Genomic DNA, 72,089 nt, shown 5'->3' on the forward strand with positions numbered 1-72,089 from the left:
CACCCCGTGGCATCCCACACCGTAACAATATATATATATATATATATATATATATATATATATATATATATATATATATATATATATATATATATATATATATATATATATATATATATATATTAGAACAAACACTAAAAAAATGAAGCAAGTGACATATAGATTAAATGCAATGGAAACAATGAGCATGTATGTTCACTAACAATAGTTTTACAGACGCATGAAAAGAAAGAGAGGACCCGAGAAAAATAAAGAGAAAAAAAACACTCAATAGGCATACATGGCACCGGTAGACAACAGAGGCACATAAAACGTAACCTGGCTATATATTACCAAAATACATTTTAACTCGCTTGGTTTAACACTAGTCAATACTTTGTACTTATTAGGAGTGGTCAGTAAATTGTGTTCAAGCGTTTGTAGTTTATAATAATTTCGAAAATATGGAATATATATACCAGAGATCGGTGTTTCTTGTGTAGAGTCGATTCGAAGCGGTCCTTAACTGTGCAGTACGTATTAAGAAAAAGCTATAAACAGGAGAAGAATGGTAAAAGAACCTCAAAATGCGAAAAACAAACATATGTTCAAAACGAATTATGTTATAATTTTTAAAAGCAGTTTCCGTTGGAGAGCGATAACGAAGGTTTGCAATGTAGTGGATCATTTTCTTCTGCAAAACCTGTATTTTTATCACATTTGTTTTTGTGGTGGTTGCCCAAATAGAATTACAATAATTTAAAACGGAACAGAAAAGAGCATGAGAAATTTGAATTTTCACGCGAGTGGGAAGGAGCCATCGACACCGTGGTAGAACACCGGCTACTGAAGAGAGCTGATGGCGCTTGTCGACACCGGTGCTGCGGTTTCTGTCATGGGTGCAGCGCTTTGCCGCTGTTTGAGGAAAGTGAAGACGCCTCTTTCTGGCCTGTCGCTACGAACTGCAAGTGCTCACCTCATCCAGCCGTTAGCAGCGTGTACTACTCGAGTAGTCAGAGAAGACATTTTATATTTGGCAGAGTTCATCGTTCTGCCGTCATGTTCGCATTCGATCATCTTGGGCTGGGACTTCCTATCGCTCCACGACATGGTCATCGACTGTGCTTGGGCTCAAGTAGCGCTCTCTACGTTGCCGAATTCCGGAAATTTGTGGCGCCCCTGTTTCTGCAAAAGCTTTTGTCGCAGAATATACCGATATTCCTGCGTGCTCTTCTGTGATTGTGCCTATCTCCTATGACTGTGTTCGCGATGCCAATGTCATCTTCACACCGTCTCCTACTTTTCTACGCCGCCACTGTCTGCCGCTGCCTTATTCCCTGCTCACTTTATCCGCCGGCCTCACCGCACTGTGGGTCTTCAATCCGTTTTCAAGCCCCTTCGCTTTGCGCCGCGGAGAATGCGTCGGAACCGTGCAGCTCTTTGATTCTGTGTTCGACCATCCTGTCACTGTCGCATAATCACCGCTGGGCGCCATGGACGCCCTCAGCTCACCTACTCCTGCGCCCGCCCCGTTGTCGACCAACCTATTCCTTCGCCCTATTGACGCCAGTCTTCCTCCAACTCAGCGAACCCAGCTTCTTGCGCTTCTTGCGCTCGTGCCTCGACTGGCAACGCCGCAAGACATTCACTAACCGTACTGCTGGCAAGTTGCAGCCGCTATCTTGTCCGCCTCGCCCTTTCGACCGCGATGGCATTGATTTATATGCCCCCCCCCCCCCTTTACTGCTTCTGGCAAACGATGGATCATTGTTGCTGTCGATCACCTCACGAGGTATGCTGAAACTGCCGCGCTGCTTGCCACGGCACAGGATGTGGCATCCTTTCTTCTGCGTCAGTTCATCCTTCGACACGGTGCCCCTTGTGAACTCCTCAGCGACAGAGGTCGCGTCTTGCTATCTGATGTCATCAAAGCTCTCCTCTGTCCATCCATTCATCGGACTTGCACCGCTTACCACCATCTTACCAACGGCCTCACTGAACGTCTTAACCGCACTCCGCGGGACATGCTGGCTATGTACGTCGGTTCGAACCACACGAAATGGGACCTTATTCTCCCTGTTCTAGGCTTCATTTTGTCTGCCTCACGTCTTTAAATATGGCACAGCCATCTAAGGAGGTGGAGCGAAGCCCCGTTGATGACCTCCAGAACAAAATAAAGGACATCAGGGTGCAGCTGCACACGTTACTGCAGACATTCAACGTGAGCAACGATCACGGACGAGATCAACAAGCCAATGGAGCACTACATGTCGCACAACTACGGCTTGAAGAGTCCGGCAAGACAACAAGCGGTGACTACGGCCCTAGCTATCCACGTAAGCCACGACTCCACCCATGTAGAGACGAAGGCAATGGGACACATCCCTATTCTTCAACTGGCATCCTCAGTGTGATTGCAGAAATACAATGCCAACTCACCCAAGCTCTGATTAGGAACGCACATCCACTTCAAAAGCATTCGTTTGGAGACACGGCAACAGCAATTCGCACCTTTGAAGGTACCATGCAAGAGAGCCTGACGGATCGGCCGAACGTGTCACCGCCCTCGCGAATTGGATGGAACGTCCACTATGCTGAAGACCATCACGTGACTTTGCGGTGCAGCACTTGACTGGCACAATTCCTACAGAACTCACTTACATGATTGGAACACCTGGATACAAGCAATCGCTAAGTGATTCCAGCGCAAGGTGACATAGTGGATGTTATTGAAAAGGCCGTATTGGTGAGGCTGTTTGCCGACGATTGTGTTTTCAAAGACGTGGTAATCTACCATTATATTCTGTGACTACAAAAATCGGTGGCAGCAAGTGCAGACTGGTGTGAGTGCTGGAGTGTGGGCATTAGGCAAGAGAAATCTGTATTGTTATAAATCACAAAGGGCCCAGGCTTCATAGTTACACACTTCGCCATTGTCCTATTTTTTAGGTAGAGATTTATAAATACCTCGGAGTAACCCTCACTAACAAAGTTACTTGGTCCTTTCATATCGATGACTTCAGCTCATCAGCATTAAGAAAATTATGGTTTATTAAAAGAAAACTTTGAAACTCTCCCATCAGCATCATAATCACTGCGTACCTGACTTGTGTGAGGTCTCGACAAAAAATTACGGAAGACACTTTGTTGAGACTAAAGTGTGAAACGGCGGAAGCCTGACACCGTTGCCCATGGCGATTTGTTGCAGTGTATGCATCATGGAGGCACACAACTCGGACGCGCCTCACCGCCCTGATGCATGCAACGTTTACGCTCAGCCTCTGTTCAGCACCGCTCTCGTTCAGCGGCTGCCATATTTCGCGTGTTGGGAGACGCTGGTTTGGCGAGACGAGGCATCCTTCCCACACGATACCGCAAAGTAAACTGCCGCCACCGCAGCCGCCACACCGCACCCAAGCAGACAGTTGCCATGCGCAGCTTGCGACAGTGACGTCTGGCCACACAGCGCCCAATCGAGAGGCCACCTCAAGCAGTGACGTCATGACACAGAAGAGACCAATCACGAGGCCGGAAAGCTGTGACAATTTCTGCTAACGGCAGATGACCTTGACAATGAGCCATTAAAGGCTTCCGCCTTCATATGTGGCAGCAGTGTGGGATGCACATAATAAACAGGACATCGCGCAAGTGGAGTGCTCACTGCAAAAAAATATTGGACAGATTCTCCAAGTGCTTTAATTGCAAATAGTAACTTATAGCCTCTGGCAATAAGAAGAAAAGTTAGCTGTCTCGTACTGCTTCACAGTTACATCTCTAGCAATTTGAAAGCAGATATTCCTAAATGTATCGAATTGGCCTGTACTAGAAAAACACATGTACGCGAGCATTTATTAGTCCCAATTTTTGCATGAGCCATTGGCTCATGCAAAAATTTAACCCTTTGACATGCTGTGTACACAATTGTGTACAAAGCAAACCCACGGTGTTTCTTGAGAGTGATTACACCTAGCAGTGGTTTCTTTATTTCAGATGAATTTTGCCTCTCATGTGGTAAACAGGGTGGTTTTTTATGCTAAAATAGGAAACGCAATAAATAAAATTTCGCGAAACATTGAGCACGGTAGCACGTCATTCCCCATTTTTCATTTTTACGAAGACATATTTTGCCACCAATAGTAACATCATTTTTTTCACAATTTCAAGCAAGATGTGCACATTTGATATAGAAATTATTTCCATGATCTTTTGGGTGTCGACTTGATAGGTCACAGCATTTCGATGGCACTATTTTCATCAATTATTACACTTCGTATGAAATTTTGCACATCCCTGTAGTAAAATAACTACTACTATTTAGCACTGGAAAGCTAACAAATGGTCTTTTTTTAATGCCTGAATATACTATTTAGGCAGGAAAATGTTTCTTTTCAACACAACAAAAAATAGCGTTTCAAAGGGTTAAGTGCAGTTCTTTCCTGAAACTGCCACGGAGTGGAATAGTCTTTCTTCCGGTTCATGCAGGTCTTAATATTTTCTGAAGAAATTGGAAGATTTATTATGCGCCACCTAGAATTGTTCTGATGACTTTTGACCTGGTCTATATTATGACTTGCGGCTGTTGTGGCTGATGGTTTTTATGGCTTTTACATTTTAGTTGACTGACCCTTTTTTTCGTTGCAGTCATATTCTTGAAAGGCCTGTTTTCCTAGGTCAACAGCATGATGTGACTTATGCCATGTGTTTACATATTTTCAAATGTAACATGGCCTATTTTATCTGTGTGTGTGCCCACACAAGATTTTTTCGCGTGTTACCTTGCCAGTGTATGTACTGATATGCTTCCAAACGCCTGGTCACTGTGTGCGTGTGCATGTGTGTCTGTGCGTGCACGTGCGCATAAGTCATACCGCAATGATGCCCTTGCTGTAGTCTTATGTTCAGTAGTGGAATAAAACGCAGCAGTTGCCTGTTCATATGGCAATCCTTTTTTTGTCATGCAAAAGTTTAAAATTTGCTTTTTCTTTCAAAGCAGAAGTTTGGTTTCATGTGCTGCCATTTTAGTTCCTGCTTTCTCGAGGCATATGAAGCATTTGTTGTGCAGCAGCTGCAGTGTTCTCAAAAGGCTTGCACTTTGTTCATGTCATTTGTCCGCATTGTTTTTAACACTGATTGAATTTGTATTTCATATAAGGTGCTATCTCGTGAATAAAATTATTCTGTTGGGATGTTGACTTGGTAGCACAGGTTTCACGCGATAAGTGCTTTTGGCTCCTGATAGTGGTAATTTTTTATATTAGATTCTCAGTAAATGGAAACTGCTTAATGGAACTGCAGAGAACTGTGTCTTGAGTTTAACTAAATAGCACATCATAGCTTACATTGTTATTGCGAAATAGTATACCACAATTTATTTCCAGTACTCCTCAGCAAAATAGAGGTACTCCGGCCACCAGATGTTAGGGTTTCCCATAATTTCTATGCGGTTATTTTAATCAGTGTGGAATGAATTACATGTATGGATACTGCCAGGAACCACTGCCAGCGAATAATGAACGTTACAATTCACTCGGTCCCTCCTGAAAAATAAAATCCAAAGCATGTGGCTGCTCCGGCGCATGCTGAGCTGTGCCCCTTTCTGTCTTTTCAATAAGCAAGTTTCCATAAATTAGAAAGCATTTGCGTCTGGGTGGCAAGGTTTTTTTTATGTTATTGCTTGCTGAAGCGGCTAAATGTATGTTTCCCGAAAATCAGCCGGCGAGCAGCGGCGTGCACGAAAACCGACGCTGCATATCGAATGTCTGTGTTAGTGTATCGCAAGATTATGCCATTCCCTGTAACCAGTCCCCAAAGTTTCACGGAATTATAGTGATTACTGTACTCCGGAAGCGTGCTGACGATCGAGTTGCATCAGGTACAAGTTGCGAATACGCGTGCAAACGGCTCGCTACCGCTCGCTTCGAGATAAAGCCGCTGTTTGAAGCAGTCGCTAGTGCGCCGAGCGTTATTTTACCTCCACCGGGGTTACCCTTGCCTTAATCACCGTGGATTGCTCAGCCGGAGCGCTCGTATATTTCTGCAGTAAAAGTGTGGAGTAACCGCGACGATACCCGTACTAGCATTGTATTCGACCACTGCCTACTATGAGCCATTAGCAATAATCCCGCGGTGTTGCCACATTAGCTCCTACAAAATAAAAGCAAGTTTAAAATACAACGCCTGAAGTGTTATAGCAACAGCACCTACTGAGGAGGCGATCGCCTATCGCAATATATAATAAAACATACGAACAGCGCAACGCTGATTGCGCAGGGTCAAGAAAAAATTGCCCAGAATAATCAACAATAACCTGGAATATTTAAGTTCATAATACAAGGGGTGTCTCCGCAAGACGAAAGCATAAACTGAAGGCAACAGCTGTACCGTTTGCATCTGAGCGGCTCCATGCCGTACGGCTACGATCCCCGCCGCAGCGCAAAGTGGCTAACAGCGTTGTTTACAAAATGGCCGGGCCAAAGTTAGCGGCGAGGTCGCCGAAGCGGCAATCTGGCAACAATGATAAACAACAAAATGGCCGCCCCTGCTTACCGCCGTACTGCAGTGACGGCACTCTAAGTCTTTATTTAGTGACTCTAACTAGGGCCTAGCGATTCCCTACGCCCTCCAGGGACCGGCCGAGAGAGGCGCGGCGACACCACTTCCGGTTGAGAACGAGGGCAAAGCGAAACAAACCCCACGAAGACACGCATCCCACCCAACAATCGGCGTTTCCAGCCTACCTACCCGCAAACGCTTTGTGGGGCGGAGCTCCGTCGCCCCCCCCCCCCCCCCCCCCCCGCCCTCGACGGAAGCGTAGAGCAGGGCCAGGGTGGGAGGGGGGAACCGGTCCAAAAACAGCCCCCTCCGTCAGCTGCGTGTGCGACGGAGGCGACAGACCAAGAAAAGAACCGTCTGTGAGTGTGTGGCCTAATAGATAAGGGCGCCAAGAAACCTGTAGCTGATCATTATGGAAGGTACAAATAAGCATCTATGTTCGAGCAAACAAATTTAAGCATGTGGCAAATGCAAGAACGACTAAAGAAATCTATGAAGCATACTACATTTCAGGCAAATACAATGTTCTCATAGGCCCACTATCGCTATTTCCTGACTACAATGCGACGAAAGGGACGTAGAAGGAGGACACACGCAGGGACAACAATGGAATATCGTAACCAGGCTCGCCCAACAAATTACCTTGTTCCACTATCGCTATCGTCCAGATTGCAAATAATGGTCATTACAGGCAGTGTCACATCGCACTCACGGCAGTTGTCAAACGCAGTACACACACGAACCATGGTGGATACTGGTGATATATAAGTCGCACGAAAACGTGTTGCGCTCGTTATCACTGCAACCATCGCAACGAATGCGACTAGGTGCACAGCTCGTAGTTCATTACAACATTCGGAAAACAAGGCATCCGCGGTGAGCTTTTCAAAATGCAATATATGTTTGCAGGCGATTTCATTAACTGACGAAAAGCACTCCTTTCGATTGGAATCACTTCTGCTACACTCGCATTTTCCGCTGTGCTGTGAAGCTTGCGGTGTGCACAGGAAATTCACCGTGGGAAGTTGCTTCTCGGTAATAAAGAGCACCTGTAACAGCCACAAACGGCTCCACATACACACTTCGCGACTCCGCCTATGCGAACGTCTTGCGTAGTTTGACGGCGCACTCAGTCCACTGAGTGTAGACAGCGACAAAACAACTTGGAGGAAACTGTCGCTCACCCTACTGCACACGGCGAAGTTCGAAGTCACTGTCAACACTCGTAATAGTTACATGCGGACAATATTATTTTTCTCGGCATAGCTGCCACAACCTTGGACTGTTTTTTCACTCAGATTCGCGACAGGCCACCTTTTCACGGGTAAAAAATGAAGTGGGACCTGGCGTGTCACGGGACAGCAGGCAATAGCTCTGATGCGACACATCCGCTCATGCGCCCGAAAGTTGGAGTCGACGAACTTGGTCCGCCCATGCGGCCACCCGCCCAATTGTTCGGCCCATTCGCAGAGTCGCAAGGACGCACCCCAAAAACGATCGTACAGCGGCCATTACCTGTCACGAAGTGCGCTCATGTAAATTTGGGTTCTCGGGGCAGAAATCGTCTCGCTTAATGCGATCCAGTCTCAACCCGCACCGATTCGTGCTGAGCGTGTTGGAGCGCTCGCACTTCCCCACGATTATCTTAGGAATGCGCCGGAAGTTCGTGCTTGTTCCTTCGCCTTCCTGTCTTTACGGTCGGAGCAGCCAACGACGGCACACAAAACCACACTGAATCCGCGGATGGACGCGGACTAGCGCAGTGCGAGCTGATGGAGGCGGCGCTTGTGTTGTCTATCCTCTCCTTTTGTCCGTTCTTCCTGCGCTGTTGCGAATAAGGAGCTTAGGCGGTCTGGCAGTGGTTTGGCAGCATGGGCAGACCAGTTCAGTTCAGTTCAGAAATGGTGGTCTCCCTACCCCCTCTCAGGCTCGGCCGAAGCCTAAGCCCGACCAGGAGGAGAGGCCGTCGGCTCAGGTCGGTGTAGCTGATGCTTCACGGCCTCAGCCGCCATGCGGGTTGCTTTGAGCTGCGCGTTGGGGTCCTCGCTCCGAAGCAGCGCCTCCCAGTCTTCAAAACTAGTTATGTCTTGTTTAGCCCCTGGTGAGCTAAGACATTCCCAAGTAATGTGGTTTGGCGTACCCCTTGCCCCACAGACGATGTATTTTTCGTCATCTGGGAGTTTAGCAATTTTGGCTGGCGATATGTAAACCCCTGCATGGATCCACCTCCAGATGTAAGCCTCTTTGTGACTAAGAGATACGTCCTGAGGAGGGTATACTCTTCTTTCTAATTTGTAATTGTCCGTAATTTCCTTGTATGTGATTGGGACATTCTTAAGTCTATTGCAGATGGGTTGCTCCGCTGCTGTCCGGATATAGGTTACTCGTGCTAGCAGGTGAGCGTCCTCGTTACCAGCTATTTCCTCATGTGCTGGTATCCAGAATAGTGCAGCGAACCTGTGTTTTGGCATGCTGTCCAGAATGCGTTTGGCTTCCCAAGAGACCAAGCCCTTACTAAAATTACTGAGAGCGGATTTGCTGTCGCAAAGAATGTATCCTGCATTAGATCCTGCTAGGGCGAGCGCCACCGTCACTTCTTCAGCAGTTTCTGTGTTCTGGGTTCTGACTGAGGCTGTGATCAGGGGTTTTCTCTGACCGTCTACAACGGCCGAAACCGCAGCCGCCTCTGGTCCCACAGCGGCATCTACGTATGCTACCTCCTCGGCAGGCAGCTCTCTGAACTTATTTAACCATAGCCTTGGCCCTATGTTGTCTTTTATCTTTGTTGAACTGAGGGTGCATGTTTTTCGGTATCGTGGGAATTTTGATTTTGGCCCATACATCGAGAGCTATCTCTACCTTGCCTTCTATTTTGCTGTCTGGCTCTACCCCCACCCATGCCATAATTTTCCTACCTGTCCGGGCTTTGCTAAGTCGCTCAAGCTGTGAAATTATAACTGCTTCCTTGAGCTCCGCCCATGTGTTATGAACCCTCATTTTTTCAAGTTCTTCAGTGGAGGTATTTACGGGTAGACTGAGGGCTCTTTTTACACTTTTCCTAATTTAATATATTCTGTCTGTCTACATCCCCTTTGTTAAGTTCCATGTAGGGGTGGCGTAGCAGATCCTGCTTGTGATGAAGGCCTGCGTGAGCCTGAGAAAATTACGCTCTTTCAAGTTCCTTCCTTTGGTGGCTATCCTTCTGATTAACCCTGCTATCTTATCTGTATACTGCTCTAGGTTCTGAGGAGAGCAGGCTAGCCCTCTCTCTTTGGAATATTTAACAATGATGTCCGCAGCTTGCTGTAGCTTATCTCTGGCCTCGAATGTACCAGGTTCGCTGATCCAAAGATTTATATCATCTGCGTGCAAGCTGAATTTGAGGTTGCTATTTTGTTGAGGAGGGGTGGGAGCCCTCTCATTGCTATATTGAAAAGAAATGGGGATAGTACTACTCATTGTGGTGTGCCAGACCCCCTATTTTGATTGGTACTGACTTTGCATCCTGAAACTTCAATATCGCTTCCCTGTCTGTGAGGAAGTCTTTTATGTAGCTGAATGTTCGTAGGCCTAGGTTTGCTTACTGTATGCCTCGTAGTATAGCTTCATGCTTAACATTATCAAATGCCTTAGTTAGGTCTAGGCATAAGATAACTTTCAACTCATTTGGACGGTTCTTGAGGATATCCTGATCTAGTCTTAGCATTATATCCTGAGTGCTTAACCCTGGCCTGAAGCCAACCATCTCATATAGCCATTTGTTATTGTCCTCCATATGCCTGGAAAGTCTGTTTAGCACTACATGCTCCATTACCTTAACCACGCAGGATGTAAGGGAGATTGGTAGCAAACTATTGAGTTCCTCGGGTTTCCCCGGTTTTGGTAGAAATACTACATCTGCCTGTTTCCAGGCTTTGGGAATCTTTCCGGTTTCCCATGCTTTCCCAACGTAGGCCGTGAGGTTCGTAACGGATGCATCATCAAGGTTTTTATGTACCTGGTTACGAATCCCATCTGAGCCGGGTGCCGATTTCGTTTTTAGAATGCATAAAGCAGCACGCATCTCTGCTTCCGTAATTGATGCATCCAGCTCCGGGTTGTCCTCGCCATCATATTCGGGCAGAGGTCCAGCCGGTTCCTGGTTGATATATATTTCTGCGAGACGCTCGCACAGTTGTTCATCTGTGCCGTTGGATCTGTGTCTGACTTTCGTTTGTCTAACTCTTGCATCTGATTTGGTTTTGTCTGGGTCTAATAAATGTCTAATTATATTCCACGTGTTTGCGAGACTCATTTTCTTTTCCATCTGGTCACAAGCGCTTAGCCAGTTTTGCTCGGATACTTGAAAGGCATGCTTTTCTATTTCCCTGTTAAGTCTGCTTAAGTCCCTGGGTATCCTCCTGTCTTTCTTATTTTTCCTTTTCCTCTCCTCGAGGGTCGCTTTTGTGGGGCGTCCTTGTCCTCTACTTCAACTGTGGTGTCCTCTACGTGTTTCTTCAGCAGGGTGGTCCACTCGCATATATCGGTTATGCTATCCATGTGCTCTGCTTCCCTTAGGGCCCTAAATTTATCCAACTCTGTAATGGTTGGATTTTTATATTTCCTCACCGTGATGCCCTTTCCTAATGAGAAGGATATGATGCTGTGGTCGCTACCTAGGATTTGCCCTGTGGTGGCCCAGGTTGCCTTAGTAATGTTTCTGCTGAGGGTGAGGTCCGGAGAAAAATTCACCTGGCCACCTGTTCCTTCTCTCGTTGGCATGCAGGTATCGTTATGCAGTGTGATTCCCAGGTCTTGGATACATTCTAGCAATTTCCTACCCTTGGGATTTGCCTGCTTGTAGCCCCACTCCGGATGTGCCGCGTTAAAATCCCCCATAATGACTAATGGATAGCTTCCTGCGAATTTGATTGCCTCCTTAAAGGTGGCTTCTAAGTGGAATTTTTGTCTCGGGTGGCTGTAAACGCTAAGAAGAAAAATGCTTTTGAAATCCCGCCTTCCGGTGATTATTTCTACCAGGACGGAGTCTGTTCCTTCGGACTCTATGGCGTGTGTTATGACAGCCAGATTCTTTTTAACCAAGGTGGCCACCCTGGTGTCCATCTTCCCGTTTCCGTAGAATTTATATCCCTCTATCACCGCCCCTGTTTTCGGTGTTTCCTGTATGGCCATGGCTATGGGTTCAACACGTCTCATCTCTACGTTCTGCTGCAGTAGCGCTCGTTTCCTGGCAAAGCCTCTGCAGTTCCACCGCCACAGAGCTTTAAGCTCCGGGCTTCCCTTGGGATAGCCTTGATTGAGTTTCGCTGCTTTTTGTTTGTTTAAGAACTTCTCTTTCCGGGAAAATTTGGCCCCTAGGCTTTTCCCGATGCTTTGGAGCGCAGCCGAGAATGCTTACATTTTTTCCGTCATGTCTCTCATCTGTTCCTGAAAGATCTTACAATATTACTCGTGTTCTTCAATTTTCTTTGCCTGATCTCTGACTGGGTCCAAGTCTCCCCATTTCCTCTTTAGCGGCGGGGGTCGGGCCTCATCTTGCATGGGCAGACCATGGTCGCCGGATGTGACGTCGGTGCAGGCCATCTATTCACATCGCCGGTCATTTTAATGCCCTCACCGCGAGCGGGGATACTCTGCGTCCAGTGAACATAGGCGTTTTGACCTTGATACCCTTACCCAGAACCAATTTGTCCTGCCAAATGACGTATCCATGCCTACCACGCAGCATCCACCCATACATGCCACTGCAATCACCGGACCTGGCCTGGTAGTTGGGCCATCACACGGTTACCTGGCATCGCGAACCGGACTGCTGAGGGAGTGACCACCATCTCGGACACGCCCATCGCGCATCCCGTCTGCGTCGCCAGTGCAGGGTGATTAACTGAGACGCGTTTCATGCTTCGCAAGCAAGAGGCTCTTTCAGCCTTGGGGACAGCGTCGCCATGGAGGCATATGTTCACGCCAGCCACACCTGGAATCCATGGAGGCTTAGATCCGCCGCCGCCTTCAGCTAACCGGTAACAGCTGCAGCCATACGTCACGAACGCTGTCTCTTGCGTCAACACCGGTTGGCGCGGTGCCGTTCTCTGGACCCAGCCACCAGTAGAACCTCTGTCTGGAGAACTTTCCGAGCAATGGAAGGCGGTGGACGCTTCCCTAACCCGGTTTACAGCGCGTGCCTCGGGTCCCGAACGGCCTCAGATGTCCTTCCGTTTGACGTGGCTCAGACATTATTTACCAGCTACGATACGTAAACACCTGTGATGACCGCCCCATTCACGTTTCCACCCAATGCACTTCCGTCAGGTCATGTCATGTCTGGGATGTAGTGTGCTTCCACTTTGGCCAAATTTTTCGCCGACACATAGATTAAGCAAAATTGAAGACTGCCCCTGACGGGTGGCCTACGGGGTGTTTAAATGACAGCAGCTTCCCTGCAGCGTTTTACACGCCTTTATTCTCTTGGAAGTTATCCTTGGCTTATTAAACACTTCCTAGCTTTCAGGAGAGGTACCTGAGTAATGGGTGCAAGCAGCTATACTCGCCATCCCAAAGCCCGGCAAACCTAATCACAACGTATTCACTCGTCGTCTAGTTTCGCTCACATCTCCTTTGTAAAAATCGTTGGAAAGCCTGTTGGCGACTCGTCTGCAGTAGTGGCTAGACGTACATCATTGGTACCATCCGTCACAAGTTGGCTTTCGCCCGCACCTTGGTGGCCTAGATTACTTGACCTCCGTGATTCTGAACGGTGGCCGATCGACCCGTGTCCGAGCCGTTATGCTTCCCTCGTTGATGCTCTACACTGTATTCACTGACCCGCTCACATCTGCACCTTTATTCGCACCTTTCGTACGCCTCGTGAGTTCGCCATTAGCATCAACAAAGAAAATGTGCAATCCTTTCGACCGCATCGTGGTCTACCGCAAGGGTCAGTGCTAGCCACACTACTTTTCAACATTTGCGTCCTATACCCTTGGCATAGCGGTTGGGCGACATTGCTGATCTGCACATACTCATTTATGCGGATGACATTAGAGTCTGGTCCGTCCAACCATGTCGCGAATCTCAAGCCACAAGTTCAAAGCTCGCTCTAAAAATTGCGAATCAATAGTGTTCTCTTGTAGGACTCACGCTCTCGCCTCTAAAGACCGCTCTACTTCCCATCGCGAATGCGCGTGGTCACCGTGCGTTTAGCAGCACCTCTGCTGGCCTTTTTTGCGCGAAAACAGAATTCCAGCTGTCACCTTATACTCCGATTCCTCGGCCTCGCCCTACGTGATTCCGGCTCCGCATGCCCCTGGCTTCGCAGAGCAAGCTAAAAGCGCCCCGAATGCTGCATCTCTTCGGTCGGATTTCTCAAAACCCAGGTGGTGCCACGTCCACCATCGCACGCCCCTTCATACGCTCTGTGGTACTGCAGGCAAGGTTTCTACGCCGAACCCCATTCCATCGCATGACACGCGCAGAGTGGGATTGCTTGAATCTATCAGTTGTTGAGTTGGAAGGTCTTTTACTTACGCATGACCCTGATGTAGTAGTGCTAACTGAGACTGGGTAAGTGAAGATATATATGACAGTGAATTTGTTCCAAATAACTACCAGGTCTTTCGAAAAGATCGTGACAGAAGAGGTGGGGGAGTTGCGATACTATACAAAGCATCTCTACAACTTATAAGATTACCTGATGTCAGCGGAGTCGAGGGCATATTCTGCAACGTTTATGCTGATAACATCAAGTATTTACTAGGCGCCATTTACAGGCCCCCTAACTCTCCTGTCCCTGTCTTGCACCATTTAAAAGAGTATATCTAGTGTAATGTAAAACCGGGAGACTGAATAATTATGACTGGTGATTTCAATTTCCCGAATATTGATTGGTGCACTTTTTCTTCACAGTCCTGTAATTTGATGGAAAACGAAATGCTGGACCTTGCCTTAAACTTTGATCTGCTGCAAGTTGTAAATGAGCCTACAAGAATACAGCACGGTTCGATGTCCATCCTAGATCTCTTCTTTTTAAGTGGCAACATTACGGAAAACATCTCTTGTGATGTTGCTACTGGTATATCAGATCATAAGGCAGTTTTATTGTCACTAAATGATATTTCTTTAAAGCATGAAGATGCTCTTCATTCCTTTCCAAATTTTTCACGAGCAGATAATGAGTCCATCATTGACATTCTTGACCTTCGTTATGACGATTTCCAAACGAATCCTTGCAGTATTAATGACTTGTGGCTCATCTTCAAGAACATGGTTCATGAATGTATCCGGTGTTTCGTGCCGAAGATATCTAAGCAGTCTTGTAGCCGCAACCCTTGGATCAGCAGAGAGACGCTGCACTTGCAACGTCGACTAAAACGTCTTAAAAAGCGAGCGAGATCAGCCACCCCTTCCATAGTCCGTGTTATTGAGGAGGTGTCACAACAATTAAAAGATCAGACTTTGCTTGACAAAGAAAGATATTTTGGTGTCCAACTCCCATCATTTATTAAAAAATCTCCTGAAAAATTCTGGAGGACGATTACCCCGAGTTCCCGCAGTGCCGACATGTTTGTAATAGATGAAAAATGTATTCGCGATGATAATGCAGCCTGTGTAGCCTTTAATAACCACTTTAAAACTGTTTTTACTGCAGACAATGGTCATCTCCCATCTTTCAGTCTGTCTTTACCCCCTATACCTGATGTTACCATATCTGAAAATGGAGTGTTCAATTTACTTCTAAATCTTGATGTTAAGAAATCGTTTGGCCCAGACGACATCCCAAATGCCTTTCTGAAGCAGTACGCGCAATGGTGCTCCAAGTATTTATGTGTCATTTTTAGAAGGTCTATAGAAGAAGGCGCCCTACCCGATGACTGGCGAGTTGCCAGAGTTAAACCTTTGCATAAAACTGGTGACAAAACACAGGTGCAGAACTGTCGCCCTATTTCACTTACTTCCACAGCGTGTAAGATACTTGAGCACATTATTCATAAACATTTATCTACCTTTCTTGAAGAACATAACGTAATATCGAAAGCTCAACATGGTTTCAGGAAAGGATATTCGACATGTACACAGCTAATACAAACAATTCATGATTTTGCAGAAGCCATAAACGAAGGAAAACAAACTGACGTAATATTTTTAGATTTCCGCAAGGCCTTTGATACGGTTTCTCATAACAAGCTAATATATAAATTGAGTTCTGTAATAAAAAACGATAAACTAATAACCTGGATTAAGGCTTACCTGACAAACAGGCGCCAGTTTGTTACACTAAATGGTGCCCTCTCACATTGCATTGTAGTTGAATCGGGAGTTCCTCAAGGATCTGTGCTTGGACCGCTTTTGTTTATTATTTATATTAATGATATCGTCCAAGATCTCTCTGTTAATGTTAAGTTATATGCCGATGATTGTGTCCTCTATGAACGAATTAACTCAAGTGAAGATCAAATCAGGCTAAATAATGACTTTCGGAAGGTAATGCGCTGGTGTGATAGGTGGCAAATGGTGATAAATTTTGATAAAACAGTATATATGAGAATAACGCTCAAAAGGAATCCTCTTCTCTACCAGTATGGTACTTCCGATAGTGCACTCTCAGAGGTAACATGCTACAAATATCTCGGCCTATGGATTTCCAATAATCTTTCCTGGAACAAACATATTGATACCATCTCGGCAAATGCTCTGCGCAAAATATTCTTCTTGAGGCGTGCACTACGGTTCGCTACTCCTGAAACGCGTTTCCTTGCGTATAACACTATTGTGCGGCCAATCTTAGAATATGCCGTAATGATCTGGGACCCATATACCAAGATTAACATTAACAAATTAGAAAGGATTCAAAAGAAAGCAGTAAGATTTATTTATAATTCCTATGGTCGCACTTCTATCACTAATCTTATTAAAAAGAGTGGCTTACCATCCGTTACTCATAGAAACCGTATCTGTCGTTTGAAATTCTTTTTCCAGTTAATTCATGGGCAATACAACATTGACATCTCGAAAATTGTTAGTTACTCTAGTGGTTATGCAACACGCCTGAGACATTCTCTTTCCGTAAAATCTTTATCCACAAGAACAAACTGCTACAAATATTCCTATTTTCCTAGAACTATTACCGAATGGAACAACCTTGCTGGTCATATAGTCGAAGAGAATAATTTGTCCCATTTTGAGGCGCTGCTGCAACAAGTGACGAAATTTTGAATGTTCGGTTGATGAGTAATTTGTTGAGATTTACTTAATTATATGCTTGGCTCTATGACTGCAGTATATATATTCTGAGGTTGTGAAAAGATACAGTACAGTGTGATGTACTAATTTCGTTGCTGTGACGCCTTGTCTGCTGTATTTCCTTTTTTTTTGTCCTTTGGTGTTACACAAATTATGTACCCACCTGCGATGGTCTTGTTGTTATAAGACCGCAGTATTTATAAATAAAAAAATAAATAAAAACTTACCCCCATTCAAGCCCTACAGGCGGAGGCGCAATTCAATACGCTTGAACTGATTCACCAGCGTCAGCGAGCTAGATGCCGCACTATTCCTAAAGCCGCAGCTCTTGTAAAGTGTATGGAAGACGCGTGTGTGTCGCCTATCGTTGCCTGCCTGCCGCGGTCACCTTAGCTTTATCACAAGGTTAAGAACAATCGGCCTCTGACCCGCATAAATACAAAATAGAAATAGCAATCCGCTCATGCGTTTCCCCCTGCCCGGGCGTCGACACAGGCGGAGATGTTGGCCATATGGGACGCTTTGAGCGCCCTCTGTCCACGCCTTTCGTCCCTCGAAGCCACAGTGGCATTCTCACAGACTCCTCAGGCGCCATCCGTACTCTTAAGGCGTGTTCCTAACTCCGACTCTTTTGGCACAGGATGATCAGAACGTAATTAAAAATTCTCCCTCACAGTACGGGTACGACGGATACGTCGAAATGCACACCTCACACAAGCCTCGGTGGGTGGAGCAAGTACTAAACTTAAAAGACGGTTCGTTGCGTTCGTCGGAATGGATTAGGCTCTTCGAAAAGTTGATGATTCGGCGGTGGGGACGGAGAAGGCGCTAGATGATAGAGGCGAGGAAGACGAGGAAATATATTTGCATGCATATACAATGGAGACCACTTCAAGTTACATAAGCAGTGACACATACGAATTGAGCGATCCGTAACTTAAAAGAACTTATGTCACACACAGAAACAACACCAGAACACCTTACTTACCGATCGGAGGTCTCGGTTAGAGCCCAGGTATTTTTGAAGTACGTGCTAAGCACGGAGCCTCTAACTTGACTGCTGTCCAGTGCATTTTCTTGTATTTTTATACGTTTCGCGAATAAAGAAATTAGGGCGGGTATGTTTGAAGGCCCGCCCCAAACTTCGGTAACCAATGAAGCTTTAATACAAGGTAGCCACTGCCCCTGAAGGTTGGACACAACCTCGAGCCCATGCAGGCCTTGGTTAAAACAAAGTAAGAAGCACACCGAGAAAGCATTCCGAACACCCACTCCCCGCGGCAGTCCTCGGCCTTATTGCGTGACGCCCTTTCCCTTTTCCCATTTCACCACCACACCTGCGTGTCACTTCTCCAAGGATGACGAGTTCTTCTAGCCAGGAAGTGTCGAATGGCGGAGGCAGGCCCTTCGGTGCCGCCACGAATGCCTGCAAACGAAACCCTCGCGAAACCCCAGCGGATGCCCGCGGTGAACAACGCTAGGAGTCCTCGGCCGCCGTAGCGACGCTGTTAAACCGGCAAATGACTTCCGCGCTTTTGTATATGCTCGCAGAGGACGCTTGGGCGGTGAGCTCCGAAAACGTGGAGGGTAGAGCGGAGGCGTACAATATCTCAAGCTAAATTAATTACAAAGGCTCTAATGAAGCGCGACCTTACACATGTTGTGACTGAACCTGTCCGGAGACTCTTCCTAGCAGAAGAAAACCTATACGGCGCCGCGCGCTCCCTTGAACCCCGCGTGGTGGCGATCTGGCGGCCTTGCGCGCTGAGAAGTCTTGCTTCGCAGTTTACGCCTCCGTGTCGCCCTCACCTTAGCGGTCATCTGATCGAGTCCGGCATAGCACCATGTGACTTCGGTGACTCCTGCCCCTTCTGTCCCGCCCACTTGCTCTGGGCCTTGCTCTAGACGTGCCTGTCTTTGCACGCCATGCGGCAGAAATACCAGCTCCGATGCGGACCGCCCCAGGTCGACAACCTGATGAAGACGACTGGATATTTGGGCCGCACCACCGGATCTTGTTGGACTTGCTTCAGGGATCCGGCGTGTATCTGCACGTGCGGATAATTTATGCAACCAGGCAAGCTGGCGCAGTACAACAAAAAAAATATTCAATTACCCGCCCAAATCAAGAAACGCGCATGCTCTCTCTCCTCTTCCACTCAGACAGACCAGCTTTGCAACATAATGTGTGCGCGTCGTCATAAGACGGCAAGCAGGTGAGGCTTGACGCGACCTTGTTCAGAGAAGCAGCACCAGTTAGCGCTCGTGCTTCTCTGTCCGTGCCGCGCTCAACTCTTCGATTGCCTGAACTGTGCGCCGCGTAGGGCGAGTGAGCTGCCATTGCTATGCAGGCGAGCTTGGAAGAAGACGAAAATAACATAAACCGGGCAATGCATTCTTGAAACAGAATCTCACCGACTGCCTTGCTAAGTGTTCCAACCTTTTCTTTTCTATGAATTATTACATTTTGACTAAATCATTAATATTTAATCCCTCTCTTTATTATTATTCTTAAAATTTTAAAATCAAAACACACATCCCTTTTCTGTTCATGACAAACATTCACCGGTGTTGCGCTACCACGTGCTTTTCCTTTTTGTTAACTGCGTTCAGGTGAATAGCCACCCCATTCTTGGCCGATCCCCCAGTGTGGGTATGTGCCATCTTTTGATAGGCTAACAACAACAACAACAACTTCTATCCAGCGCCAGTGCATCTGTAAATCTTTTTTCACCAGCGCCTTCTTTCAGCATCTACATTTATTAAGTTGCTTCATTTTAGCCGCAGCCGCGCGACACGATTGCGACGGAACGTGCTGTGGCCTTCGAAGGAAGAAGATGCCATCTTGCGCAGCCGGAGGGGAAGCTTCGTCATAGCTGCAGGTAGCATCGCAGACCGTCCGCACAGAGAAGGCTTCACTCGCCCTGCTGTTTCAAGGGAGGCAGTGAGTAAGGCAGGCGGCAGCCGTACTGAGCGATCGCGTCTCTGTGTGCACTGACGCCACCGTCGATGGCTCGCCAACGCAGTGCTGCCTCGTGAACCGGGGCCTCTCCGTGGGGGAGAGGAGGTGCAGCCTGGGGAGGACTCCGCTGCATGTGCCGCTTGGCGCGGCCGGGGAGACCAGCCGTGCTCCTGCTGCTGCTGCTCGGGCGCATGCCTCTGGCGGCAGCAGCAGAACCCGCAGACAAGCGGCGGCCCGCCCGTTGTGCACGACAACATGGTGGGGCCCTTCGAGCGTGGCACCGGCGTCCCCGACGACCTTCACGGGCTAAACTTCAAGCCTGCCAGCTACGGCAGCGTGCCGACACAGGACCCCAAGGCGCCGCGCGGCGGCGACGGCCCAACGTGTGACGCCGTCACGGTGGTGGAGCACTGCCCCTGCGGCGACCACCGAGGAGTCGACGACATGCATAAGCACAGCGACGACGCCACGGGCACAGCGGCGGCAGGTGAGCCGGGTGTCCACGGGGCGTGCATCCCAGCTTCACTCACCGGTGAGGTTGGCGCAGTTTTGAGCATGCCTAGTCCGCCTACGACCACCTGCGAATGCGGCGGAGGAGGAGGCAGGGCAGACACGCCCGTGGCACATCTAAGCAAGCCTTTACAGGAAAACCAGACGAAAGTGTATAGATGCTGTGTAGGCGGCGGTGGCCTGCCGAGCGGATAAAGACGACGCGTATAGGACAGGAAAGAAGTTTATTTACATAGAACACTATGTACATATACTAAGGAAGACAACAGTCACCGAAGCCAAGGGGCATAGGGGAAAGTTATCATTTTTTCATCAATTTGTGATGATCAGTGGGAGTTGAGTAGTCTATTATTCATTCGCTGAAAGATAATTGATGAGCAGAAGCAAAAGCAACTATGCATATGCCGCCGGTGGGATCCAAGCCCACGACCTCCGAATTTCGCGCCCGGTGCTCTACCAGCCGAGCAACGGCGGCGGCTGTTCCATCGTCTATTTCCGGGGGTATGTTCATGCGCCTGTAACCTAACATTGAGAGTGCTCACCAGGGCCACCCTCGTCCATAGCGGCGGACGTAGTGCGTTCTGTATTACCGCAAGTGTCACGTGGGAGATGATCAAACGGTGAGGGCGGAAGCTGTGCGAGAAACTTCTTACGCTATCAAGACTTCCAGAACCGAGACCCTCGGCAAGCTACTGAGCGGACAATGGAAGAGGAATGAGGCGCTCATTACGATCGACATACCTGCGAAGGACGCCAGCAGTCAACAAAACGAATGAGCGCGTATATGTATATAGGGTGTTTCACCTACGAATTTCCAGAGTTTTAAAAATTGGCTTTTGTGTTAGAAGATAGCTTTTTTCAGCATAGCATTGTCAGCGGTGTAGTGCATCGAAATGCAGAGAAGGCGTCCTAACTAGCAGGCTGCTTAATTAGTATTCAATTGTTACCTTTTTACCTACTAGTTTTAGGCTCCTGTTAGGCCACCATAATATGCATTTTTTTAGAATTTCGAAAACGGAGTTAGCCTTAATGTTGTGTCTCAACAAATTTTCGCTATTTCAACGAGTTACGTGCACTGGAGAGGTTGTTTTGCCTGTAAGCTTCGGGAAAGCGGATGCATTTAGGCGCGATATAGCCAAAATTTTTGGGCCACAGCGCCGAGGGTAACCGCGTTTTCGAATTTTCTAAAAATTGATATGGATATTCCTTATGGTGAGCTACACGCCTCTCAATAATTAAGGAGCCTAACAGTAATAGTTAAACTGTTAACTATTCAATATTCCTTAACCAGCCTGCTAATTAGCACTCCTTAAATGTATTATGATGTACTACATCGATGACAATGCTATGCCAAAACTCAAAAACAAAAAAAAAAACTCTAACTCTTCAAGCGAATTCTTAAAAATTGTGTAATATCTTAGGTGACACACCCTTTGTATAACATAGACATGGTGACGTAAAACGTATTTGTGAGGCTAAGTTATACAAGTAGGTGCACTGAAAAAGAAACTTAAACCAAAACTTAGCGAGCAACAGTAGGGGTGCAGTTTTTTTTATCACTGAAGAAAGTGACATGAAAACATTTTTACAACCTTCACGGGAGGTCGGAACTTAAAAGTTAAGTTGTTCATCACTGAATGCTAATGTGATGACGTCTCTCTAATTTGAACACCCGTACCTTGACACATCTTTGTATTGTTAGCCTACTTTACATGAAGCTGGCAGGGGCGTATCGATTCAGTCGTCGGTCTGAGAGAGGTCATGCCAATTTGACTACTGCGCGTTTTGTGGATAAAATACTTTTCGAGTCAAGCCAGTCACGCCGCGTTCTAGTAGGCACGGCGGCACTTGTGAGCATGCCCCTGCTCCTGATGTTTACCAGCCAGATAATCTTTTCAGCCGTGTAATCTGCACAGTGATCAGCGAGCCAAGACATCCGCGGCCGACCCGACTAGAACCTTCCCTTGCACTCCCCGATTCGACTCGTCGGCGTTTACATGAACAGAGTAATCGATTTTCTTCCCGACAGAGAACCTCAACTTTGCCCTCTCGGTTTTAAAATGAACTCGACGAGTCGACAGAATCGGTACGACTCGGCCTGTTGGGCTGAGTCGTGCCGAAGTAGGTTGACTGAGTGCGACCCGACCTTTGTGGGGTCGGTGGAAGGGAAGAGGAGAAAGTGGTCTTGTACTGGTGCTCGCGATCCTGGACGCCTCCTTTCAGAGCTCGCGTTGCAGTGCTCTGCGCTGACCATCGCCGCTGTTACCCGGATGGCGTTTACGTAAACGCGCGGTCGGCGAGTAGGGCTGACGTCTGACTCAACTCGCTCCTGTCGTGTTCACGTGAACATCGCTTTTCGCCGCGAACGTCAGCTGACATCGGCACCCTTACGAGGGCAATCCTTTCTGTAGTGCCTGCGGGCTTTGAAAGTATGCATAAATAAATAAATAAATAAATAAATAAATAAATAAATAAATAAATAAATAAATAAATAAATAAATAAAAAGTAAATAAATAAATAAACCCTCATGAGGGTCTTCTCAGCCCCACCTCATGAGGGATTAAGTCGGTGAGGTGAGGGAGGAAAAGGTGCACGGATTGGGGTGACAGTGCGTAACAAAATTGGCGCTTATCCTGGTTTAAGTTTACCGTGCGGGGCAAAGCAGATTCTAGAGCAGGCATGGACGCAGGGACGAGGACGGGATAAAAACAACTAAACAAGTATAGTTTAACGGCAAGAGTAGCAGGGGTACAAACGCCTTCCTTTTTATTATTATTTTATTTAGAAATACTGCAGACAGCTAGTGCTGCCCAAGCAGGAGGGCATTACAATGCTTCGATAACAACTATTCAACTTTTTCCTCGTCAGAACATTAAACAATAGAGGGAGGGAGACAGTTTCACTTTTCAATCGTATGGGGAAGAACGATTTTTGAAATACTGTTGTGCGTGCAAAATATGGCATTATTATTGCAGAATGATTCAGTCTCACGGACCTGAGCGCTGGGAAAAAAAAAACATAATTGTCACTTGATAGGCGAATTTTGTTATAGTACAATAAATAAATAAACTTCAGTCTGGCAATCTGTCGCTGTATGGAGTGCTTCTAGTTTAATCTTGTTTAACATGTTGGTGACTGAGGAGGACATTTTATAATAGGATAAGATAAATCTGGCAGCGTGACGATCAGAGCGCTCTACCTTAATATCTTTAGTGAAATAAGGGTCCTACACAACGAATCCATACTCGAGAACTGGGCGAACAAGTGTACAATATGCTTCATTCTTTACATTTGACGGGGCACTCTTTAGTTTTCTGCGCAAGGAACAGAGTTTAGCAAATGCTTTGGAAGAAATGTTATTAATGTACTCGGCCCAACTAAGATTATTTTTAATTGTTAAGCCTAAGTACTTCACAGGCGAGACTGAATGAATATGCTGATAGCCAATGTCATACGAATGGGACGTTTTTTTTTTATTGTGATTGACATAGAGACTGTTTTCTGAAAATTAATTTGCATCCCACGCCGTTCGCACCAGTCCCCAAGGTTGCAGATGTTCTCACTGAGTAGGTTCTAGCTGTGATTATCATTAACAACTCTGTAGATTAGACAGTCGTTTGCAAATAGTTTAACAACAACAGATTCATCAATCGTGAATGTCGTAGCTTCACCTGATTTGATTCGGGTGTTCGAAATTACTATTGCCTCTTTGATTTTGTTAGCAGCCATTTTGTAAAGTAAATTGATCACTATTCTTCACGGTTGTACAAATATGTCTCTATTATTTTTGTTCGGATTCTTGAGGAGTTGACTATACTGTTAGACTGCTTCTTCTACCTTGCTTTGTAGATGTCCCTAATAATTTCCCATCTATTTTGGAATCATCTTCTGTGTGCGTTCACCCTTTTCCACTCTCTTTATATTTGCGGGCTCCACCAAAAATTGGTTCTTTCTGTTTTGTTAGCTGTTACCTTCGAATGTCTTTGGATAAGATTGTTGTTATTATATAAGACGTTGACTATATGTTCAAGTTGATTAACTGCGGCACTGTTGGCTTCAGCTGTATCCTTTAATCACGCACAGTTTTCTCGCTCTTTAAGAACTTTAAGCTCTCCCTTGTGTGTAAGCTTCCTTACTTTTGCCTCTGGTTGATCGAAAAGCTTAATACTTAAATACCTGTGGTCGCCATTTGTAAATTCATTTAGAACCTCCCATTAGACCAAATAAGACGTCAGCTGTGGAGAAAATATTGTCAAGTCAATCCAGCGTCGTCCATGCTGGACTCGAACGTAGGAAAAGTGTTGGGATGATTTAATAATTCCAAGTTCCGGCACTGATAAAATTTTCTATTTCAATTCCCTTGCCGTCGGTCTTATTTCTACCACAAGCTGAATTCTTGGCGTTGAAATCTCCTCCAGCAAATATGAAGCCATCGCTGTTATAAAATATTCTCTATATTTCTGTCAGTAGAGGTTCTAGGCTTTGTGTGGGAAGACAGTAGCAAATAATGCATACGATGCTTCTTCCTTCCCAACTAAGTCTTACTGCAGTGATATTATGGATAGCTTATAAGGAGAATTACTATTGCTGTACTTGGTTGACCCGGAACCGCTATTATTTCATCTTTAATTCATCATCGTCATCACCACCATCAGCCTGACTACGCCTACTGCAGGGTAGTAAATGCCTCTCCCATTTCTCTCCAATTAGCCCTGTTCCTGAAGAAGAGACCGGTCTTGTTTTAGCTGCTTTCAGGGCGTACTTCAGGGCGTACTTCATGCCTGCAAAAGGGTTGAGCACATACTCCACCTTCACTGGCTGCAGTCTCAAAAAAGCCCGAACATAGAACAAATCCGCCCACAAAAATATATTAGAACATTCGCTGTTTTGCCTTTTGTCGTAGCACGCAATGTACGATACCATGATATAACCTCACACACATGAAATGCGAAATGCAAAAGCTTATCAGTGCTCGCGAGAAGAGGATTTCATAAGGACTTTATTACTGTTCTGTCTTCGTCATGCTAGAGTGCTGCGGGTGCGCCGAACACTTCCATTCCTTCTTTCCGCTCCCACTTCCGTTTACACATCAGGGGATAAAAGCCATCACACGCCCCAAATACACGTCTTCTATGTTCGAGCTGTCAGTGCCTAGTAACTGTCCTGGCCGCAGGCCGTGGCTATGCAACACTGGCGACGAGGATGGGATATTCCACAGTCGGTGAAAGTAGACCCGGAATCGGCATCCGCGAAGGCAGCCTCACAGACGACAAGCATGACTCATCATATGCTACCTGCATTCAACGAAGATACAGATAAGTGGAAGCCGTATCTCATTAAAGCAGATGCCTACATTGAAGCTAACGAAATCACCGATTCGGCCAAGAAGAGAGCACTGCTCGTGGCAGCATTGAGCACACAAACCGTGGAAGTATTAGCCGTCAAGGTCGCACTGCGAGCCCCAAAAGCTTTGAGCTTCGAGCAAGAGTTCGAGGTGCTGAGCGAGTACTATGACCCGAAGCGACATGAAATAGCTGAGAGTTTCAAGTTTTTTAATCGCTCCCAGATGGAAGGGGAATATGTCACGTAGTTCTTGGTGGAAATACGGCACATAGCCGATGACTGCAATTTTGGCAACGCCCTGGAGCGGATGCTCAGGGATCGTATTGTGTGCGGTGTTCGGTCGAGGGCCCTACAGAAGCTATTACTTGGAAAGGCCGACATCGCGATAGCGGAGGCTGAAGCGCTCGCAATTTCGGTTGAAACTGCTGAAAATGACGCTTTGAAAATGTCATCAGAGCCAAAGGCTCTATTGAAATTGCATGCAGCTCGAAAAACGCCCTCCGGGGAATACAGAAAGGCTGAAGAGCATCTGTAATGCGGAAGGTATGGCAGCTCGAAACACGACGATGTCAGTTGCGGATGAGCAAGAGCGTTGTTGTCGCTGTAGGCGGCGGGGACACCTTGCTAGGAAATGTTAAAGCCACCCTAACCGCTGAAGGTTAGCTGCCAGAGCGATGCAAACAGTTGCACTGGGAATAACGGAAACCACGCCAATGGACGATGGCAGTGACGAAGTCCACGTTAGGAAATTGGTTTCGGAGCGTAAAAATCTTCTCGAGCCACCAATACGCCACTCATTTATATGGAGCGGCGTTCAATTAGCAATGGAAGTCGACACCTGGTCGCCAGTATGTCATTTCTAAGGAACAGTACAGGAAGCATCAAAACCATTGGCCTGCCTAGAAGCCGTCACGTGTGAAGTTGTGCTACGCAGTGCGGTTTGCGGTGCTAGGTGATCTGACATTACGTGTCGGCTTCAGAGACGTGCTCGTGGACTGTCCCCTCATGGTGTTCGACTGCGAAGGGCCAAGCCTATGCGGAAGGGACCTGCTGACGCTGCAGGACAACGCTGGCGCTCCGGTGCTACATTTGACTCCGGCCTGCGGAGCCACAGAAACCAGCGAAACGGACACCTGCAAGATTAAATCCATTTTCTCAGACTACCAGGACGTCTTCACCACGGAGCTCGGCCTAATGAAGGGTCCTCCAGCGAGCCTGCGCCTCAAAGATGAAGCAATACCAAAGTTTTGTAAGGCGAGACCCTTCCTTTTGCCCTACGCGACAAGGTAGCTTTGGTGCTAGACCGACTCGTTTCCCTTGGCGTCTTATCGCCAGTCAGCCATTAGGATTAGGCAACGTTATAGCGCCGGTGCTAAAGAAAGATGGATCGGTACGGATTTGTGGCAATGTTAAAGCTACATTGAACCCTGTTTGCGCAATCGAAATATATCCTATTCGTGTAATCGAGGATATGTTCGCAGTTTTAAGTGGCAGTGAATGATTCAGCACCCTCGACTTGCGAGACGCTTGCAGTCAGGTACCTCGAAGTCGCACGCAAACTCTGCGTCATCAATACCCAAAACGGCTTATTTTGCTATAATTGACTTCCGTTCGGAATATCGACTGCGCCATCGATTTCGCACAGAAAAATCGACACGATTATCAGTGGTCTACCCGGCGTGCAAGCCTACATTGATTATGTAATCGTATCCGAGAAGAAAGGCGATAACGGAGAGCGATTGAAAGTCGTCTTAGAGCGTTTTCGGGATCATGGAGTGAAGTTGCGGTATGACAAATGCAAATTTCGACAACCAGCTGTTATATACCTCGGACATCACATTGAAGGCGAGTGCCTCTATTCAATCGAAAGCAACGTGAAAGCTATTATGCACACACCTTTTCCACGGAGCGTCACCGAACGGCGGTCATTTATCGGAATGTTGACGTTCGACGCGAAATTTTTTCCAAACATGTCAACGTACCTAGCACCGCTGTATCAATTAACTATTGGGGAAAAACGCTCGGTGGCAATGGAAAGCACCGCAAAAAGTTGCCATCAAGGAATCCACGTCATCGTCATGATTCCCATGTAATTCATTGTTAACCGCTGTTATTGCGCCCTCTCCTCATGTAATGTCCCGTCAGGGACCCTTGAGGTTCAAATAAATAAAATAAAATAAAAGTTTGATGCAGCGAAAGAACGTCTGAAAAATGCTCGAGTGCTTGTACATTTCGACTGTACAAATGAACTCAAGCTAGAGTGTGATGCGTCGTCGCTAGGGGTCGGAGCAGTTCCATTTCATTCTAGCAACAACGTACATAGACCTATTGGTTTTCGCTCAAGAACACTGACCGAAGCAGAGCGGAACTACTCCCAGTTAGAATGTGATGTGTTGGCGCTGATTTTCGGTGTAACAAAATTCCGGGACTATCTTCTAGGTCGTGAATTTACGTTGGTCACGGATGATCAACCTCTCGTCAGCCCTCTGAGACCTGACCGCCAGACACCGACTATGACGGCTGCGCGAATTCAACGCTGGGCACTGTACCTCGGAGGCTACAATTACAAGCTTCAGTATGTTCCTGGGAAACAACTACTCAACTCGGATGCTCTCAGCAGACTGACACAGCAGACCACCAGAGACAGAGGTGAAGGTGAGCCCCCGGAGTACGTCCTCCCACTCAAAAGCTTAGATGAAGGTGTGGTCTCAACGCGTGAACTGAAGAATCTAACGAATGTCGACTCGAAATTGCTTAAGAGAGAGAGAGATCACTTTATTTGCACCCGTCAAAGAGTATGGGTGATCGGGTGAGACGCAGCTCCCACTTTCACCTTCACCGTATGCCTCCCCCCTAGACGTCGGCCGGAATCAGTTGACTTCCGGCGGCGGCCCGGGCTTGACCGATGACATGTTTCTGGACTTGTCCTTCCTGGCTATGGAAGAAGGAACCCCATGACTCTTTGTTTCCATGTAGACCATGTAGCGCTGGTCAAGACCACAGCATGTGATTTAGGGTCGCTATGCTTTCAGTTTTTGCATTTGGAAGAGTGCACCTCAGGATGCCATTTGTGTAGGACATACAGGTTTGGAAAGGTACCCGTCTGCAGTTTTCGCCAGATTACTTCTTCCTTCTTTGTGAGAGATGTACGGGGGGGGGGGGGGGGGGCAGGGTTCTCCTCCCCATTCTGTAGTGTTCTAGAATTTCACTGTATCGTAAGGTTCAACATTGCGTGTCGCGCGGTTGGCCACCAAGCAGGGCAAACATAAAGCCCGATTTAGCACTTTATTATGAGCGTAGACTAGAACTGTCCTTGGCCCATGACCTCGTATACTGGGGCAATCGCGTCGTCATACACAGTGAAGCCAGATAGCGCTACCTGCAACTTCTTCACGAAACCCACAAAGGATCATCGGCTATGAAAGCCGTGGCACGCTCCCTATTTTGGTGGCCAGGTCCTGACCGCGACTTAGAGTAGCGCGCGGCAAATTGTGGAAATTGAATAGCAAATTTACTTATGCCACCGGCTGCACCTCCCCTAGAATGTCCGAAGACTGAAGAACGGTGGTATCGGATCCAAATCGACTTCGCAGGACCCGTAACTGGGAAGATGATCCTGGTTGTAGTGGACGCGCACTCCAAATGGATCAAAGCGATTCCTGTGAAGCATGCAAACGTAGAAAGCACAATAAAGGCTCTGAGGAGCATGTTTGCCCGCTTTGGTGTGCCACGTACAACGGCACACCAAGAGTAAGGCATTTTCCACATTTACAGCAAAAAACATTACGAACCTGTGCACAGCACCTTTTCACACACAGTCAAACTGCAGCTGCTGAAAGGGCGGAGCGAACGATAAAGGATGGTATTCAGAAAATAAAGGGTGGCGATCTCGACGAGAAATTGGTACGGCTGCTGTTCAATTATAGACGAACACCTGTGAAGACTGGGAAATCACCTTCAGAGATGCTCCTCGGGTATCAAATAAGATCGCGTCTAGACACCTGCTTCCCTGTGAATGTTGCAGGTCCAACTGAGGGGAGCCACGACTGGACACGGCCGCCAGACAGCAGCTTGTACGTCCGCAATTACGGACAGGGAGAGAAGTGGATCCCTGGTCATGTCAAATCGGCGACAGGAGCACGGATGGTAACCGTAGAGCCTCCCACTGCAATCGTCAAGCGGCAAGTCGATCAGGTGCGCCGCCGCTCGGATTCATCACCAAGGTTTCCGGTCACCGATACGACTGCTCGTGGTACAGGGCCCAGCCAGACGAAAGGACCCTGCACGGCGGCCAATGTAACCACTCCCTTGGAAGCGGCCGCCCCAGATTATTCTCCTGATACAGCCCAAATTGCGGGCAATAACATTCAACCTCGCACCTCTCTTCTCCCACCTACCTTGAGTCCGGCCGAAGCTTCGCAGTAAGTCCTGCGCCGGTCAACGAGGCAGCGGAAGCCAGTGCAACGGTTCCATTTTGGAGGAGAGGGTAGAGTTGTCTTCGTCATGCTAGAGTGCTGTGCGTGCGCCGAACATTTCAATTCCTTCTTTCCGCTACCACTTCCCTTCACACTTCAGGTGATAAAAGCCATCGCACGCCCCAAATAAACGTCTTCTATGTCCGAGCTGTCTGTGACTTTCCAGGCCGTGGCTAAGCAACAAATACATTGTATGGTTAGTCTGATTTGGCATGTTTGCATTTTCCTGCAACACCTGCCTTGCAACCGCACGTTGCTAGGACCAGGTGCCTGGTCTATATGACAGCTGTGTAAGAAAGAGGAACCGATAAAACTTTTCGAAGGCGCCGAGACGCATGTTCGCGCGATGCACCTGGCCGACACTTCGCGCCAGTTTCCGCTAAAATGTCTTTCAAATCGTGAACAAGGCGTGGTTAAAAAACCTTCATGCTTTAAGCCAGGTTACATCCTTCAAGAAAACTTGTCAGTCCAAAAGCTGTCAGAACCAAGTTTCTATGTGTCTTGGGAAGAGGCAGTCATTCGAGGAAGATTCGTGGAGGCCACGGCAACTTGCAGGCTTCAAAGCAGTCGCTCGACAAATGTCTGCGCTCTGTTGCTTCGAGCATCTCGGGCATACGATGGAATTGTTGCAGACTCTGCTCACGTGACCCATCCCCATGCACCTCCTGCACTGTAGCGGCTTCGGAACGATAGGCCGAACTTACTGTCGAAAATGCCCAAGCTTCAAGTATAATGGTATACATTCAACCTCGAAGGTCAGCTTGATGCATTTATACCTGGCAAGGAACATAGGTGAATCGGCATCACATATGGCACTGTCACCGTTGCAGATTACGCCAGACGTAGTGCCGCTGTCTTGGAGTGGGCGTACATACTATTGTCGAGTTTGGCGATGGCGATCAATATTTCTAGGACGTCCCACCCCTTGGCAACAATGGCAATAACACTTTTATAGGGTTTTATTCTCACGTCTTCGACCCCTCCCTGTACGAGGCTTTCCAGAGATATAGAGGTGCCTGACTGTTCTGAACGTTTAGGAGGACGGGTTGTTCATGTGTCACAAGCGAGACTGTTTGCGCCGGGGCACTTCGCGCCCACTTCACCTTTGACGGGCTTCATTAGGACGACTTGGATTGTCTGCGCAGTCTGCGCTTGGCCTTTCATAACGACCGCTACGAACCCGGCATCCGTCGAGGAGTCATAACTTGGCACAGAGTACACCAGTGTCCTGGCTGCTAGAATCCCTCATGTGGCAGATTCGCTTTCTCTGGAAGGCAGTTGCCGACCCACCAGGTTCTAAGGTAGGCCCAGCGGCCTCCACTTCCATCGCCGGGGCAAAAGGGAGCGGCGCCTCCTTGGTAATTTGCCCAAATACATTTAAAATGGTGTATCGAAGGCAGCGTTCTGATAAAAAACAACTTCGTCTTCCTCATACTGACATGAGCTACCCTGTGTGGGGGAATGAGAATAGTCTTAGTTGCAAACAATCGCTATTTCAAGGAGGGCTTGCTGTGATTGTGTGACCAGCGCCTTGTATTGTCTAGTACAGCGAATGTCTTAAATATAAAGGTTTCCGGAAACCCTCCAGCTAGTGTCACACCTGTAGCATAGTAGCAAGCGTAACTGATTCCCACCGGTGGGTGCAACAAGCACCTTGCTCTATCGAGCCCAAGTTGGATACGTGCAGGCTTGGTCGGGGTGGTTGCTGACACTTGCACGGCTTTTTGCGTTTATAAGGCGGGAGCTGGACTTTACTTTGCTTTACTTCCCACGACTTAACCCTATCGGACGAGTTAACCACGTCCTATCCTGTACGGCACCCATAAAATAAGTACGTATATCTGCGCAAGAGACGCATATATACAGTACGCTGTACTTGACAGGACCGGGAAATATGCAGCGGAGTACCACGCATGTGGCACTGCGCCTCGCTATGCTGGGGAAAGCACCACCACGGTGCTTTTATTTTTCCAGCATTCTGCCTGCAGCGCATACATGTTCATTAATTGATTACTGTCTGCCCATGTTGTTGCTGTTGGATCAGAAGCAATGGCACATGTTTGGTGGTTTAAACAGGAGAAAAAGTCATCCAGACTTATCTCAAGCTGCTCATAAATAAAAATTGAGCATTTTGGGGAAACGAAAAACAAATTTTTAGAGGTTTTAAGAAGATTGGAATGAGACCATGTATTGGTGTAGTATGGTCGCAACTTTCGCCTTTTTTTCCCCAGAGGCATAAGGATTTGTGGGGGCTTTGAGTCTGCTTTGCGGAATTGTCCGCGCTGTACGTGCCTTTTAATGGTGTGCCACAAGTGATTAGTGTTGCAGTCACGTGGCAAGATAAGAAAACGGGACAATGAACAGTTGGCGCCATCTAGGTCCTTTTGCTACGGGAAGGTATACCAATTCATTATACGCCTCGCGATCATGTGACACAAGTGGGGACCATGGGATTACGTGCCGACGTTGTCACGTGCTCGCGCCATCATTGGGTCGCACTTTGGTCGGTGTTCCGGAATTTTTAACTACCCAGGAGAGTAACAGTGTTGTGAGTTCTTTGCGGGTATCTTTATAATTTTCGATTTCTTTTTGCCCGGTGGCTAAAAATTTATAAAATACTGCACTTTTTAATCCCAATGCAATAGGCAGAGACCCTTAAGACACAGTCGACGACGAAGTTGACAGCAGTGCGGACAGCGCGAGGTTGTGCGAAACCCGAGATTTATCGGATCTCTTGCATTCTCGCTGAGAAGAAGTTGATATGATTTGCAGATCATGTATGAGTCCGCGATATGCAACGAATTTACAGTCAGTGTCTCCATATCGCGTTCCTTCCATAATGACTTCACTGTGCGACGATATGCCTGTCTCCGAATAGCGGGAGAACCGCGTGAAGTGTCCTGAACCTTAGCAGCCTCAACGAAGAGACCCCGCCAGTTGCCCGTATAGAGAATAACGTCAATCGAAACCCTCAGTTAACTCTCTGCACGGAGCCGGACGTGTTAAGGAGCGACAGGCTCGGCTGCGCTGAATGCAGTACTCATGGCAGCATTCGCCGCAACTGAGCCATGCTGTTCCTCGAAATGTAGGCAAGGCCACAGTCAAGACCCTGTGATAGATGGAGCACGGACAAAGAAAGTGATTTCTAAGAACTTCGGCGACAGGCAAGAGGATGTCGACCAGACTGTCCTCAATATAGTCGTCGTCGCGCGCTATCTGATGTTGGGGCAGTGGCGTACATTGCGAGGAGGAGGAGGAGTGGTTTTAGTGAGCGCCGCCTGATGTCGCTACGTGCGCGCCAATCCAATAGAAGAAGAAAAGTAGCAAAAACGTACTTTGCTACTCGCTTAGCTGCGACTTCTGTCATTTCCATGCTCATAATTACTAATATACCCCATAGTACATGTCTCTAAAGCACCCTTTTAAGACAACACCGTATTCACTAGACGCGCCTTTGCTCATTCCAAATCATTTAGCTGGCGTGGTTTTGTGATGTAACCATGAGCGTTGTTAATCTGGACAAATGTGCGGGCCTTTGGCATTGGAACTGGACATCAGCGCCTTTGTTTCATGCGAGTGTGAAATGGCCACATGTCCCTTCCAAATACCTCTGGTGTTCCTCTTGACAAGTATAGAGATAACGATCACTTTTGGACGGAGAAAATTCAAGAATTAACTGTCCATGCATGCGTACACAGAAATGGTCGGGAAAGGAACTGTCTATATTCGCGAGCGCGAACTTATGTATCGTATACTGGTTCAGAAAGTGTGCTATTTGTTGCAGGTCCTTTCGTGCTTTCGACTTAGCATTCAAAAGTTTCATCGTATCTTTGCAGTATTTGTTTGGCAGTCCTCGTGGGAGAGGACTAAACGTGATAAGTTATTTCTGCGCTTGAGAAAAGGGGTTCTTTCCCTGCCACACATGTACTTGAGGCAGGTGGTGTCAAGCTTTATGTTTCTTCAAGATACACACGGCCGTTTCCTGCGGACTTTTATTCAATGGAGGCTTTCTTCGGCTTTGCCAAACTCTGTTATTTCCACTGTAGATGGGATGCGATACAGTGCAAGTAGATTTTTGAAAGCAGTGATCTTTGCTTTCAGGTTTATAAATGCTCGGTTCAGTTTGTCACGCGTAAGAAGCTGCTAAAAGACTTGCTTGGCTGTGTCTTCTCCAAGTCAATATATTGATATCCGTATGCACTGGAGGCCAAGGAGGAAATGTTTTAACAAGACGGTTGTGCCAGTGGGTGTGAAGACGTTTTTCTTCAAGTTGCACACTGGTGCGTAGCCGGTTAAAACATGGATGGAGGTGAAGGGACTGTTTTTACCACGGGGTGCTGACTGCTTGTTGTGTCACACACCAGAGTCAATAGAACACGTCTTTATTGATTGTTGGGATGCGCTGCTCTTTTTGGACGTGCTCCAGCGTACTGTAAAGAAAGACTTACCCTTGACGTACGCCGTATGGGATAGGATTCCTGGACGTTGAGGCGGATGTTTATAAATACGATGTAATTTTCCTTCTTGGCCTGCACAGCATTTGGCGACGCAGGATGGCTGTACGATACTGCGATGAAGATGCACGGTCTGTCCCAGATTACTTCAAAGAAAACATATTTAAGCTACGTGAAGTGTGCAAGGAGCTATGTTTTGGAGATGAAGTTATCGAGTTGATGGGAGAATTGTGTTCCTTGAAACCGTTTTGATCTTCTCACGTGAGTGAATCAAATGTCCGCTCTTGATGTTAGAGAGTTCAGCGCAGAACATGTGTTTGCGATCTATTGTAAACTGTCAAAACAGGCAATGAAGACAAAAAAAAGAGCTGGCGTGGCGGAGTGGTTAGCGTGCTCGTCTCGCACCCGTACGCCGACACTGGCTGTGTACCGCGAGTGCAAGAACAGCATCGGACCCGAAAAGATATTTGACAACGGCCTGGGTAGCACATTGCTGTTTGAGGCCCGTGCCGGAGCGCTGCGAACACAGCTGTACCGCCGTCGCTTCGATACAACACCAGAAGCACAGGCAGCACTATGCCGAGCATGTGGCGATGCGGAGGAGACCATCGAGCAGATGTCGTGCCACAGACTCCACCCGATGCCAACAGAGGGCACTACATTCCCACAGGTTCTCATGCTGTTTCACGGTCCTGCAGTGGACGACGAAGGAGACAGCTGCTAGGACGAAGGGGTGCTGCGAACCAAGCGTCAACTAACTCTTTGGTGGAGCCACTGGTGGAGCACTGTGTCTAACTGCGCGAAATCGCAGTCGGACGCGGACGAGGTCGATGAGCGAATCCCCCGCCCCCCGACTTCCTTTGTATGTTTTTGTTTTTCTTCCCCTTGCGCGCTTTTTTTCTCTCCTGCGCTTTCATCTTCTCGGGGTTTTTAGGTTTTTCTTTGTCCGGGTGCCCAACCACGGCCGGTCTCGAGGGCGGCGCGTGCTCTCTCCCATACGGCCTTCACATCCGCCGCGGAAGCAATGTGAGTTTTTCGCAGGGAGTTATGCCGCCCGCCGCCGCTAGAGGCGCGACAACCCCACCGCTCGCAGGGTGCCGCGAGTGGCGTATTAAAAACCGAGCTGAACCCGCGAGGCTCCGCCATCTTTCCCCATGGATGCTGAAGAATACCTAGGTTCGGCTCGGTCGGGAACATCCCTAGCCGTCCCTGTTTTTTTGTGCCTGTTGTGTTTTGCATAACAATAAGCTTCCACAAACGTACCTAATTATAAAATTTAAACCTTATTTCCACCTTATTTCAACATTTAGTTATTTTTTTAGATTATGGTTCAATTACATTTACCGTCGGCGCGGTGGTAAATGCGTTTACCACGTGACCATGCTCAATTGCCTTGTCAAGGCCTTGGCTCATCGCCATTGATCCTAGCTGGTCAGGGAACGATCTCTGTGAGCAGATTTTCTCGTACCCGGCTGCTGTTTCCATCGCCAAGATGGAAAACCAAAGTTCAATCAGCGCGGAATGCCTTGCTGCGGGCTCCGCTGAACAAGCTAAGTATCTGTGTCCGGTGTGCAATGCTGCGTTCACATTTGAAAGTGTACGGAGGCGGCACGTGCGAAAACAGCACCCTGATGTCGCCGACTCGTTGGTACCCATTTGTAGTGCTTTGTTTGAATGTGATGTTTGCTGTAAGGTTTCGTTTCCCCACCGTGGTGGTCTCTTGCAGCACCACGAACAGGTCCACGGGTTTGTGCCGAGGCGCATCAGGCTTGAGTTCTCTTCCTTAACAGGTGAAGTATAAACGAGATCTCCATATTGTGCAGGCACCGTTTTCTGTCATGGGGTTGCAGTATAGGAGGTATTCACTGAGGCCGCACTACCAGACGGCGCGTGCGTCGCCGCGGCAAACGCGCCATGCTTGTGGTCGTTTCACGCCAGCTCGCGCAGTGTCACGGTACGCCGTGAGGTATCCGGCCTGAATTGTTAGTGATCCGTAACATCTTTGCACGTTGTTAAATGCGTCAACGTCCACTTTTCTTTGCGGAACGCTTATTGTGCATAAAGTTTGCAGCAGAATTCTGTACCGTGAATTTACCGAGCTGCCTGCCGCGACTCGACAGCAAAAGTGGCCGGCTTGCATTGCATTGCACGTGTCGTTCGCTTTCTTGTCTTTTGTGCTCGTCTTTGTTCGCGCTGTTTGTTCAAGATGCTTAACCAACTAGCCCGCCAAAACGTGTTAATGCACGCAAGAACGTACACGACTTGCAGCTTTTAATATCAGTTCATAACAGTCAGCTACTCGTTCAGGACACATCGTGGATAACACAGCACATGATTAATCACCCATATACCAAAACATGCTGCAGAAACTCACATTGCCAGCGGCTGTAGTCCACGAACTACCGAAGCCTCATTGTTTCAGCAGAAAGGCAATTGCGTCATAACTGCTTTATTTACGCGACAAAATGGTCGAGAAAATACTGTCGTGCACTCGCAGCACGAATGGCAGACATAGCGAGAATGTTTTGCAGGTTTGATTGTAGAAACGTAGCGTTGCTTCCAGTGCACAAGACCTGGAATCTATAGGACTTTTCGCAGCAGCGCGATGTGCAGCAATTCCGCTACATTCAGTAGTAACATGTCACTTTCAGCAGACAGAGATGACAAGTTAGGCTAGCTAAACGAACAAACACGTTTAACTACTCACCTCTCCAAAAACGGCACTTCGGTCGTCGGCACCCTCAGCCTCGCCCACTTGTCAAGCAATTCCACCGTCTCATATATTTGCATGCTTTAATTCCTTGGCATGTCGGTAAACTTACGCCGTGCACGAGGCGGGCCTCATTATCGGTGCATTTAACGCACGACAGCAGTCCTGTAGTACGTCAAACACCACGTCGGCGCCTGCAAATTCCTACGGGCCGACGTTTTCATGAAGTGTAACCTTTTCAGTGTGCCCGCTCTTTTCTGCTTAGCACAGTTCACGGCGTATCCACCAAGTCACCCAGTGTTACGGGGCGGACAGATATGATCTGCGGCGAGACGCTAAATACACTCACATTTCACACATCACAAGCGAGGTAAATGCTGCGGCTGCTGCGTGTGCGACCACCAACATGGCAAATGCCGCGCCGGACGCTAGTGCCACTTGCGGATGACGTCATGTGAATACCTCCTATAGGGAAGCCACACAAGTTGAAATAACGCATCGCGGAAACTTTCTCTGCATTTGGATGTTTTGTGATGCTATGCGCTAGTACATATGGGCAGAACTATTGTTCTGCCTGGGTGGAGCTAGGCATTTTGAAAAGAATTAGCTGCTCTTGGAGTTATGTCCAGGAAGAACAACTGCCACTTGAGCTCTGTAACCTAATATAAACTAATTAAAACAAAACCTAACTGCTTTGCATGCAAAGTGTTTCAAAACAAACTACTCACCAATATACTGTTGTACTGTTGAGGACAAAATTTTCCAGGACGCGCGACTGATGATTTCGGCTTAAAGGTGTGAAGTGTGCCTTATTTCACTAACAAACATTATACATTCCAAGGCCTAGTTTCATCTCCACAAGCGTGATCTCCAACCACTGGCTGATAACAAAGCTATAAGCTTTTGATAACAATCGCGTGTCCTGGGCAATTTTGACCAAGACAGTACGTGATGTGATATTATATGTACAGCCTACTGCGATTTGAAGGTGATCTGTTTAGGCTTTATGAGCTTGGATTCACCGACCTAACACGATATTTTTATTAGAAAGAAAGTTGCAACCACGATATGAACGTAGCTAGCCAAAGGTTTTAATGCAACCGTGTTAAGGCTCCCGTTCAGCAGAAAATCTCGCGTCTGTGGCGGGCAAATTATTGATTGTGAGAAGTTTCTCAGAAGGGCAACCCCCACCGGTGCACAAGGCCCGCCACCTCACCTGTGACAGCACCTGCCATCGCAGGTCAGTGGCACATCGCTTAACTGCTGCACCACTGTGCCTGGTGTGGTATGAAGTCCACGGATGAATGTGAAGTCAAGAATGATGAATTCCGCACATATGGTACACATTACAGCTATTGCGTCACACCCTTAAGGCGGAGCCTAAGTGTGCACTGCGATTTTTCTATATCATGTAATCATTTTTGTTGTGCACCAAGTGCCCATCATGACAGGAAAAATTTATTGGTTCGTGTTAGGTGGAACAGGTGCGATAACCTTCAAATTTCACTAGTTTCTACAGGTGTTATTGCGATTAAATCATGATGGAAAAATTTGATGCCAGGGTTAGCTCCAGAAAGGAATGCAGGGTCTGTTAAGGATGGAACTGCAATGCTGAAGTGCTGTGTTTTAACAGAACTGTAGCAGTAGTCATGTCATTCCGTGTTCCGTAACTTCAGGCACCTGATTTCATTTTTTGATGCCAGTGCATGCAAGCCTTCTGTCTGCAATGAGCCAGAATCGAAACATTACCGTAATGAAATAGACTGCTTATAAGTTTAGTTTATGGGGTTTAACGTCTCAAAACGACTCAGGCTATCAGATACGCCGTAGTGAAAGGATCTGGAAATTTCGACCACCAGAGATTCTTTCATGTGCACTGACATTACACAGCACACGAGCCTCTAGAATTTCGCCTCTATCGAATTAATGTTGATTCGTGGCACAAGAGCCTTTTGAAGAACTTCACCCTTTTTGTGTAGCAGTTCGGGCCAGATTACGCGCACTTTCTGTTTTACGCTGAGGCATGTTATAAGGTTTGCATACACATGGCTTATATCGTTAAACAGCTGCGAAATGAGCCGAGATAGGCATAGGACCACATTCAGGTGGCTGGAAATAAATATGGCAACAAGAAAAACCTGTCTACATTATTTGGAATACGTGTCAGCTGAGAATAAGCCTTCCAGAATAAGGAATGCATGCATATGAAAAAAAATGAAGCATCATTCAGTGCCAGGAGGAAACAATAATGCAATCAATTTGCAGTAATTTACTTGCTGTTCTGGGGATTGCTTGCTGTAGCTTAACTCATATTGATGCCTGTTCCTTTTTTGCAGATTTTGAAAGCTGGAAGGAGCATGAGGAAAAGACTGAGCTTGTCCACTTTGTTCTGTCAGGGGGTACGAAACATCTGGCATCTGGAAGGACAAAGAAGTATCTGGCTTGTCATCGCTCAGGGTTATATGTGAAGACAGCAAGAGGTAAGCGCCAATCAAAGGTTCATGGTAGTGTGAAATGTGAGAGGAACCGCTTGGCGACAATGGATGTCATTGAAAAAAATGGAAATATGGCAGTGGACTATCAAGCTGAACACTACGGCCATGAGAAAGAGCTACGGTGCCAGCCCTTGTCGATTTCTGACCAAAAAGACATTGCATGCAAGCTGAAGCTGAAGGTCCCTCGTAGGGTTATTCTTTCAGATGCTCGTTCGCCTGCCAGAGCTCCACTGGACCGGCTTCACCTTTTGACCTCATCAGAGGTTCAAAACATAAAGATGTTTAATATTGGCAGTGAAGTGGAGAAAGATCGTGATGACTATGTCAGTACACAGAAGTGGATCGTCGAGCTACAGGATCATGGTGCTTTGTTGTATGCAGAGGGAGAAAAGCTGACAGAAGAAGGCATTGGTGAGTTTGTGATGGCAATGATGAACACTACCCAGGGTGACATGCTGCTAAAGCATAGTCAAAGAGCAGTGTGTGTTGATTCAACTCATGGCACAAGTCGCTATAAGCACCAACTTAGAACTGTGATGGTGATAAGAAATACTGGGTCAGGCATTCTGTGTGCCTTCCTCCTCTCTTGTAGTGTGTCTGAGGATGTCATGGAAAGAGTTTTTGCTGCTATCAGGGACAGGCTTGGCAAACGAGTTAGCTGTGGTGCATTCATGTCAGATGATGCACCAGCATATGCAAATGCATGGGCGCGGGTCATGGGGAACCCTGTGAAACGCATGTAGTGTGTGTGGCACGTCAGCTGGAACTGGAAGTGCAACATGACCAAGGTAACTGACAGCCAAAGCCGAGAAGTTGTTCAGGAGAAGTTGAATGCATTGTGGACCAGCAGAAGCGAAGAGGACTTTCACAAGGAGCTGTCAGAGTTCCGTACTTTAAAGGAGTTTGTTGAGTGCGTTAAGTTTGTTGAGTACTTTCGGAGAGTATATGCTAAGCGCCCGGAACAGTGGGCTCTTTTCTACAGGCAGGACACCGGATTGACTACTAACAACCATCTTGAGTCAATGCGTAACGAGCTCAAGAAAAGTTATTTGGGAGGGTTTCAGAACTGGCGGTTCGACAGGCTGCTGGTGTCTTTGACGAAATTGTCCACTGACTGTGTAATGAAACAGCTGATCTGTCATGTGAAGCGCAGGGCAGACCATCGCACAGCAGACTGTTTCAAGAAGCATGCTGCAGGAGTGGAAGTCTCCAAGTCTGGCGTGACCAGACTTTCTGATGGAAAGTGGTCTGTGCAGTCGTGATCTGAAGAACGTCCTGACAACAATACATCCTGACAACACTGTTGTCAGGAAGGACACACAGTGCCAAGGGTGCATGCTTAGCTGCCCTGAATGTAACACTTGTTGTTCCACTGCAGCTGTAGGTATTTTTATCTGTGCATGAAAATGTGCGAACATATCCATGCAGTTGTGCAGTGGGAGCTGCGGAGAAGGGATGCAACTGTTCGCGATCCGATCATTGAGGATCCATCTTCTGTTTTGGTATCTGCAGATGATCATTCATTCACACTGAATGAACCTCCTGTTCACGAGTCAGTCAGTCAGGACACATCAGCAAATGATTCATTCCCAGTGGATGATCCTGCAGCACTATTTGAGAGCATTCAAGGTGACATGATTCAGTCATAAGACTCAAATGTGCTTGCAGGTATTCACATTGAGCTTGCTGCTCTTACACGCAAATTCAGTAAAAAACATCAACTGACCCACAAGTGGGAGCATTGGTGCGTGAATACATTGGAAAACTTGCGCAGGTTGTCAGGGGGTGTGCCGACAAAGAGGAGGAACCACCTCAGCCTAGGCCAATTCCTGCCAATAAGCGACAAGAAGAGCAGTCAAGGTATTGGCCCGAACGCAGCAATGCCACCGCTTCTACATATGCTGGAACATGTTCTCAAGGGGAGCATGTGAGACAACAGCTTGAATGTCAACAGGGGCCACCTATCCGCATCGCGCATTATGATCCATGTATCCACATTCTGAGAGAGCACGACTACGTCAAGCTCTCCTGAATACAATTACAATGAGCAACCGCAGCAGCTTCGCTAACTATTCAACCTTTCTATTATGTGCACACCCCTAAATTTTAGACTATTTGTTTTCGTGTAACAAGTATGCAAATGCATAGAAATCTAAAAGAAGGGTACAGCAGCTATGGGGGATCACCAGTGACCTTCACGCTGTGGGCATGATAAGGAAAGCGTTATTGGAGGGAGGACACTATAAAATGCACACTTGTGGAGTGTGGCATTTGTTTGGTAGCTCATCTTTTGGTGGCCAGCACTGCTATATGAAAGGAAAAAATACAGTAAACAATGCTGTCATTTAAACTTAGGCTGGAAATATGTTTGACAGCTGTCAAGTCAAGCAGCAGTTAAAAATTAAATTTGCTTTGTGTAATTGGAGGTATGGAATAGTTTCATTAATATGAGCCTGCTGATATGCTGAGAAAACGGCAGATAATGAGACACAGTTAAGAGTTCAGTCACGCTCTCACTCATATCCACTCAATCGCACTCACACTCATGACCACTCGTACTGACAGCCACTCGCTCACACACGCGACCACCCACTCACACTCACGTCATCACACTTGTGTCACATGCATGCGATACGAGTGCACTCGTGAGTGAGTGTGCTGACCTGTGATATTATGTAGGCAGTGGCACTATCTGGCCTGGGTGGTACACCAGTGAGAGGTGCTCCCAGTGCTGGCGCCACTTGTGCTCAAGTTGATTTTGTGTGCCACGAATGCTGCAGTGTGAATGGGCGACAACCATTTAGAATGTTTAGTTTGAAAAGTTTGTCCTGTCCCAGCAGTGTCTGTCTCTGCCTTGTGAAAAAGCATTAGTGGGCTCTGCAGTGTAAAAGTTGCTTATAGTGGTGGTCCTGCTTTCCAGTGGTGTGCTCAGTGTGTACAGTTGTGGTCTGCAGCCAAGTGGCACTAACTCGCCTGGGTGGTACGTGAGAGAGAGCTGCCTCCAGTGCTGGCGCCACTTGTGCTCAAGTTGTTCTTGTGTGGCACGAATGCCATGATGTGATGCGAGAGGTGCTGCTAGTGCTTGTGCCACTTCCATGGTGTGAACAGTTGTAATATGCTGTGACGACGCAGACATTTCTCATGTCTGCGGGTGGTTGTCCACATTATCCAGGCGAATATTGGATGACATCCGGTCTGTCGATAGTAAAACCAGCGAAGGAATCTCTTTCCGGTCAACCTCAGATGCTTCACCCCTTTGCATATTTGTAGTGCGAAAAAGCGTTCTTCCAGCTGACAGCACAAATGTCGACTGGCGTTTCTTTGCATAAGCTTTCAATGGGTTCCCGAGCTCGCAGAAATCAGTCCATATGTGCATTGTTTCAAGTGCGGAACGAAATTCGCTAGGCATTCGGTCTGTTGGTAGTAAAAGCAGCCAAAATCTCTTTGTGGTCACCTTCAAATGCTTCGCCCTCCTTGCATTTGTGCAGTGCAAGGAAGCGATGTTGCAGCTGACTGTCTTAGTGAGTGCTTTGCTTTTCATGCTGCCTTCTCCGCACTTCGGCGGCTCGTATGTAAGCGCATCGTAGTAGTAATTGAATCAAAGCAGTTTAAAGTCGTGAATTGACACATGGGTTGCGAGGGACGCCGTATTGGAGGCCTTCGGATTAGTTTAGACCGCCCGGGGTTTATATAGCATGTGCCAACATCGCGCACACTACACCGCAGTATGTGACTGCTGCTGCATCCTAGTTTTTCATGTTGCTTGCTGCCATGTTTGGCCCGTTTAAATGTTTGCGCACCTACGGATAGCCATTAAACATTATACGAACCAGAATTCGTCGAAATTGTAACTTTGGCAGCTGGGGAAACCTGTCGCATGGTGTTGTATTTGTAATTCTAGGAGGAGACATTTCTGCTGTCCGCGATTTTGAGAGCTATCAACTGGCAACATATCAAAAAGGTCTTAATGTATTCATAGTCTAGGGAAGTGGCACAAACAGGCCAGGATGTGATGCGAGAGAGGTGTTGCTAATGCGTTTGCCACTTGCATGGTGTGAACAGGTGTAATATGATGTGACGACGCAGACATTTCTCCTGTCTGCGGGTGGTGGTGGGTCCGTCACACCTAACACTAAAACAAACCGTGTTTTCCCTTTTTGCCTGAGTGGAAGTCAGACTGAGGAAATTTCTCACTACTTTTGGAAATGCCCTAAATGTATGCTTCGTTTCTTTTGCTTCATCTAAGTGCAGAACAGTTTTGGATAATTCTGTCGCTTGCGGTAACTGCGTAATAACCAGATGTGTAATGCCTGGCATCACATATTGTTTTTTCTTCATCTCCAAGCTTTTTTTCCCTTAGAGTTGTTCCTTTTTATAAGCACATTTTTCTTCCATTTGCATAATCAGGGGTACCCTGTAGGCAACCAAGGTACGGCTCTGGCACGAACGAATGCCTCAGTCAAACCAGTTCGTGTTTTTTAATTGTCTTGGTACCGATTAAAACTTTTTACAGCCTTGTGTTTTCTTTGCATGTTGGTTTCCGTCTTGTTTCAGAGGATTCCAAAACTTCTTCCTGCTGTTTTATCGTGTTTTACCTTTCTATTCTTTTCTCCTGTGTGCTATGGTAATTTTGTGGCTGTATACTTGGTCTTGCATGGTGTTTTGTAGCCGCTATGTGATATTACTGTTTCATGTTTTTCCTTTTCTGTGGATATATTATACATTTCTGCATACACTGCTTTATTTTAACCCAAGATGTGGTTTCATTGTGCAGTTATCTGTGCCGAATACATGATAGTCGCTTCTTTGCAGAGTGCTTACAACCTGACTGCCCTGCCAGGACCTCCCTGTCAGGAACCTGTTTTTGGTAGTATCAAATAAAGAAAGACATGACCACGTATTTTTGATGTGTTATTTATTTGCACAAATCCAGGTTTGGATGTCCACAATAGGACAGAGAAGACAGGAGCACAATTCTGTTTCTTTAGCAGCACAGTACCCAAATTTCCAGTTCAGCTGCGCTTTTCACTGATTTCGGCTGAGAAGTGTTAGTGTAAACTTTATGAAAACACAAGCCCAGGGAGAATGGCGAGCCGGTAATTCATGTAGACAGCAAACATGCCGTCCCGCAGGACCAACAGCATCATGTATTCGGTCGCCTGTTTTCATAAAGTTGCTCCCGTTACAACTTTGTGGTGTTATTGTGAGAACAGAATCTTGCTTCGCAACCGCATGATAACTTCACAAGAATACTTCTGCACACTGCAACCCTGCATTACAGGTGTGAATGGAGCACATATCCACAGGTGTTTTTCTTCCAGATATACTATACCTTAGCTTTATCACAAGGTTAAGAACAATCGGCCTCTGACCCGCATAAATACAAAATAGAAATAGCAATCCGCTCATGCGTTTCCCCCCTGCCCGGGCGTCGACACAGGCGGAGATGTTGGCCATATGGGACGCTTTGAGCGCCCTCTGTCCACGCCTTTCGTCCCTCGAAGCCACAGTGGCATTCTCACAGACTCCTCAGGCGCCATCCGTACTCTTAAGGCGTGTTCCTAACTCCGACTCTTTTGGCACAGGATGATCAGAACGTAATTAAAAATTCTCCCTCACAGTACGGGTACGACGGATACGTCGAAATGCACACCTCACACAAGCATCGGTGGGTGGAGCAAGTACTAAACTTAAAAGACGGTTCGTTGCGTTCGTCGGAATGGATTAGGCTCTTCGAAAAGTTGATGATTCGGCGGTGGGGACGGAGAAGGCGCTAGATGATAGAGGCGAGGAAGACGAGGAAATATATTTGCATGCATATACAATGGAGACCACTTCAAGTTACATAAGCAGTGACACATACGAATTGAGCGATCCGTAACTTAAAAGAACTTATGTCACACAGAAACAACACCCGAACACCTTACTTACCGATCGGAGGTCTCGGTTAGAGCCCAGGTATTTTTGAAGTACGTGCTAAGCACGGAGCCTCTAACTTGACTGCTGTCCAGTGCATTTTCTTGTATTTTTATACGTTTCGCGAATAAAGAAATTTGGGCGGGTATGTTTGAAGGCCCGCCCCAAACTTCGGTAACCAATGAAGCTTTAATACAAGGTAGCCACAGCCCCTGAAGGTTGGACACAACCTCGAGCCCATGCAGGCCTTGGTTAAAACAAAATAAGAAGCACACCGAGAAAGCATTCCGAACACCCACTCCCCGCGGCAGTCCTCGGCCTTATTGCGTGACGCCCTTTCCCTTTTTCCATTTCACCACCACACCTGCGTGTCACTTCTCCAAGGATGACGAGTTCTTCTAGCCAGGAAGTGTCGAATGGCGGAGGCAGGCCCTTCGGTGCCGCCACGAATGCCTGCAAACGAAACCCTCGCGAAACCCCAGCGGATGCCCGCGGTGAACAACGCTAGGAGTCCTCGGCCGCCGTAGCGACGCTGTTAAACCGGCAAATGACTTCCGCGCTTTTGTATATGCTCGCAGAGGACGCTTGGGCGGTGAGCTCCGAAAACGTGGAGGGTAGAGCGGAGGCGTACAATATCTCGAGCTAAATTAATTACAAAGGCTCTAATGAAGCGCGACCTTACACATGTTGTGACTGAACCTGTCCGGAGACTCTTCCTAGCAGAAGAAAACCTATACGGCGCCGCGCGCTCCCTTGAACCCCGCGTGGTGGCGATCTGGCGGCCTTGCGCGCTGAGAAGTCTTGCTTCGCAGTTTACGCCTCCGTGTCGCCCTCACCTTAGCGGTCATCTGATCGAGTCCGGCATAGCACCATGTGACTTCGGTGACTCCTGCCCCTTCTGTCCCGCCCACTTGCTCTGGGCCTTGCTCTGGACGTGCCTGTCTTTGCACGCCATGCGGCAGAAATACCAGCTCCGATGCGGACCGCCCCAGGTCGACAACCTGATGAAGACGACTGGATATTTGGGCCGCGCCACCGGATCTTGTTGGACTTGCTTCAGGGATCCGGCGTGTATCTGCACGTGCGGATAATTTATGCAACCAGGCAAGCTGGCGCAGTACAACAAAAAAAATATTCAATTACCCGCCCAAATCAAGAAACGCGCATGCTCTCTCTCCTCTTCCACTCAGACAGACCAGCTTTGCAACATAATGTGTGCGCGTCGTCATAAGACGGCAAGCAGGTGAGGCTTGACGCGACATTGTTCAGAGAAGCAGCACCAGTTAGCGCTCGTGCTTCTCAGTCCGTGCCGCGCTCAACTCTTCGATTGCCTGAACTGTGCGCCGCGTAGGGCGAGTGAGCTGCCATTGCTATGCAGGCGAGCTTGGAAGAAGACGAAAATAACATAAACCGAGCAATGCATTCTTGAAACAGAATCTCACCGACTGCCTTGCTAAGTGTTCCAACCTTTTCTTTTCTATGAATTATTACATTTTGACTAAATCATTAATATTTAATCCCTCTCTTTATTATTATTCTTAAAATTTTAAAATCAAAACACACATCCCTTTTCTGTTCATGACAAAAATTCACCGGTGTTGCGCTACCACGTGCTTTTCCTTTTTGTTAACTGCGTTCAGGTGAATAGCCACCCCATTCTTGGCCGATCCCCCAGTGTGGGTATGTGCCATCTTTTGATAGGCTAACAACAACAACAACAACTTCTATCCAGCGCCAGTGCATCTGTAAATCTTTTTTCACCAGCGCCTTCTTTCAGCATCTACTTTTATTAAGTTGCTTCATTTTAGCCGCAGCCGCGCGACACGATTGCGACGGAACGTGCTGTGGCCTTCGAAGGAAGAAGATGCCATCTTGCGCAGCCGGAGGGGAAGCTTCGTCATAGCTGCAGGTAGCATCGCAGACCGTCCGCACAGCGAAGGCTTCACTCGCCCTGCTGTTTCAAGGGAGGCAGTGAGTAAGGCAGGCGGCAGCCGTACTGAGCGATCGCGTCTCTGTGTGCACTGACGCCACCGTCGATGGCTCGCCAACGCAGTGCTGCCTCGTGAACCGGGGCCTCTCCGTGGGGGAGAGGAGGTGCAGCCTGGGGAGGACTCCGCTGCATGTGCCGCTTGGCGCGACCGGGGAGACCAGCCGTGCTCCTGCTGCTGCTGCTCGGGCGCATGCCTCTGGCGGCAGCAGCAGAACCCGCAGACAAGCGGCGGCCCGCCCGTTGTGCACGACAACATGGTGGGGCCCTTCGAGCGTGGCACCGGCGTCCCCGACGACCTTCACGGGCTAAACTTCAAGCCTGCCAGCTACGGCAGCGTGCCGACACAGGACCCCAAGGCGCCGCGCTGCGGCGACGGCCCAACGTGTGACGCCGTCACGGTGGTGGAGCACTGCCCCTGCGGCGACCACCGAGGAGTCGACGACATGCATAAGCACAGCGACGACGCCACGGGCACAGCGGCGGCAGGTGAGCCGGGTGTCCACGGGGCGTGCATCCCAGCTTCACTCACCGGTGAGGTTGGCGCAGTTTTGAGCATGCCTAGTCCGCCTACGACCACCTGCGAATGCGGCGGAGGAGGAGGCAGGGCAGACACGCCCGTGGCACATCTAAGCAAGCCTTTACAGGAAAACCAGACGAAAGTGTATAGATGCTGTGTAGGCGGCGGTGGCCTGCCGAGCGGATAAAGACGACGCGTATAGGACAGGAAAGAAGTTTATTTACATAGAACACTATGTACATATACTAAGGAAGACAACAGTCACCGAAGCCAAGGGGCATAGGGGAAAGTTATCATTTTTTCATCAATTTGTGATGATCAGTGGGAGTTGAGTAGTCTATTATTCATTCGCTGAAAGATAATTGATGAGCAGAAGCAAAATCAACTATGCATATGCCGCCGGTGGGATCCAAGCCCACGACCTCCGAATTTCGCGCCCGGTGCTCTACCAGCCGAGCAACGGCGGCGGCTGTTCCATCGTCTATTTCCGGGGGTATGTTCATGCGCCTGTAACCTAACATTGAGAGTGCTCACCAGGGCCACCCTCGTCCATAGCGGCGGACGTAGTGCGTTCTGCATTACCGCAAGTGTCACGTGGGAGATGATCAAACGGTGAGGGCGGAAGCTGTGCGAGAAACTTCTTACGCTATCAAGATTTCCAGAACCGAGACCCTCGGCAAGCTACTGAGCGGACAATGGAAGAGGAATGAGGCGCTCATTACGATCGACATACCTGCGAAGGACGCCAGCAGTCAACAAAACGAATGAGCGCGTATATGTATATAGGGTGTTTCACCTACGAATTTCCAGAGTTTTTAAAAATTGGCTTTTGTGTTAGAAGATTGCTTTTTTCAGCATAGCATTGTCAGCGGTGTAGTGCATCGAAATGCAGAGAAGGCGTCCTAACTAGCAGGCTGCTTAATTAGTATTCAATTGTTACCTTTTTACCTACTAATTTTAGGCTCCTGTTAGGCCACCATAATATGCATTTTTTTAGAATTTCGAAAACGGAGTTAGCCTTAATGTTGTGTCTCAACAAATTTTCGCTATTTCAACGAGTTACGTGCACTGGAGAGGTTGTTTTGCCTGTAAGCTTCGCGAAAGCGGATGCATTTAGGCGCGATATAGCCAAAATTTTTGGGCCACAGCGCCGAGGGTAACCGCGTTTTCGAATTTTCTAAAAATTGATATGGATATTACTTATGGTGAGCTACACGCCTCTCAATAATTAAGGAGCCTAACAGTAATAGGTAAACTGTTAACTATTCAATATTCCTTAACCAGCCTGCTAATTAGCACTCCTTAAATGTATTATGATGTACTACATCGATGACAATGCTATGCCAAAACTCAAAAACAAAAAAAAAACTCTAACTCTTCAATCGAATTCTTAAAAATTGTGTAATATCTTAGGTGACACACCCTTTGTATAACATAGGCATGGTGACGTAAAACATATTTGTGAGGCTAAGTTATACAAGTAGGTGCACTGAAAAAGAAACTTAAACCAAAACTTAGCGAGCAACAGTAGGGGTGCAGTTTTTTTTATCACTGAAGAAAGTGATATGAAAACATTTTTACAACCTTCACGGGAGGTCGGAACTTAAAAGTTAAGTTGTTCATCACTGAATGCTAATGTGATGACGTCTCTCTAATTTGAACACCCGTACCTTGACACATCTTTGTATTGTTAGCCTACTTTACATGAAGCTGGCAGGAGCGTATCGATTCAGTCGTCGGTCTGAGAGAGGTCATGCCAATTCGACTACTGCGCGTTTTGTCGATAAAATACTTTTCGAGTCAAGCCAGTCACGCCGCGTTCTAGTAGGCACGGCGGCACTTGTGAGCATGCCCCTGCTCCTGCTGTTTATCAGCCAGATAATCTTTTCAGCCGTGTAATCTGCACAGTGATCAGCGAGCCAAGACATCCGCGGCCGACCCGACTAGAACCTTCCCTTGCACTCCCCGATTCGACTCGTCGGCGTTTACATGAACAGAGTAATCGATTTTCTTCCCGACAGAGAACCTCAACTTTGCCCTCTCGGTTTTAAAATGAACTCGACGAGTCGACAGAATCGGTACGACTCGGCCTGTTGGGCTGAGTCGTGTCGAAGTAGGTTGACTGAGTGCGACCCGAACTTTGTGGGGTCGGTGGAAGGGAAGAGGAGAAAGTGGTCTTGTACTGGTGCTCGCGATCCTGGACGCCTCCTTTCAGAGCTCGCGTTGCAGTGCTCTGCGCTGACCATCGCCGCTGTTACCCGGATGGCGTTTACGTAAACGCGCGGTCGGCAAGTAGGGCTGACGTCTGACTCGACTCGCTCCTGTCGTGTTCACGTGAACATCGCTTTTCGCCGCGAACGTCAGCTGACATCGGCACCCTTACGAGGGCAATCCTTTCTGTAGTGCCTGCGGGCCTTGAAAGTATGCATAAATAAATAAATAAATAAATAAATAAATAAATAAATAAAGAAATAAATAAAAAGTAAATAAATAAATAAACCCTCATGAGGGTCTTCTCAGCCCCACCTCATGAGGGATTAAGTCGGTGAGGTGAGGGAGGAAAAGGTGCACGGATTGGGGTGACAGTGCGTAACAAAATTGGCGCTTATCCTGGTTTAAGTTTACTGTGCGGGGCAAAGCAGATTCTAGAGCAGGCATGGACGCAGGGACGAGGACGGGATAAAAACAACTAAACAAGTATAGTTTAACGGCAAGAGTAGCAGGGGTACAAACGCCTTCCTTTTTATTATTATTTTATTTAGAAATACTGCAGACAGCTAGTGCTGCCCAAGCAGGAGGGCATTACAATGCTTCGATAACAACTATTCAACTTTTTCCTCGTCAGAACATTAAACAATAGAGGGAGGGAGACAGTTCCACTTTTCAATCGTATGGGGAAGAACGATTTTTGAAATACTTTTGTGCGTGCAAAATATGGCATTATTATTGCAGAATGATTCAGTCTCACGGACCTGAGCGCTGGGAAAAAAAAAACATAATTGTCACTTGATAGGCGAATTTTGTTATAGTACAATAAATAAATAAACTTCAGTCTGGCAATCAGTCGCTGTATGGAGTGCTTCTAGTTTAATCTTGTTTAACATGTTGGTGACTGAGGAGGACATTTTATAATAGGATAAGATAAATCGGGCAGCGTGACGATCAGAGCGCTCTACCTTAATATCTTTAGTGAAATAAGGGTCCTACACAACGAATCCATACTCGAGAACTGGGCGAACAAGTGTACAATAGGCTTCATTCTTTACATTTGACGGGGCACTCTTTAGTTTTCTGCGCAAGGAACAGAGTTTAGCAAATGCTTTGGAAGAAATGTTATTAATGTACTCGGCCCAACTAAGATTATTTTTAATTGTTAAGCCTAAGTACTTCACAGGCGAGACTGAATGAATATGCTGATAGCCAATGTCATACGAATGGGACGTTTTTTTTTTATTGTGATTGACATAGAGACTGTTTTCTGAAAATTAATTTGCATCCCACGCCGTTCGCACCAGTCCCCAAGGTTGCAGATGTTCTCACTGAGTAGGTTCTGGCTGTGATTATCATTAACAACTCTGAAGATTAGACAGTCGTTTGCAAATAGTTTAACAACAACAGATTCATCAATCGTGAATGTCGTAGCTTCATCTGATTTGATTCGGGTGTTCGAAATTACTATTGCCTCTTTGATTTTGTTAGCAGCCATTTTGTAAGGTAAATTGATCACTATTCTTCACGGTTGTAAAAATATGTCTCTATTATTTTTGTTCGGATTCTTGAGGAGTTGACTATACTGTTAGACTGCTTCTTCTACCTTGCTTTGTAGATGTCCCTAATAATTTCCCATCTATTTTGGAATCATCTTCTGTGTGCGTTCACCCTTTTCCACTCTCTTTATATTTGCGGGCTCCACCAAAAATTGGTTCTTTCTGTTTTGTTAGCTGTTACCTTCGAATGTCTTTGGATAAGATTGTTAATATTATATAAGACGTTGACTATATGTTCAAGTTGATTAACTGCGGCACTGTTGGCTTCAGCTGTATCCTTTAAACACGCACAGTTTTCTCGCTCTTTAAGAACTTTAAGCTCTCCCTTGTGTGTAAGCTTCCTTACTTTTGCCTCTGGTTGATCGAAAAGCTTAATACTTAAATACCTGTGGTCGCCATTTGTAAATTCATCTAGAACCTCCCATTAGACCAAATAAGACGTCAGCTGTGGAGAAAATATTGTCAAGTCAATCCCGCGTCGTCCATGCTGGACTCGAACGTAGGAAAAGTGTTGGGATGATTTAATAATTCCAAGTTCCGGCACTGATAAAATTTTCTATTTCAATTCCCTTGCCGTCGGTCTTATTTCTACCACAAGCTGAATTCTTGGCGTTGAAATCTCCTCCAGCAAATATGAAGCCATCGCTGTTATAAAATATTCTCTATATTTCTGTTAGTAGAGGTTCTAGGCTTTGTGTGGGAAGACAGTAGCAAATAATGCATACGATGCTTCTTCCTTCCCAACTAAGTCTTACTGCAGTGATATTATGGATAGCTTATAAGGAGAATTACTATTACTGTACTTGGTTGACCCGGAACCGCTATTGTTTTATCTTTAATTCATCATCATCATCACCACCATCAGCCTGACTACGCCTACTGCAGGGTAGTAAATGCCTCTCCCATTTCTCTCCAATTAGCCCTGTTCCTGAAGAAGAGACCGGTCTTGTTTTAGCTGCTTTCAGGGCGTACTTCAGGGCGTACTTCATGCCTGCAAAAGGGTTGAGCACATACTCCACCTTCACTGGCTGCAGTCTCAAAAAAGCCCGAACATAGAACAAATCCGCCCACAAAAATATATTATAACATTCGCTGTTTTGCCTTTTGTCGTAGCACGCAATGTACGATACCATGATATAACCTCACACACATGAAATGCGAAATGCAAAAGCTTATCAGTGCTCGCGAGAAGAGGATTTCATAAGGACTTTAATACTGTTCTGTCTTCGTCATGCTAGAGTGCTGCGGGTGCGCCGAACACTTCCATTCCTTCTTTCCGCTCCCACTTCCGTTTACACATCAGGGGATAAAAGCCATCACACGCCCCAAATACACGTCTTCTATGTTCGAGCTGTCAGTGCCTAGTAACTGTCCTGGCCGCAGGCCGTGGCTATGCAACACTGGCGACGAGGATGGGATATTCCACAGTCGGTGAAAGTAGACCCGGAATCGGCATCCGCGAAGGCAGCCTCACAGACGACAAGCATGACTCATCATATGCTACCTGCATTCAACGAAGATACAGATAAGTGGAAGCCGTATCTCATTAAAGCAGATGCCTACATTGAAGCTAAATAAATCACCGATTCGGCCAAGAAGAGAGCACTGCTCGTGGCAGCATTGAGCACACAAACCGTGGAAGTATTAGCCGTCAAGGTCGCACTGCGAGCCCCAAAAGCTTTGAGTTTCGAGCAAGAGTTCGAGGTGCTGAGCGAGTACTATGACCCGAAGCGACATGAAATAGCTGAGAGTTTCAAGTTTTTTAATCGCTCCCAGATGGAAGGGGAATATGTCACGTAGTTCTTGGTGGAAATACGGCACATAGCCGATGACTGCAATTTTGGCAACGCCCTGGAGCGGATGCTCAGGGATCGTATTGTGTGCGGTGTTCGGTCGAGGGCCCTACAGAAGCTATTACTTGGAAAGGCCGACATCACGATAGCGGAGGCTGAAGCGCTCGCAATTTCGGTTGAAACTGCTGAAAATGACGCTTTGAAAATGTCATCAGAGCCAAAGGCTCTATTGAAATTGCATGCAGCTCGAAAAACGCCCTCCGGGGAATACAGAAAGGCTGAAGAGCATCTGTAATGCGGAAGGTATGGCAGCTCGAAACACGACGATGTCAGTTGCGGATGAGCAAGTGCGTTGTTGTCGCTGTAGGCGGCGGGGACACCTTGCTAGGAAATGTTAAAGCCACCCTAACCGCTGAAGGTTAGCTGCCAGAGCGATGCAAACAGTTGCACTGGGAATAACGGAAACCACGCCAATGGACGATGGCAGTGACGAAGTCCACGTTAGGAAATTGGTTTCGGAGCGTAAAAATCTTCTCGAGCCACCAATACGCCACTCATTTATATGGAGCGGCGTTCAAATAGCAATGGAAGTCGACACCTGGTCGCCAGTATGTCATTTCTAAGGAACAGTACAGGAAGCATCAAAACCATTGGCCTGCCTAGAAGCCGTCACGTGTGAAGTTGTGCTACGCAGTGCGGTTTGCGGTGCTAGGTGATCTGACATTACGTGTCGGCTTCAGAGACGTGCTCGTGGACTGTCCCCTCATGGTGTTCGACTGCGAAGGGCCAAGCCTATGCGGAAGGGACCTGCTGACGCTGCAGGACAACGCTGGCGCTCCGGTGCTACATTTGACTCCGGCCTGCGGAGCCACAGAAACCAGCGAAACGGACACCTGCAAGATTAAATCCATTTTCTCAGACTACCAGGACGTCTTCACCACGGAGCTCGGCCTAATGAAGGGTCCTCCAGCGAGCCTGCGCCTCAAAGATGAAGCAATACCAAAGTTTTGTAAGGCGAGACCCTTCCTTATGCCCTACGCGACAAGGTAGCTTTGGTGCTAGACCGACTCGTTTCCCTTGGCGTCTTATCGCCAGTCAGCCATTAGGATTAGGCAACGTTATAGCGCCGGTGCTAAAGAAAGATGGATCGGTACGGATTTGTGGCAATGTTAAAGCTACATTGAACCCTGTTTGCGCAATCGAAATATATCCTATTCGTGTAATCGAGGATATGTTCGCAGTTTTAAGTGGCAGTGAATGATTCAGCACCCTCGACTTGCGAGACGCTTGCAGTCAGGTACCTCGAAGTCGCACGCAAACTCTGCGTCATCAATACCCAAAACGGCTTATTTTGCTATAATTGACTTCCGTTCGGAATATCGACTGCGCCGTCGATTTCGCACAGAAAAATCGACACGATTATCAGTGGTCTACCCGGCGTGCAAGCCTACATTGATGATGTAATCGTATCCGAGAAGAAAGGCGATAACGGAGAGCGATTGAAAGTCGTCTTAGAGCGTTTTCGGGATCATGGAGTGAAGTTACGGTATGACAAATGCAAATTTCGACAACCAGCTGTTATATACCTCGGACATCACATTGAAGGCGAATGCCTCTATTCAATCGAAAGCAACGTGAAAGCTATTATGCACACACCTTTTCCACGGAGCGTGACCGAACGGCGGTCATTTATCGGAATGTTGACGTTCGACGCGAAATTTTTTCCAAACATGTCAACGTACCTAGCACCGCTGTATCAATTAACTATTGGGGAAAAACGCTCGGTGGCAATGGAAAGCACCGCAAAAAGTTGCCATCAAGGAATCTACGTCATCGTCATGATTCCCATGTAATTCATTGTTAACCGCTGTTATTGCGCCCTCTCCTCATGTAATGTCCCGTCAGGGACCCTTGAGGTTCAAATAAATAAAATAAAATAAAAGTTTGATGCAGCGAAAGAACGTCTGAAAAATGCTCGAGTGCTTGTACATTTCGACTGTACAAATGAACTCAAGCTAGAGTGTGATGCGTCGTCGCTAGGGGTCGGAGCAGTTCCATTTCATTCTAGCAACAACGTACATAGACCTATTGGTTTTCGCTCAAGAACACTGACCGAAGCAGAGCGGAACTACTCCCAGTTAGAATGTGATGTGTTGGCGCTGATTTTCGGTGTAACAAAATTCCGGGACTATCTTCTAGGTCGTGAATTTACGTTGGTCACGGATGATCAACCTCTCGTCAGCCCTCTGAGACCTGACCGCCAGACACCGACTATGACGGCTGCGCGAATTCAACGCTGGGCACTGTACCTCGGAGGCTACAATTACAAGCTTCAGTATGTTCCTGGGAAACAACTACTCAACTCGGATGCTCTCAGCAGACTGACACAGCAGACCACCAGAGACAGAGGTGAAGGTGAGCCCCCGGAGTACGTCCTCCCACTCAAAAGCTTAGATGAAGGTGTGGTCTCAACGCGTGAACTGAAGAATCTAACGAATGTCGACTCGAAATTGCTTAAGAGAGAGAGAGATCACTTTATTTGCACCCGTCAAAGAGTATGGGTGATCGGGTGAGACGCAGCTCCCCCTTTCACCTTCACCGTATGCCTCCCCCCTAGACGTCGGCCGGAATCAGTTGACTTCCGGCGGCGGCCTGGGCTTGACCGATGACATGTTTCTGGACTTGTCCTTCCTGGCTATGGAAGAAGGAACCCCATGACTCTTTGTTTCCATGTAGACCATTTAGCGCTGGTCAAGACCACAGCATGTGATTTAGGGTCGCTATGCTTTCAGTTTTTGCATTTGGAAGAGTGCACCTCAGGATGCCATTTGTGTAGGACATACAGGTTTGGAAAGGTACCCGTCTGCAGTTTTCGCCAGATTACTTCTTCCTTCTTTGTGAGAGATGTACGGGGGGGGGGGGGCAGGGTTCTCCTCCCCATTCTGTAGTGTTCTAGAATTTCACTGTATCGTAAGGTTCAACATTGCGTGTCGCGCGGTTGGCCACCAAGCAGGGCAAACATAAAGCCCGATTTAGCACTTTATTATGAGCGTAGACTAGAACTGTCCTTGGCCCATGACCTCGTATACTGGGGCAATCGCGTCGTCATACACAGTGACGCCAGATAGCGCTACCTGCAACTTCTTCACGAAACCCACAAAGGATCATCGGCTATGAAAGCCGTGGCACGCTCCCTATTTTGGTGGCCAGGTCTTGACCGCGACTTAGAGTAGCGCGCGGCCAATTGTGGAAATTGAATAGCAAATTTACTTATGCCACCGGCTGCACCTCCCCTAGAATGTCCGAAGACTGAAGAACGGTGGTATCGGATCCAAATCGACTTCGCAGGACCCGTAACTGGGAAGATGATCCTGGTTGTAGTGGACGCGCACTCCAAATGGATCAAAGCGATTCCTGTGAAGCATGCAAACGTAGAAAGCACAATAAAGGCTCTGAGGAGCATGTTTGCCCGCTTTGGTGTGCCACGTACAACGGCACACCAAGAGTAAGGCATTTTCCACATTTACAGCAAAAAACATTACGAACCTGTGCACAGCACCTTTTCACACACAGTCAAACTGCAGCTGCTGAAAGGGCGGAGCGAACGATAAAGGATGGTATTCAGAAAATAAAGGGTGGCGATCTCGACGAGAAATTGGTACGGCTGCTGTTCAATTATAGACGAACACCTGTGAAGACTGGGAAATCACCTTCAGAGATGCTCCTCGGGTATCAAATAAGATCGCGTCTAGACACCTGCTTCCCTGTGAATGTTGCAGGTCCAACTGAGGGGAGCCACGACTGGACACGGCCGCCAGACAGCAGCTTGTACGTCCGCAATTACGGACAGGGAGAGAAGTGGATCCCTGGTCATGTCAAATCGGCGACAGGAGCACGGATGATAACCGTAGAGCCTCCCACTGCAATCGTCAAGCGGCAAGTCGATCAGGTGCGCCGCCGCTCGGATTCATCACCAAGGTTTCCGGTCACCGATACGACTGCTCGTGGTCCAGGGCCCAGCCAGACGAAAGGACCCTGCACGGCGGCCAATGTAACCACTCCCTTGGAAGCGGCCGCCCCAGATTATTCTCCTGATACAGCCCAAATTGCGGGCAATAACATTCAACCTCGCACCTCTCTTCTCCCACCTACCTTGAGTCCGGCCGAAGCTTCGCAGTAAGTCCTGCGCCGGTCAACGAGGCAGCGGAAGCCAGTGCAACGGTTCCATTTTGGAGGAGAGGGTAGAGTTGTCTTCGTCATGCTAGAGTGCTGTGCGTGCGCCGAACATTTCAATTCCTTCTTTCCGCTACCACTTCCCTTCACACTTCAGGTGATAAAAGCCATCGCACGCCCCAAATAAACGTCTTCTATGTCCGAGCTGTCTGTGACTTTCCAGGCCGTGGCTAAGCAACAAATACATTGTATGGTTAGTCTGATTTGGCATGTTTGCATTTTCCTGCAACACCTGCCTTGCAACCGCACGTTGCTAGGACCAGGTGCCTGGTCTATATGACAGCTGTGTTAGAAAGAGGAACCGATAAATCTTTTCGAAGGCGCCGAGACGCATGTTCGCGCGATGCACCGGGCCGACACTTCGCGCCAGTTTCCGCTAAAATTTCTTTCAAATCGTGAACAAGGCGTGGTTAAAAAACCTTCATGCTTTAAGCCAGGTTACCTCCTTCAAGAAAACTTGTCAGTCCAAAAAGCTGTCAGAACCAAGTTTCTATGTGTCTTGGGAAGAGGCAGTCATTCGAGGAAGATTCGTGGAGGCCACGGCAACTTGCAGGCTTCAAAGCAGTCGCTCGACAAATGTCTGCGCTCTGTTGCTTCGAGCATCTCGGGCATACGATGGAATTGTTGCAGACTCTGCTCACGTGACCCATCCCCATGCACCTCCTGCACTGTAGCGGCTTCGGAACGATAGGCCGAACTTACTGTCGAAAATGCCCAAGCTTCAAGTATAATGGTATACATTCAACCTCGAAGGTCAGCTTGATGCATTTATACCTGGCAAGGAACATAGGTAAATCGGCATCACATATGGCACTGTCACCGTTGCAGATTACGCCAGACGTAGTGCCGCTGCCTTGGAGTGGGCGTACATACTATTGTCGAGTTTGGCGATGGCGATCAATATTTCTAGGACGTCCCACCCCTTGGCAACAATGGCAATAACACTTTTATAGGGTTTTATTCTCACGTCTTCGACCCCTCCCTGTACGAGGCTTTCCAGAGATATAGAGGTGCCTGACTGTTCTGAGCGTTTAGGAGGACGGGTTGTTCATGTGTCACAAGCGAGACTGTTTGCGCCGGAGCACTTCGCGCCCACTTCACCTTTGACGGGCTTCATTAGGACGACTTGGATTGTCTGCGCAGTCTGCGCTTGGCCTTTCATAACGACCGCTACGAACCCGGCATCCGTCGAGGAGTCATAACTTGGCACAGAGTACACCAGTGTCCTGGCTGCTAGAATCCCTCATGTGGCAGATTCGCTTTCTCTGGAAGGCAGTTGCCGACCCACCACCAGGTTCTAAGGGAGGCCCAGCGGCCTCCTCTTCCATTGCCGTGGCAAAAGGGAGCGGCGCCTCCTTGGTAATTTGCCCAAATACATTTAAAATGGTGTATCGAAGGCAGTGTTCTGATAAACAACAACTTCGTCTTCCTCATACTGACATGAGCTACCCTGTGTGGGGGAATGAGAATAGTCTTAGTTGCAAACAATCGCTATTTCAAGGAGGGCTTGCTGTGATTGTGTGACCAGCGCCTTGTATTGTCTAGTACAGCGAATGTCTTAAATATAAAGGTTTCCGGAAACCCTCCAGCTAGTGTCACACCTGTAGCATAGTAGCAAGCGTAACTGATTCCCACCGGTGGGTGCAACAAGCACCTTGCTCTATCGAGCCCAAGTTGGATACGTGCAGGCTTGGTCGGGGTGGTTGCTGACACTTGCACGGCTCTTTGCGTTTATAAGGCGGGAGCTGGACTTTACTTTGCTTTACTTCCCACGAGTTAACCCTATCGGACGAGTTAACCACGTCCTATCCTGTACGGCACCCATAAAATAAGTACGTATATCTGCGCAAGAGACGCATATATACAGTACGCTGTACTTGACAGGACCGGGAAATATGCAGCGGAGTACCACGCATGTGGCACTGCACCTCGCTATGCTGGGGAAACCACCACCACGGTGCTTTTATTTTTCCAGCATTCTGCCTGCAGCGCATACATGTTCATTAATTGATTACTGTCTGCCCATGTTGTTGCTGTTGGATCAGAAGCAATGGCACATGTTTGGTGGTTTAAACAGGAGCAAAAGTCATCCAGACTTATCTCAAGCTGCTCATAAATAAAAATTGAGCATTTTGGGGAAACGAAAAACAAATTTTTAGAGGTTTTAAGAAGATTGGAATGAGACCATGTATTGGTGTAGTATGGTCGCAACTTTCGCCTTTTTTTCCCCAGAGGCATAAGGATTTGTGGGGGCTTTGAGTCTGCTTTGCGGAATTGTCCGCGCTGTACGTGCCTTTTAATGGTGTGCCACAAGTGATTAGTGTTGCAGTCACGTGGCAAGATAAGAAAACGGGACAATGAACAGTTGGCGCCATCTAGGTCCTTTTGCTACGGGAAGGTATACCAATTCATTATACGCCTCGCGATCATGTGACACAAGTGGGGACCATGGGATTACGTGCCGACGTTGTCACGTGCTCGCGCCATCATTGGGTCGCACTTTGGTCGGTGTTCCGGAATTTTTAACTACCCAGGAGAGTAACAGTGTTGTGAGTTCTTTGCGGGTATCTTTATAATTTTCGATTTCTTTTTGCCCGGTGGCTAAAAATTTATAAAATACTGCACTTTTTAATCCCAATGCAATAGGCAGAGACCCTTAAGACACAGTCGACGACGAAGTTGACAGCAGTGCGGACCGCGCGAGGTTGTGCGAAACCCGAGATTTATCGGATCTCTTGCATTCTCGCTGAGAAGAAGTTGATATGATTTGCAGATCATGTATGAGTCCGCGATATGCAACGAATTTACAGTCAGTGTCTCCATATCGCGTTCCTTCCATAATGCCTTCACTGTGCGACGATATGCCTGTCTCCGAATAGCGGGAGAACCGCGTGAAGTGTCCTGAACCTTAGCAGCCTATCAACGAAGAGACCCCGCCAGTTGCCCGTATAGAGAATAACGTCAATCGAAACCCTCAGTTAACTCTCTGCACGGAGCCGGACGTGTTAAGGAGCGACAGGCTCGGCTGCGCTGAATGCAGTACTCATGGCAGCATTCGCCGCAACTGAGCCATACTGTTCCTCGAAATGTAGGCAAGGCCACAGTCAGGACCCTGTGATAGATGGAGCACGGACAAAGAAAGTGATTTCTAAGAACTTCGGCGACAGGCAAGAGGATGTCGACCAGACTGTCCTCACTATAGTCGTCGTCGCGCGCTATCTGATGTTGGGGCAGTGGCGTACATTGCGAGGAGGAGGAGGAGTGGTTTTAGTGAGCGCCGCCTGATGTCGCTACGTGCGCGCCAATCCAATAGAAGAAGAAAAGTAGCAAAAACGTACTTTGCTACTCGCTTAGCTGCGACTTCTGTCATTTCCATGCTCATAATTACTAATATACCCCATAGTACATGTCTCTAAAGCACCCTTTTAAGACAACACCGTATTCACTAGACGCGCCTTTGCTCATTCCAAATCATTTAGCTGGCGTGGTTTTATGATGTAACCATGAGCGTTGTTAATCTGGACAAATGTGCGGGCCTTTGGCATTGGAACTGGACATCAGCGCCTTTGTTTCATGCGAGTGTGAAATGGCCACATGTCCCTTCCAAATACCTCTGGTGTTCCTCTTGACAAGTATAGAGATAACGATCACTTTTGGAAGGAGAAAATTCAAGAATTAACGGTCCACGCATGCGTACACAGAAATGGTCGGCAAAGGAACTGTCTATACTCGCGCGCGCGAACTTATGTATCGTATACTGGTTCAGAAAGTGTGCTATTTGTTGCAGGTCCTTTCGCGCTTTCGACTTAGCATTAAAAAGTTTCATCGTATCTTTGCAGTATTTGTTTGGCAGTCCTCGTGGGAGAGGACTAAACGTGCTAAGTTATTTCTGCGCTTGAGAAAAGGGGTTCTTTCCCTGCCACACATGTACTTGAGGCAGGTGGTGTCAAGCTTTATGTTTCTTCAAGATACACACGGCCGTTTCCTGCGGACTTTTATTCAATGGAGGCTTTCTTCGGCTTTGCCAAACTCTGTTATTTCCACTGTAGATGGGATGCGATACAGTGCAAGTAGATTTTTGAAAGCAGTGATCTTTGCTTTCAGGTTTATAAATGCTCGGTTCAGTTTGTCACGCGTAAGAAACTGCTAAAAGACTTGCTTGACTGTGTCTTCTCCAAGTCAATATATCGATATCTGTATGCACTGGAGGCCAAGGAGGAAATGTTTTAACAAGACGGTTGTGCCAGTGGGTGTGAAGACGTTTTTCTTCAAGTTGCACACTGGTGCGTAGCCGGTTAAAACATGGATGGAGGTGAAGGGACTGTTTTTACCACGGGGTGCTGACTGCTTGTTGTGTCACACACCAGAGTCAATAGAACACGTCTTTATTGATTGTTGGGATGCGCTGCTCTTTTTGGACGTGCTCCAGCGTACTGTAAAGAAAGACTTACCCTTGACGTACGCCGTATGGGATACGATTCCTGGACGTTGAGGCGGATGTTTATAAATACGATGTAATTTTCCTTCTTGGCCTGCACAGCATTTGGCGACGCAGGATGGCTGTACGATACTGCGATGAAGATGCACGGTCTGTCCCAGATTACTTCAAAGAAAACATATTTAAGCTACGTGAAGTGTGCAAGGAGCTATGTTTTGGAGATGAAGTTATCGAGTTGATGGGAGAATTGTGTTCCTTGAAACCGTTTTGATCTTCTCACATGAGTGAATCAAATGTCCGCTCTTGATGTTAGAGAGTTCAGCGCAGAACATGTGTTTGCGATCTATTGTAAACTGTCAAAACAGGCAACGAAGACAAAAAAAAAGAGCTGGCGTGGCGGAGTGGTTAGCGTGCTCGTCTCGCACCCGTACGCCGACACTGGCTGTGTACCGCGAGTGCAAGAACAGCATCGGACCCGAAAAGATATTTGACAACGGCCTGGGTAGCACATTGCTGTTTGAGGCCCGTGCCGGAGCGCTGCGAACACAGCTGTACCGCCGTCGCTTCGATACAACACCAGAAGCACAGGCAGCACTATGCCGAGCATGTGGCGATGCGGAGGAGACCATCGAGCAGATGTCGTGCCACAGACTCCACCCGATGCCAACAGAGGGCACTACATTCCCACAGGTTCTCATGTTGTTTCACGGTCCTGCAGTGGACGACGAAGGAGACAGCTGCTAGGACGAAGGGGTGCTGCGAACCAAGCGTCAACTAACTCTTTGGTGGAGCCACTGGTGGAGCACTGTGTCTAACTGCGCGAAATCGCAGTCGGACGCGGACGAGGTCGATGAGCGAATCCCCCGCCCCCCGACTTCCTTTGTATGTTTTTGTTTTTCTTCCCCTTGCGCGCTTTTTTTCTCTCCTGCGCTTTCATCTTCTCGGGGTTTTTAGGTTTTTCTTTGTCCGGGTGCCCAACCACGGCCGGTCTCGAGGGCGGCGCGTGCTCTCTCCCATACGGCCTTCACATCCGCCGCGGAAGCAATGTGAGTTTTTCGCAGGGAGTTATGCCGCCCGCCGCCGCTAGAGGCGCGACAACCCCACCGCTCGCAGGGTGCCGCGAGTGGCGTATTAAAAACCGAGCTGAACCCGCGAGGCTCCGCCATCTTTCCCCATGGATGCTGAAGAATACCTAGGTTCGGCTCGGTCGGGAACATCCCTAGCCGTCCCTGTTTTTTTGTGCCTGTTGTGTTTTGCATAACAATAAGCTTCCACAAACGTACCTAATTATAAAATTTAAACCTTATTTCCACCTTATTTCAACATTTAGTTATTTTTTTAGATTATGGTTCAATTACATTTACCGTCGGCGCGGTGGTAAATGCGTTTACCACGTGACCATGCTCAATTGCCTTGTCAAGGCCTTGGCTCATCGCCATTGATCCTAGCTGGTCAGGGAACGATCTCTGTGAGCAGATTTTCTCGTACCCGGCTGCTGTTTCCATCGCCAAGATGGAAAACCAAAGTTCAATCAGCGCGGAATGCCTTGCTGCGGGCTCCGCTGAACAAGCTAAGTATCTGTGTCCGGTGTGCAATGCTGCGTTCACATTTGACAGTGTACGGAGGCGGCACGTGCGAAAACAGCACCCTGATGTCGCCGACTCGTTGGTACCCATTTGTAGTGCTTTGTTTGAATGTGATGTTTGCTGTAAGGTTTCGTTTCCCCACCGTGGTGGTCTCTTGCAGCACCACGAACAGGTCCACGGGTTTGTGCCGAGGCGCATCAGGCTTGAGTTCTCTTCCTTAACAGGTGAAGTATAAACGAGATCTCCATATTGTGCAGGCACCGTTTTCTGTCATGGGGTTGCAGTATAGGAGGTATTCACTGAGGCCGCACTACCAGACGGCGCGTGCGTCGCCGCGGCAAACGCGCCATGCTTGTGGTCGTTTCACGCCAGCTCGCGCAGTGTCACGGTACGCCGTGAGGTATCCGGCCTGAATTGTTAGTGATCCGTAACATCTTTGCACGTTGTTAAATGCGTCAACGTCCACTTTTCTTTGCGGAACGCTTATTGTGCATAAAGTTTGCAGCAGAATTCTGTACCGTGATTTTACCGAGCTGCCTGCCGCGACTCGACAGCAAAAGTGGCCGGCTGCATTGCACGCAAGAACGTACACGACTTGCAGCTTTTAATATCAGTTCATAACAGTCAGCTACTCGTTCAGGACACATCGTGGATAACACAGCACATGATTAATCACCCATATACCAAAACAGATGCTGCAGAAACTCACATTGCCAGCGGCTGTAGTCCACGAACTACCGAAGCCTCATTGTTTCAGCAGAAAGGCAATTGCGTCATAACTGCTTTATTTACGCGACAAAATGGTCGAGAAAATACTTTCGTGCACTCGCAGCACGAATGGCAGACATAGCGAGAATGTTTTGCAGGTTTGATTGTAGAAACGTAGCGTTGCTTCCAGTGCACAAGACCTGGAATCTATAGGACTTTTCGCAGCAGCGCGATGTGCAGCAATTCCGCTACATTCAGTAGTAACATGTCACTTTCAGCAGACAGAGATGACAAGTTAGGCTAGCTAAACGAACAAACACGTTTAACTACTCACCTCTCCAAAAACGGCACTTCGGTCGTCGGCACCCTCAGCCTCGCCCACTTGTCAAGCAATTCCACCGTCTCATAGATTTGCATGCTTTAATTCCTTGGCATGTCGGTAAACTTACGCCGTGCACGAGGCGGGCCTCATTATCGGTGCATTTAACGCACGACAGCAGTCCTGTAGTACGTCAAACACCACGCCGGCGCCTGCAAATTCCTACGGGCCGACGTTTTCATGAAGTGTAACCTTTTCAGTGTGCCCGCTCTTTTCTGCTTAGCACAGTTCACGGCGTATCCACCAAGTCACCCAGTGTTACGGGGCGGACAGATATGATCTGCGGCGAGACGCTAAATACACTCACATTTCACACATCACAAGCGAGGTAAATGCTGCGGCTGCTGCGCGTGCGACCACCAACATGGCAAATGCCGCGCCGGACGCTAGTGCCACTTGCGGATGACGTCATGTGAATACCTCCTATAGGGAAGCCACACAAGTTGAAATAACGCATCGCGGAAACTTTCTCTGCATTTGGATGTTTTGTGATGCTATGCGCTAGTACATATGGGCAGAACTATTGTTCTGCCTGGGTGGAGCTAGGCATTTTGAAAAGAATTAGCTGCTCTTGGAGTTATGTCCAGGAAGAACAACTGCCACTTGAGCTCTGTAACCTAATATAAACTAATTAAAACAAAACCTAACTGCTTTGCATGCAAAGTGTTTCAAAACAAACTACTCACCAATATACTGTTGTACTGTTGAGGACAAAATTTTCCAGGACGCGCGACTGATGATTTCGGCTTAAAGGTGTGAAGTGTGCCTTATTTCACTAACAAACATTATACATTCCAAGGCCTAGTTTCATCTCCACAAGCGTGATCTCCAACCACTGGCTGATAACAAAGCTATAAGTTTTTGATAACAATCGCGTGTCCTGGGCAATTTTGACCAAGACAGTACGTGATGTGATATTATATGTACAGCCTACTGCGATTTGAAGGTGATCTGTTTAGGCTTTATGAGCTTGGATTCACCGACCTAACACGATATTTTTATTAGAAAGAAAGTTGCAACCACGATATGAACGTAGCTAGCCAAAGGTTTTATTGCAACAGTGTTAAGGCTCCCGTTCAGCAGAAAATCTCGCGTCTGTGGCGGGCAAATTATTGATTGTGAGAAGTTTCTCAGAAGGGCAACCCCCACCGGTGCACAAGGCCCGCCACCTCACCTGTGACAGCACCTGCCATCGCAGGTCAGTGGCACATCGCTTAACTGCTGCACCACTGTGCCTGGTGTGGTATGAAGTCCACGGATGAATGTGAAGTCAAGAATGATGAATTCCGCACATATGGTACACATTACAGCTATTGCGTCACACCCTTAAGGCGGAGCCTAAGTGTGCACTGCGATTTTTCTATATCATGTAATCATTTTTGTTGTGCACCAAGTGCCCATCATGACAGGAAAAATTTATTGGTTCGTGTTAGGTGGAACAGGTGCGATAACCTTCAAATTTCACTAGTTTCTACAGGTGTTATTGCGATTAAATCATGATGGGAAAATTTGATGCCAGGGTTAGCTCCAGAAAGGAATGCAGGGTCTGTTAAGGATGGAACTGCAATGCTGAAGTGCTGTGTTTTAACAGAACTGTAGCAGTAGTCATGTCATTCCGTGTTCCGTAACTTCAGGCACCTGATTTCATTTTTTGATGCCAGTGCATGCAAGCCTTCTGTCTGCAATGAGCCAGAATCGAAACATTACCGTAATGAAATAGACTGCTTATAAGTTTAGTTTAGTTTATGGGGTTTAACGTCTCAAAACGACTCAGGCTATCAGATACGCCGTAGTGAAAGGATCTGGAAATTTCGACCACCAGAGATTCTTTCATGTGCACTGACATTACACAGCACACGAGCCTCTAGAATTTCGCCTCTATCGAATTAATGTTGATTCGTGGCACAAGAGCCTTTTGAAGAACTTCACCCTTTTTGTGTAGCAGTTCGGGCCAGATTACGCGCACTTTCTGTTTTACGCTGAGGCATGTTATAAGGTTTGCATACACATGGCTTATATCGTTAAACAGCTGCGAAATCAGCCGAGATAGGCATAGGACCACATTCAGGTGGCTGGAAATAAATATGGCAACAAGAAAAACCTGTCTACATTATTTGGGATACGTGTCAGCTGAGAATAAGCCTTCCAGAATAAGGAATGCATGCATATGAAAAAAAATGAAGCATCATTCAGTGCCAGGAGGAAACATTAATGCAATCAATTTGCAGTAATTTACTTGCTGTTCTGGGGATTGCTTGCTGTAGCTTAACTCATATTGATGCCTGTTCCTTTTTTGCAGATTTTGAAAGCTGGAAGGATCATGAGGAAAAGACTGAGCTTGTCCACTTTGTTCTGTCAGGGGGTACGAAACATCTGGCATCTGGAAGGACAAAGAAGTATCTGGCTTGTCATCGCTTAGGGTTATATGTGACGACAGCAAGAGGTAAGCGCCAATCAAAGGTTCATGGTAGTGTGAAATGTGAGAGGAACCGCTTGGCGACAATGGATGTCATTGAAAAAAATAAAAAAATATGGTAGTGGACTATCAAGCTGAACACTACGGCCATGAGAAAGAGCTACGGTGCCAGCCCTTGTCGATTTCTGACCAAAAAGACATTGCATGCAAGCTGAAGCTGAAGGTCCCTCGTAGGGTTATTCTTACAGATGCTCGTTCGCCTGCCAGAGCTCCACTGGACCGGCTTCACCTTTTGACCTCATCAGAGGTTCAAAACATAAAGATGTTTAATATTGGCAGTGAAGTGGAGAAAGATCGTGATGACTATGTCAGTACACAGAAGTGGATCGTCGAGCTACAGGATCATGGTGCTTTGTTGTATGCAGAGGGAGAAAAGCTGACAGAAGAAGGCATTGGTGAGTTTGTGATGGCAATGATGAACACTACCCAGGGTGACATGCTGCTAAAGCATAGTCAAAGAGCAGTGTGTGTTGATTCAACTCATGGCACAAGTCGCTATAAGCACCAACTTAGAACTGTGATGGTGATAAGAAATACTGGGTCAGGCATTCTGTGTGCCTTCCTCCTCTCTTGTAGTGTGTCTGAGGATGTCATGGAAAGATTTTTTGCTGCTATCAGGGACAGGCTTGGCAAACGAGTTAGCTGTGGTGCATTCATGTCAGATGATGCACCAGCATATGCAAATGCATGGGCGCGGGTCATGGGGAACCCTGTGAAACGCATGTAGTGTGTGTGGCACGTCAGATGGAACTGGAAGTGCAACATGACCAAGGTAACTGACAGCCAAAGCCGAGAAGTTGTTCAGGAGAAGTTGAATGCATTGTGGACCAGCAGAAGCGAAGAGGACTTTCACAAGGAGCTGTCAGAGTTCCGTACTTTAAAGGAGTTTGTTGAGTGCGTTAAGTTTGTTGAGTACTTTCGGAGAGTATATGCTAAGCGCCCGGAACAGTGGGCTCTTTTCTACAGGCAGGACACCGGATTGACTACTAACAACCATCTTGAGTCAATGCGTAACGAGCTCAAGAAAAGTTATTTGGGAGGGTTTCAGAACTGGCGGTTCGACAGGCTGCTGGTGTCTTTGACGAAATTGTCCACTGACTGGGTAATGAAACAGCTGATCTGTCATGTGAAGCGCAGGGCAGACCATCGCACAGCAGACTGTTTCAAGAAGCATGCTGCAGGAGTGGAAGTCTCCAAGTCTGGCGTGACCAGACTTTCTGATGGAAAGTGGTCTGTGCAGTCGTGATCTGAAGAACGTCCTGACAACAATACATCCTGACAACACTGTTGTCAGGAAGGACACACAGTGCCAAGGGTGCATGCTTAGCTGCCCTGAATGTAACACTTGTTGTTCCACTGCAGCTGTAGGTATTTTTATCTGTGCATGAAAATGTGCGAACATATCCATGCAGTTGTGCAGTGGGAGCTGCGGAGAAGGGATGCAACTGTTCGCGATCCGATCATTGAGGATCCATCTTCTGTTTTGGTATCTGCAGATGATCATTCATTCACACTGAATGAACCTCCTGTTCACGAGTCAGTCAGTAAGGATACATCAGCAAATGATTCATTCCCAGTGGATGATCCTGCAGCACTATTTGAGAGCATTCAAGGTGACATGATTCAGTCATAAGACTCAAATGTGCTTGCAGGTATTCACATTGAGCTTGCTGCTCTTACACGCAAATTCAGTAAAAAACATCAACTGACCCACAAGTGGGAGCATTGGTGCGTGAATACATTGGAAAACTTGCGCAGGTTGTCAGGGGGTGTGCCGACAAAGAGGAGGAACCACCTCAGCCTAGGCCAATTCCTGCCAATAAGCGACAAGAAGAGCAGTCAAGGTATTGGCCCAAACGCAGCAATGCCACCGCTTCTACATATGCTGGAACATGTTCTCAAGGGGAGCATGTGAGACAACAGCGTGAATGTCAACAGGGGCCACCTATCCGCATCGCGCATTATGATCCATGTATCCACATTCTGAGAGAGCACGACTACGTAAAGCTCTCCCGAATACAATTACAATGAGCAACCGCAGCAGCTTCGCTAACTATTCAACCTTTCTATTATGTGCACACCCCTAAATTTTAGACTATTTGTTTTCGTGTAACAAGTATGCAAATGCATAGAAATCTAAAAGAAGGGTACAGCAGCTATGGGGGATCACCAGTGACCTTCACGCTGTGGGCATGATAAGGAAAGCGTTATTGGAGGGAGGACACTATAAAATGCACACTTGTGGAGTGTGGCATTTCTTTGGTAGCTCATCTTTAGGTGGCCAGCACTGCTATATGAAAGGAAAAAATACAGTAAACAATGCTGTCATTTAAACTTAGGCTGGAAATATGTTTGACAGCTGTCAAGACAAGCAGCAGTTAAAAATTAAATTTGCTTTGTGTAATTGGAGGTATGGAATAGTTTCATTAATATGAGCCTGCTGATATGCTGAGAAAACGGCAGATAATGAGACACAGTTAAGAGTTCAGTCACGCTCTCACTCACATCCACTCAATCGCACTCACACTCATGACCACTCGTACTGACAGCCACTCGCTCACACACGCGACCACCCACTCACACTCACGTCATCACACTTGTGTCACATGCATGCGATACGAGTGCACTCGTGAGTGAGTGTGCTGACCTGTGATATTATGTAGGCAGTGGCACTATCTGGCCTGGGTGGTACACCAGTGAGAGGTGCTCCCAGTGCTGGCGCCACTTGTGCTCAAGTTGATTTTGTGTGCCACGAATGCTGCAGTGTGAATGGGCGACAACCATTTAGAATGTTTAGTTTGAAAAGTTTGTCCTGTCCCAGCAGTGTCTGTCTCTGCCTTGTGAAAAAGCATTAGTGGGCTCTGCAGTGTAAAAGTTGCTTATAGTGGTGGCCCTGCTTTCCAGTGGTGTGCTCAGTGTGTACAGTTGTGGTCTGCAGCCAAGTGGCACTAACTCGCCTGGGTGGTACGTGAGAGAGAGGTGCCCCCAGTGCTGGCGCCACTTGTGCTCAAGTTGTTCTTGTGTGGCACGAATGCCATGATGTGATGCGAGAGGTGCTGCTAGTGCTTGTGCCACTTCCATGGTGTGAACAGTTGTAATATGCTGTGACGACGCAGACATTTCTCATGTCTGTGGGTGGTTGTCCACATTATCCAGGCGAATATTGGATGACATCCGGTCTGTCGATAGTAAAACCAGCGAAGGAATCTCTTTCCGGTCAACCTCAGATGCTTCACCCCTTTGCATTTTTGTAGTTCTTCCAGCTGACAGCACAAATGTCGACTGGCGTTTCTTTGCATAAGCTTTCAATGGCTTCACGAGCTCGCAGAAATCAGTCCATATGTGCATTGTTTCAAGTGCGGAACGAAATTCGCTAGGCATTCGGTCTGTTGGTAGTAAAAGCAGCCAAAATCTCTTTGTGGTCACCTTCAAATGCTTCGCCCTCCTTGCATTTGTGCAGTGCAAGGAAGCGATGTTGCAGCTGACTGTCTTAGTGAGTGCTTTGCTTTTCATGCTGCCTTCTCCGCACTTCGGCGGCTCGTATGTAAGCGCATCGTAGTAGTAATTGAATCAAAGCAGTTTAAAGTCGTGAATTGACACATGGGTTGCGAGGGACGCCGTATTGGAGGCCTTCGGATTAGTTTAGACCGCCCGGGGTTTATATAGCATGTGCCAACATCGCGCACACTACACCGCAGTATGTGACTGCTGCTGCATCCTAGTTTTTCATGTTGCTTGCTGCCATGTTTGGCCCGTTTAAATGTTTGCGCACCTACGGATAGCCATTAAACATTATACGAACCAGAATTCGTCGAAATTGTAACTTTGGCAGCTGGGGAAACCTGTCGCATGGTGTTGTATTTGTAATTCTAGGAGGAGACATTTCTGCTGTCCGCGATTTTGAGAGCTATCAACTGGCAACATATCAAAAAGGTCTTAATGTATTCATAGTCTAGGGAAGTGGCACAAACAGGCCAGGATGGGATGCGAGAGAGGTGTTGCTAATGCGTTTGCCACTTGCATGGTGTGAACAGGTGTAATATGATGTGACGACGCAGACATTTCTCCTGTCTGCGGGTGGTGGTGGGTCCGTCACACCTAACACTAAAACAAATCGTGTTTTCCCTTTTTGCCTGAGTGGAAGTCAGACTGAGGAAATTTCTCACTACTTTTGGAAATGCCCTAAATGTATGCTTCGTTTCTTTTGCTTCATCTAAGTGCAGAACAGTTTTGGATAATTCTGTCGCTTGCGGTAACTGCGTAATAACCAGATGTGTAATGCCTGGCATCACATATTGTTTTTTCTTCATCTCCAAGCTTTTTTTCCCTTAGAGTTGTTCCTTTTTATAAGCACATTTTTCTTCCATTTGCATATTCAGGGGTACCCTGTAGGCAACCAAGGTACGGCTCTGGCACGAACGAATGCCTCAGTCAAACCAGTTCGTGTTTTTTAATTGTCTTGGTACCGATTAAAACTTTTTACAGCCTTGTGTTTTCTTTGCATGTTGGTTTCCGTCTTGTTTCAGAGGATTCCAAAACTTCTTCCTGCTGTTTTATCGTGTTTTACCT

At 47.4% G+C, this 72,089-nt stretch overlaps 2 protein-coding genes across 3 annotated transcripts; both read left to right on the plus strand.

Moving 5' to 3' along the window:
* The first annotated feature begins 19,714 nt into the window (after positions 1-19,714).
* LOC144108078 (uncharacterized) lies at positions 19,715-30,193 on the plus strand. Its single transcript, XM_077641362.1, has 3 exons — positions 19,715-20,216; positions 28,023-28,238; positions 29,608-30,193. The coding sequence occupies exons 1-3, from the start codon at positions 19,985-19,987 to the stop codon at positions 30,006-30,008; spliced, it is 849 nt and encodes a 282-aa protein (XP_077497488.1). The 5' UTR covers positions 19,715-19,984; the 3' UTR covers positions 30,009-30,193.
* A 17,246-nt stretch (positions 30,194-47,439) lies between these two features.
* On the plus strand, positions 47,440-58,065 carry LOC144108088 (uncharacterized). 2 transcript variants are annotated; one of them, XM_077641380.1, is made up of 4 exons: positions 47,440-47,608; positions 47,687-48,109; positions 55,900-56,115; positions 57,480-58,065. In XM_077641380.1, coding segments are annotated over exons 1-4 (1,041 nt in total). In that variant the 5' UTR covers positions 47,440-47,607; the 3' UTR covers positions 57,881-58,065. The 2 variants fall into 2 exon arrangements, with proteins under 2 accessions (XP_077497506.1, XP_077497498.1); XM_077641372.1 differs by having other exon boundaries at positions 47,440-47,604.
* Positions 58,066-72,089: the final 14,024 nt, after the last annotated feature.

The sequence above is a fragment of the Amblyomma americanum genome, chromosome 1 (genome assembly GCF_052857255.1).
Source record: "Amblyomma americanum isolate KBUSLIRL-KWMA chromosome 1, ASM5285725v1, whole genome shotgun sequence".
Taxonomy (NCBI): domain Eukaryota; kingdom Metazoa; phylum Arthropoda; class Arachnida; order Ixodida; family Ixodidae; genus Amblyomma; species Amblyomma americanum.

Coding starts and splice junctions, on each gene's coding strand:
- LOC144108088 (XM_077641380.1), top strand. Junction 48,110..55,899: donor CACGGGCACAGCGGCGGCAG/GTGAGCCGGGTG, acceptor ACTATCTTCTAG/GTCGTGAATTTACGTTGGTC. Junction 56,116..57,479: donor CACCAGAGACAGAGGTGAAG/GTGAGCCCCCGG, acceptor TGAATGTTGCAG/GTCCAACTGAGGGGAGCCAC.
- LOC144108078 (XM_077641362.1), top strand. CDS start 19,985: ATGGTGGGGCCCTTCGAGCGTGGCACCGGCGTCCCCGACGACCTTCAC. Junction 20,217..28,022: donor CACGGGCACAGCGGCGGCAG/GTGAGCCGGGTG, acceptor ACTATCTTCTAG/GTCGTGAATTTACGTTGGTC. Junction 28,239..29,607: donor CACCAGAGACAGAGGTGAAG/GTGAGCCCCCGG, acceptor TGAATGTTGCAG/GTCCAACTGAGGGGAGCCAC.